Raw genomic sequence first — 72,089 nt, forward strand, 5'->3', positions numbered from 1 at the left:
TCTTTAGGAAAACCACACACGCCAGGTCTCCAAGGTGGTCACCCGCCCCCTCATTCTGTGCAAGTGAGTTTTGTGTGTCTTTCAGCACCCACCTCCAGTGCTAGCGAGAGAGACGTGCCACCCAGGAAAGTGGGAAATGCTGCCTAGGAACAACGCCCACATTTCAGCAGACAGTCATCCCAGAGGCTGGCAACCCCTCTCCAAATGCCTGCAAACAGCACAAACCAGGGTCTAACAGACTCTCTGCCGGAAACCAGGTAGCCAGGGAAGCAAGTGATGCACCTGAGGAGGAAGCCCAGGACAGTGATGCACCAAAGGCCCGACGCTGGCAAGATGCCCAGGGCGAGAGTGGCCATCAGAGCATTTCTGTGTCATCCAGTTATGTAAAGCTGACTCTATTTAATTCACTTTAGTTAAGAGGGCCAGTTCCACCCCAGGGCGGAAGTCACTGCCAGTGGATGCAGAGTGAGATTTGGGGACCAGGAAGCAAAAGTGCCACCTCTCCTGCATCTGTCACTGATGGCACCATGTCACTCTTCTCGTTACGCTTCATAAGTTGCCGTCCGAAAAACACAGGTTCTCTCGGAAGGAAGTAGGGCATCACTTGTCCCTTAAAGTGCTAAAGTTGGGGGACCTGGGTGGGCAAGGAGGAGGTGTGAGGGGAAGGGATAAGTGCGTCTATGACACAAAGGACAGTGTGTCTCATTCCCTGTTGAATGAAAATTTCTTGAGGGCAGAGGGTTTTGTGTCTTGTTCACTGATGTGTCCCCAGCACCCGGAACTGAGCCTGGCACATCATCTGAGCTCAGTAAATATTTGTGAAATGAGTGATTCTCAAATGTTGAGTTGAGCTAGTCCTTCCAATGAGGTGGTTGCTTTGCCTTGAAGCCCTGTGGGGAGCAAAAGTGGTGTAAGGTTGGGTGCCTGTCCCGAGGTCTGGCCGTATGCTAACTCTGTAACCCCTTGGTATTCATTCATTCACTCATTCATTCCATGGAACATTTACCTGCCCCTCTTCGGCAGTATAGTGTGTGTAATAGTCACTGGGGTACAAAGATGAATGTTAATCAATATTCGTTAATACCCCCCACAAGTGGGGTTCTGGGAATACCATGGTGACTCAGGTTGGGACCACATTCTTGGTAGGAGACACAGATGGGGAGCATCTCACTCCATCTGGAAGTAGAGGTGCTGGGAAAAGCTTCTCAGAGGACGGCATGTGTGGGCTTCATCTTGATGGCAGGGTAGGCATTTGTGAGGCTGGGGTGGGGCCAGGGGGAGCATTCAGCCTGCATGTGTCAAGGTCTGGCGTCTCAAAGTCATGCTGGGGCCATGCTCCAGCCACACCTCCTCACTCCCAGCTTCCCCACTACACAAACCCACTGAAAGCGTCTTTCCTTTTCTCTTGTCCTTCATCGTTCACTCCCAGCTTGGCTCATCCCAGGCCCTGGCTCCATAACAAATGTACAGTACAGATGTGTTATTATTATTATTTATTCATTGAAAATTTTACATTATGTTGGAGTATAGTTGATTTACAGTGTCGTGTTAGTTTCAGGTGTATAGCAAAGTGATTCAGTTATACATATACATATATCTATTCTTTTTCAGATTGTTTTCCCATATAGGTTATGATGTGTGTTATTATTCATCCCAGTAAATGTAAGAACTGTTCCCAGAGCTTGGTGACATTATTGGTGCTGGTATGGCTTGGGGACTATGACCCCCATTGAACTGCTATTCATTGGTCTAGCTCCCTTGGGAACTTGTTGTAGGAGGGGGAGGAGGCTGGGCAGGGTTAGGACATCCCTGGGTTCTCCGTACCACAGAAATCCCACCAGGCCCCACCGAGGACCAGTGGATGGTGGGCCCACGTCGTTTAGCATAACACAGAGCCAGTGTCAGCAGGGCTGCCTTAATACGGTGACAGCACCTGCTCTTCATTTGGAGGCATCCAAGCCCAGGCTGGAGACCCTCTGACAGGGCAATATGGTGGCACATTGGACCCGTGGGCCTTTCTACCCCCTTGGTTTGTTCTGATCTAGCCATTCTTCAGGACTTGTGTCTGAAACGTCAGAACCCAGTCACGTGGCTGCTACCAGAAGATGCTATTAAAATGCCACTAGAAGAATGTTGTTTTGGTACTTTTACACATCAGCTGCTAATCTTTGCAGGATTTTCCCCTTCCCAGGGTAAAGCGAGAGAAGAGGAAGTGAAAACAGCAGGGGGAGAATTTTCGTACAGCACCTCTCACCTTGTAGACAACAACCAAAACCCCCCTGGGTTTTGAACAGAGCCTTGTACTTTCTATAGCTTGTCTGCATCCATGGATTGCCTCATTTGGTTCTCAGAGCTCCCCCAGGTGGGAGGCAGGATTCTGAGCTGCCCTGATTTCGCTCTCATTTGCAGACGGGATGCACTCCTGGGGTGGGAGGTGAGCGCTGGGGACTGGCTATTCCAGGACGAGTTCTTCAGAGCCATTCTGGAGAGGTGCTTGGTGTTTCTGAATTTCTTCGTGGAAGCTGATCCATATCCGGTGGGGAAAGGTCTGTGTGAATAGGCATCTGAGCCGACAGTCCTCTGGCTGGAGCCCTTCGGCCAAGGAAGATGGAGGCGCTGGTTTCCCCAGTGCTGAGTAACCACCATCAGCTGACCTCTCCCAGCCATGGGACTCTCCTGGGTGCTGGGGATCCCCTACCCCAAAGCCCAGGGCCTCTGAGAGCTTTCGATTGCGGTCTCTGCTACCGAGAGAGGGGTGTCTTCCCAGAGTCCAGTAGGCATGTCTCAACCTCTCCTGTTGCTTTAATAGTCTTCCATGACAGCTCATTCCTATGCCTCCCAGCTAGGAGGACTGAGTGGAGGCTGAGATTCAGTCTGCGCTGGGAATCAGAACCCTCCAAAGAGCATCCTCCCTCCACTTAAGCAACTGGCTTATTGTGTTACCAAATGCAAACTTGGGTCTGCTGTGAGCAGTAAAGCCAATCTATTGATACCGAGTTGTGGTGAAGGAAAGTGCGATGTTTATTGCAGGGTGCCAAGCAAGGAGTACAGGTGGCTAATGCTCAAAAGACCCAAACTCCTCAATGGCTTTCAGGGAAAGGTTTTTAAAGGTAGGGTGAGGGAGAGCGTTGCGTGGTACGTGATCAGCTCATGGACATTCTTCTGATTGGTTGGTGGTGAGGTAATCAGGAGTCAACATCATCGACCTTCTGGTTCCAACTGTTCTGGGGTTATGTGCTTGTGGTCAGCATGCAGTTAACTTCTTCCACCTGGTGGGGGTTTCAGTATCTGCAAAACAGCTCAAGGATATGGCTCAGAATATTATCAATAGCCCTTGAGGAGGAACTAAATGTCCTTGACTTTGTTCAATGGCTAAACTATTATTATTTTGTCCTGCTTGACTGTTTTCTTTGGTTTCTGCATTTTCTCACTTCTCTGATTAAATTTGTTCTTTGGAACTTGGGGAAGGTCTAGGAGGCTGAAGTTTTTCTACAAACAAGAGGCAGATGGAGAACAGGGTGTGGGGTGGGGGTGGGGAGGTCTGTCCCGGGAAGACCCCGTAGAGTCCTGCTCCATTATAATCCCCCCCTTTTCTTTGATACTCCTCAATCTGGAGGGGAAACAGGTGCAGGACAAGAAAGGGAGTAAAGTTTTGAATGGAGAGGTTAATCATAAGCTTGGCAGAGGAACTCAGTTTTAGGGGGACTCGCTTTCAATTGCTGCTCATTTCCATCTCTGCTCTGCATTTTCCACCAGGGCCTTCCTTTCCTCCCACAGTGCCCTCTCTCCATCTCCCACTGCCCTTTTCAGAGCCAGCTCAGACACCACACTTCTGAAGCCTTCCCTGGAAACAAACAGGAATGTTTGTTTCCCTCCTCTGGCTCGTGGGACCACGACCTCCAGGGACCATGCATTTGGCTCCTGCCAGAGGCAGTCAGTACATTTCTCTCCTCTTTCTCCGAGGGCCCAGGCCCATCCTCACCTCTGAGTGTGTCCCATCACAGGACTCTATTAAACTATCAGTAAGCATTGAATGAACCCATGGAGAAGATCCGTCACTGGCTCCTCCGCCTCTGTCTACCATCTTCTTTTCTTTAGAAGAGGCAGTTTGTTCATCTGGTTCTGTGTAGGAGGTTGGGGAGAGAGCCAGGAAAAAAACATTCATAGCAAATCCTGCCCCCCACCCTCTGTCCCAGGATCTAGGAGGGCTGGAATCTCATCAGGGCTTGGGTCAAGGGTACCCAGGCAGGTTGATTGAGAATGACAGAGCTGTTTGCTGATCTGGGCAGGAGGAAGGGGGCAGAAATCCTCACCAACAGGGTCCGGGCTTGTGTGGGGGGGTGGTGGGGGAGGCAGTTTCCAGGTGAGGCCAAGGAGGTTCTACCCAGGTGTATTCCAGCTTATTCTGGCTTTCTAGGGCACAGACAGCGGGGTGAATGCAAGGAGCCAAGGTGCTGGGCAACTTCCATGGTGGCCCCCTTTGACCCCAGAACCATGTTTCCAAATGGATAAAGCTCAGGGACAGAGTTGATTCAACCACTATTCAAATTTCTTACAAGCTAATATCTATACTTCCTTCTCCTCAATCCAGGGGGAGGTCTTGGGTCCTGGGATAGGCGCTGGGTGGAGATTTAATGTGATGGGGCTCCGTTGGCATCCCTGGAGTCTTTTTTTTTTTTTTTTTTTTTTTAAATTACAACACTTTATTGCAGCATGGGCAAAGGTCAGATTTCTGAAGCTGGTGAAGATCGGGCAGCATTTCCTTGTGAAATGTTACAACTTTACAAGTTTTGTTTCTTATTTAATTCTACATGCAGAAACTGAAACATTGTAAAAGAAAAAATGCAAAATAGCTAGAAAAAAAAGATGTAATCAAGTTGTAGCATACAGATGTGCTCTTCAACTAAATTTACTATGCCTATTGGAAAGCAAACGAAAGACAACTATCCTAATAAATTAACAGATTGCCAGAAACAGACTAAGAATGCTCATTTCTACTTAGTGGGGGGAAAACAAAACAAAATAAAAGAAAAACAAAAGCAAAATAAAAGAAAAACAAAAGCAAAATAAAAGAAAAACAAAAGCAAAATAAAAGCTCTACTGTTTCCATACTTTGTTTAGAGACAGAGGCTGTAAACCCATGAAGGTCAACAAAATCTCCGGATCCCCTTCTCGCTGTCCTTCGTCCATCTTCTGTGACATCTGCCTGGCGCGCTGTCTGTTTTCAATGATACTTACAATGGGCTCAACTATCCCTGTTCTTAGGCTGGTGTCAGACTCCCCTAAGCCATCTGGGTACATGCTTTGTACACTAATCGTCTTCACATTTTCTTTTTACCCTAATAGGCAATGTTACATTACTGACTCTGATGGATAAAACTGATTTTTCTCCCTCGTCCCTTGTTCCTCTTGAAACAAATTCCTAAACAAAAGCCTTCCTGGTGGATTATCTGGTATCTGGATATCTTTCATCATTTTGTTATCCTGCATGTAAGTTTTCACTAGAAGATTTTACTGCATCCCTGGAGTCTTGAAACTGGATGAACAGGCAGCATCCTATTTAAAACTTAAACGATCTAAGGCCTTTTCTGAAGTACCGCGGAGGGGTGGCTGGAGTCTGTGGTGCCGTGTGGAGGGCTGTGAGGGACGGACCGGACGCTGGGTGGATGCTTCTCCTTGGGACTGGAGAGCTGGGCCCTCACAGCTGGGAACCTGTCCTGGTGGTCTCTGTCCCTCCTTAGTCATCTGCACACACCCCCAAGGCTATAGCAAGCCGCCGCTCAGCCCAGCCTGGAAGCTGAATCTGTCTCCATCTCTTCATTTCGATGGCAGCCTGGAATTGTTATCCTTCACAGATCATCTCTTGGAAGCGCACCAGCTCTTATTACATCTCCCAGCTTGCCTGGAGGCTGTCCAGCTAATCTGGCATCTTTGGCTGCTGGATTAGCTTCTGGCCTGGGTATTCTGACGCCACCTCTGGCACCAGTCGGGTGGGAAGATGGGCAAAATAATTAAGCCCCATGAGTTGAAAGGAGAATTAATTCCCCTGTACAAACTTTTATTTCTTCTCTTTCTGGGTAACTTCAGATGTGTTAATCCAGGACTGTTCTTTTTTTCCTTTTGTAACAGGTCTAATTTATAGCAGCACTGTTCTGGGGTTTTTTAACCATATTTTTTTCATTAGAATGTAGTCCATGTGAACTTTATAACACTAAAGATATTTTCCTTGTTTATTATGAAAATGTTTTAACTATACGAAACCCAGTTTTGCAAAGAGAGGGATAAAAGATCACCCCTAATCTTACCACAAACCCACTGGATCCAGTTTCTGTGTTTTCCCTTCCAGTTTTTGTCTGGATGCATATTTAATTATACATGAGTGTGATCCCGATATACATTTACTTTTTAAAAACATTTATTTATTTTTGGCTGCGTTGGGTCTTCGTTGCTGCACACGGCTTTCTCTAGTTGTGGTGAGCATGGGCTACTCTTCGTTGCGGTGCGCAGGCTTCTCATTGTGGTGGCTTCTCTTGTTGCGGAGCACGGGCTCTAGGCGTACAGGCTTCAGTAGTTGTGGCACGTGGGCTCAGTAGTTGTGGCTCGCAGGCTCTAGAGCACAGGATCAGTAGTTGTGGCACACGGGCTTAGGTGGTCCTCAGCATGTGGGATCATTCCGGACCAGGGCTCCAACCCACGTCCCCTGCATTGGCAGGCGGATTCTTAACCACTGCGCCACCAGGGAAGTCCAGCAATATACATTCACTTTTTGAAAGAACCTAATCTGAGGGTGTATGTATTGCCCCATCTTGCTACTTATCCTTTCTTACCAACATTAACTCACAAAATAGCTTAAATAAATTATGATAATTTATTTAATTTAATTAATTAATTAATTAATTAATTTAATCAGCCTCCTCTGGCTGGAAATTTTCTGGGCTCTGTCAGTCCTTGGGGGCCAGGCAGAGAAAGTGGGCTAGCTTCAGAGCAGAGTTCAAATGACTCTAATGATCTCTTTTGTGCCGCCCCCCTTTCCTGGGCCTGACTCTTGCCAGTCTGTTCCTGCCATGCTCAGGTGCCCACAAAAAGGAGCTCCCCATCCACTGCTCTGCAGGAAAAAGGCATTTCCAGGGCACATTTTTGCAAAGTTTTTCATTCATGCAGGTGCTCACCCACTGGGCTCTGACCATTTGTATAGACATCTCCTCTACCAGACAAAAGGCAAGGGAGCATGTTCTGTTGGATCTTTTTTTTCTTTTTTTTTAAGATTTTCTTTTTTTTTGATGTGGACCATTTTAAAAGACTTTATTGAATTTGTTACAATACTGCTTGTGTTTTATGTTTTGGTTTTTTGGCCTTGAGGCATGTGGGATCTTAGCTGCCCCACCCGAGATTGAACCTGCACCCACTGCCTTGGAAGCAGGAGTCTTAACCACTGGACTGCCAGGGAAGCCCATGGATCTTTATTATTAGTTCCTAAGAGGGTTCTTGGAATATAATAGATCTCAGCAGTTGTTTGCTGAGTGAATGAAAGGCAAAGGAATGGTTCACAGCTCACAAGGAAACATGTTGTGTCCAATCCCCGCCCCGACCCCCTAGTTCTTTCCCCAGCCTGGGCTGTGGAATCTGACACATGGCTCTGCTTTAGGGCTGAAGGCTTTGACTCAGGGAAAAGTGCCTCATTATTCAACAGCTTACTTCTCCCTCCTAGCTAGCCCCTGCACCTCGTAGAATCCTGGTCTGCGCTGTCCCCTCCCCATCCCCCAATTTCAACCGTAAAGTGATGACGATTTCATAGTGCAGGGTCCCCATCCCACCTCTACACCCAGATTTAGGTCCCCCTTTATTAAATGGGGTGGCCGTCTTGTCTCAGCTTGCCCGGGACTTTCCCAGTTTAGCCCTGAAAGCCCCCACTCAGACCCAAGTAAACGGGGGCGGGTTTTGTCCTAGTTCCCCGCGTCCGGTCCTTAACAACGTCCTGTAGAGGGCGCTGGAGGCACAGCACAGGAGACAGGTGCGTCGGTGGATGGAGCACCTGTCTGCTCTCCCAGGTGGGAGGTAATACGACACAGACACCATCAGACAAAGGGTGCTGCCTCTGGCCAGAGTGCGTCAGAAAACAGCCTACTCCCTCCCCTCCCGGCAGGGCACGCCTGTGTCAGGGAACCGACCCTTGTTGGAGAAGAGAGAGTTACCTTGTCCACAAGCTCTGCTGCTCAGAGCCCTCTCCGTTTCTTGCTCCTGAGAAAGCAAATCATGGATACATAAACTGTGGTTCAGTTTCAGGCTATCAAGCTACCCAGTGTGTTCCAGCACTAATGGCCCTGATGGCAGGACACCCCGGTGGCACCGGCCTAGAACACCTTCACCACAGCAGGACAAACTGGCTTCCTTTCAAGCGTGTCTATCAACTATTCACCTTCCCCTGGTTTATAGACCTACCTTGGGAGATTAAGTGGGAAATCATAAAGTTTACTTTCAAAGTGAGTGGCCATAGTAAAAAAAAAAAAAAAAAAACCTTGCTACAACAATTCTAGTGCGAGGAGAGACCTGTACAGATCCTACTTTGGGAATCATCCTGGCTACAGCCAACTCACATCAGCTCTTCTGATAAGCACAGGTTTCCCAGTGCCTCGTTCTCATCAGCCGCCTGCTTCTGTGAATAACGCCTATTGCTGATGTGTTGGATACAACTGGGTCGCAGAGTATTTAGGATAGATACCATCATGGTGGGATACTTAACCAGTTCTCTTACGGGCTCCCCCTTTGCTGTTAAGCTACATACTTTGGGTGATGATTATGTTTCATTAGTTATGCTGTAAGAACTGTTTTGTAAGGAGGGCCTGGCTGAAAATGCCAACAAAATGATTTAAACACACAGAGCTGCTGTTTACGACTTGGAATGTCATTCGTGTGGATGTTTCCCTCTACACAAATATCTGGGAAATGACTCTAGGATACTGGTCTATACTGTTGTATAAAGAGAAGTTATTTGCTTCTAATCCTTCCTCCTTCTTAAGACACATTTTAAGAACTGGAGGGGTTAGGTGCTTTTAAAGAGTTGTAGAAGGGAGGAGGCCAGTTGGCAGTTATTTGAGTTTGTATTTCACGGGTGGAATTTTATCTATTACCCATAGTAGTGGAGTCAGACAGATCTGGGTGGGAACCCTGTCTCCGCCATAAATTAATTGTGTGATCTTGGACAAGTTATTTAACTTCTCTGAACCTCAGTTTCTCCATCTTTAAAATTAGGATGATAAAGTAGTATATCCAAGTATCCCTCATTAGACTGCTGTCAGGGATAAACGAGATGATGTGTCTGAAGCACCCAGCTCTGAGCCTGGCGCCTGGCAGGTGTTCAGCAATTTGAGTGGCTCCTTTTTTCTTAACTCCAAGCTGACTGCTTAGTCTGTTAACCCAATATTGCTCAGCTAGAATCATACTGCAGTCAATTAAGTTATGACTGTCTCTGTATTTAGACACACTCATCAAATGGATTTGGGTGTTTCCAAGTTTGCTCAGGTACTCTATCTTTTTTTTTCTTATCAATTAATTAATTAATTTATTTTTGGCTGCATTGGGTCTTCATTGCTGTGCACGGGCTTTCTCTAGTTGCAGCGAGCGGGGGCCACTCTTTGTTGTGGTGCACGGGCTTCTCATTGCGGTGGCTTCTCTTGTTGTGGAGCACGGGCCCTAGGCGCGTGGGCTTCAGTAGTTGTGGCACGCAGGCTCAGTAGTTGTGGCTCATGAGCTCTAGAGCGCAGGCTCAGTAGTTGTGGCGCACGGGCTTAGTTGCTCTGCGGCATGTGGGATCTTCCCGGACCAGGGATGGAACCCATGTTCCCTGCATTGGCAGGCGGGTTCTTAACCACTGCGCCACCATGGAAGCCCCAGGTACTCTATCTTGAATTATCATCGTCATCATCATCATCATCAACACAACACCAGCTAACTTTTATTGAGTGTTTACTATGTACCTGGCATCGGGCAAAATACTTGAACCCAGAACTGCACGAAGGCTTGTGTTCTAAGCCACCCCTCCCCACTGCCTCTCTGCCATGGCTAAGTTCATCCTTTATAGGATGGATTTTAGGAGTCTGGCTAGGTTGGATTTTACAAGTTTTGCTTTTGAAGAGCATATCAAACTCTAGGTTCCTGGGTACTGGTTACAACTGGTTTTGGATTTCTGATGACACTGGCAATGATAAGACAACTAATGGTGCAGCCACTTGAGGTCTAAGTAAACTGGCATAATGGGAAACATGAAAAAGTACCACACGGTGAAGATGTCAAACTCTTGGCAATATCCAGTCCAACTGGGCTGGAATGGGTTTTTGACTCTCTTGAGGCTCTGCTCTCCCAGAAGAAGCTGCGAAGAACAATTCCCGTCCTGCTTCTGAGACAGTTGGATCTTAGGTGAGTCATTCACTTCCCTTGGGCCTCAGTTTCCCCTTTTGGAAAATGAGGGGATTAAACCAAATTGCTCGTTCTCAAAACTTTGATGTGCTAGATTCCTAGGCTCCGCCCTGGTAGACTTTAATTCAGTAGGCGTGTGTGGGACCCAGCAGCCTCCCTGGGGATATTCTAATCCCCATTAATTTCAGAAATGTCCACCTAGACTGTGATTGACATTCAATTTTAAAGCTAATATCCCAGGAAATGTGGAGTGTTTTTTGAGGAGGAGGAAGACCCATCCAAAGCACCCACACTGGAAGAGGCAAGCAAATCTCAGAGAGTCAGGAACTCTGCATAACAGCCATCTGAGGTTGGTACTTGCTGAAATTCTGAAAGTCAACCAGGGAGGTCTTCTAGAAGGTTCCCCAAGGCTCACAGATTGACAGGAAACCACAACAGGGGTAAAATGCAAACATAACACACCCTATCAGACGTGAGGGCAGTTCTGTATACAGTACAATAACTCGTATCATGGAAAAGTTTATAACTCATTTGTTTTAAATCTGTGTCTGTATTTTTTCATTTTGGTGGTATGGAGAGTTCCGGAGGAAAAGGGGGTGAGGATTCAAGTGGGAATAATTTTTACATGTACATCTCCCATTATAAGAATACTGATCTCGAAGTATATTCTTTTGTCTTGAGTCTTTTGCATTATTGATCCACAGTGATGAAATCCTTAGGACAAATCTTCAATTTCCCTATCATTTACTACCTTGGTCTACAGCCTGAGGCTAGTTTTGTTGTCCAAGAAAAAAATATTTGTAGGAGTTGATTGAGCCCAAGATTGTAAATATAGATTTCACTGGTAAAGTGATCGACTCTCATATTGACTTCAGGGATTAGAAAATAAGACTCAAAAGTATGAAAACCACATGGGCATATATAGTAAGTACTCAACAAATGTTGGCTTTTATTATTATTAGGTGATCATGGGATTGACTTTCACTAATTTGCTCTTGAGTTATAAGCTGCTGTTGACCCAGGGATAGTTTCTAAGAAGACCAAGTTCCTGACACTCTAGGGAATATAAGGGAAATACAGCTTCCCTTTAGTGCAGTCTACCCCAAAGAGCTTTATCCAGACTACTATGTGGGATCCTTCAGGTGATTTTAGATGGTGTGCAGACCTTTTAAATAATGTTCTTTAAAATACTATGTATTTAAGAATAAACATAACTGGTAAAATATCTGTGTTTGAATATATTTTTATGACAAAAGACAATGGTTTTGTATTTATGCTGATATAAAGTTTCCTTTTAAAGTAAATTATTAAAGTGGAATAAGTAAGTTGATTCAGAGAAAGCTGTTAAGTAATCATAGTATAGGTGGTACCCAGAAATGGTAAAAACTGTGGCGGTGGTATGCAAATGATTGCGCCTTGAGAAGTGCTGTGTGATGAACCGAATCTGCCTGCTCCCATTTTGCTACATATGAAAATATTAACACTCATTTGATAGGGTTTGCATATATCACACAGTTATAAAACTTTCGTACTGGATAAGACCATGAGATCATCATAGAACCACCTTCCTTGTTATATAGTTAGGTGGATTCTGAGGTCTAGAGATGCTGTGCCTTGATTAAGTGCAGTACGTTCTGGAGGAACTGGGATTTCACCCTGTTAGAGAAAACATTCATACTTTCTGGTGGTCTAGACCTCAAGAGTAGAAAAGGGGTAGTCCTTTACCCCCAGTCTATCAAGAGAGACATTGGAAGAGAGAAATTGTGTTCTATGGCAGGATCTCAAGGGGCACCTGTCTTGAAATACTCAGAGGTCTTTTTGTATAACTGAATCCCTGAGTTGTCCACCTGAAACTAACATGATATTATAAATCAACTATACTTCAATAAAAAATAAATAAAACAAACAAAAAAACCAAAAAGGGAAATAAGAACAAAAAAGAAATCAACCTATCAGCATGAATAGATGCCTAAAACAGAGTGTTATCACATGCATCCACTTCATTGTTTCTTTCTCTTTTTTTTTTGCACATTTATTTTCTCTTTGCTTCAGATTACTCATTGAAACCAGTGCTACCTCTCAAACACAATTGTCCACAGAAGTGTTGCTAATCATTTGAAAAGACTCAGGAAAAAAAATGTCATAAGTCATCTAGACTCAACTAACTACTTAAGAAATCCATAGGATCATATGCTTATTCAGTTATTTAGGGAGAAAAAAAAAGAAATATTCAGAGGTCTTTTATTTGGAAGAGGATTATATTTATTCTATTTGACTTCAAGGTGTAGAAGCAGAACCAGGAGGGTGAGATCACGGAAAGACAGATTTTAGCTGAATGAGAGGAAATACTTTTTGTTAATTCTAGGAGTGAGCTGTCTTAAGAGAGGATGGGCTCCCCAAGACTAGAGGTGTTAATTTTAGGTGACAACCCTAGGGGACATGGGGAAGGAAATGCTCTTATCCAAGGGCTGATGGGTACATGAGGTGGCTGACACAAGGTCCTTGCCACTTCTGAATGTCAAGGACTCTGAGGTGGCCTTTCCTGCCTTTCAAATGGCTCATTATAGGGGGTCATTATCTGCAGTTACTGTCTCAGTTCTATGTAAAAAGCAATTAAATCATTTGGGAACTTCCCCCCCCCCCCTTTTAACACTCTTGAATACATGCAAAACAATTATATATTTTTGGTGCTAAATAGGAAAACATGTGAACATAAGTCAGCTATCTTAACTGTTTAGTGGGATATATTTTAAAAAACAGGCTGTTAAATACTTGATAGTTTAGGATTTGCATGTTAATCAGGGTTTTGTTTAACAATAATCAGTAATTTTTAGAGAAGTGTATCGATCAATCTGGAAAGTCCAAAGTTCCACCATTTGACACTCAGAAAACTGCTATTAAGAGCTTATAACTTGGGCTATAATAAAATGCAGAATTATTAGATTGAACCACGTGAAATTGTCATCTTGTAGATAAAAACCTTACATAGGCAATTTCATATAGTTCAACCTACTACTAAGATGTTTATAAACAGTTTTATGATTACTAAGACTTGTAGACATTTTCGACTAAATCTAGAATTTCCCCTACCATATTGATCAAAGAAACATTATCACCACAAGCTAGATGATAATCCAGTATGATTTCTTCTAAAAAGACTCCGCGTTCCTTTCAGCTCGCTATTGCCCAGTGGATTTTTCATTTGTAAAGATGCTAAGCCCTCTGACGTGCAAATCATTAAGAAGGCAGTTGTTGCTCTTCCAGCAAGGTTTGCCTGGCGGTGAAAAACAGCCAGATAAACTCCTGCCCTTGTTGAAACCAGGCGGGGAGACCGCGTGTGGTAGTGCTTGGGGGTGGAGGGGAATGATTTCTGAAGTGAGGATTTAACGCAGTATAATCCCAGCTTCATTGCCCGTTCACACGAGAAAACACAGCTTCAATTTAACTGCAGGCAACAGGAGTTTCACACTGTCAGCACCAATTGTTTAAAACCCCAAACTAGTCTCTAAATGGGAAGCATCAAAACTAAAAATTTGGAGGGATTTAAACTCCGGATTCTCTTTCAAATATAGTGAATCGAGTGTTATATCTTTTCCATAGGACGTTCATACTCTCATGTTAAAATGAGCTTGCTCCTAGTAACTTTTCCTGAAAGCTCTGCTTTACAAATACAAAATTTTCATGTACTGTAGGAGAGCCACATAAAAGACATGCTTGTTGACAAATGGGGAAAGATATGACATTTGGAAATTCTGTAAGAAAACTGGGGGACTGTTGGGGATTCTCCTCTCTTCCATTTGTTGTTAAAAATTAATAAAAATGGGGCTTCCCTGGTGGCGCAGTGGTTGAGAATCTGCCTGCCAGTGCAGGGGACACGGGTTCAAGCCTCGGTCTGGGAAGATCCCACATGCCGCGGAGCAACTAGGCCCGTGAGCCACAATTACTGAGTCTGCGCGTCTGGAGCCTGTGCTCCGCAACAAGAGAGGCCGCGATAGTCAGAGGCCCGCGCACCGCGATGAAGAGTGGCCCCCACTTGCCGCAACTAGAGAAAGCCCTCGCACAGAAACGAAGACCCAACATAGCCATAAATTAAAAATAAACTCAAAAAAAAATTAATAAAAATGTAAGCTCTCAAACTTTATGCATTCATACTCAAAACAAATGCATTAAAAATCATGGCTATGTGGAGGAGTAAGGGGACTGAAAGTAGTTCAATCTATTTTACGGTTGAAACAGGCTCAGAGAGTTTAAGTGACATTCCCAATGCCTATAGGGATATGGAAAACAAAGACCTTGACTATATGCCACATACTCAAAGAAACTAGGAACAACTCAAACATTGGTGGTTTCTATGTTATCACTCTGACAAGAAGGTATTTTAATTCAATTTTCCCGCCCTGAGTTAAAAGCTGCCAAATCCCATCTTAGTTTCGATCTGTTGCCGTAGCATCATATGGGCAGGCTTGGTCTAGATATACTTGTTTTCCCTGTGCCATCTCCAGCTCAGCAAAAGAACCACTTCCATCCTCTTAAGAGACTTCAGTACCAGGGTAATAACGTGACATCTTGATCTGGTACTGTTTTCCACCCATATTAACAACTTCTCTACCCAGTTTTGACAATGTACTGAAAAGGATATCCAGTTTGTTGGGGAGGAGATGGCTGAAGTCCTGAGCCCTATGATGCCCTACACCCAGAACTGATCAATTAGTTTTTGATTCAGAAAGAAACATCCCATGTGTTTTTAAGAAAAACAGGTACCAAGGGGTGTTTCCGCCCCACTTTGTTTCCTTTCCTCTTCTCACCCTCAGGAGGCTGAACAGAGTGGAGTCATAGTCACTGCGTGCCGTGAGCTCAGTAGCAGGGAATTCACTATAAATTAAGTTTTGTCCACATAGAGAAGTTATCTACATGTAAGCACAGGGCTTACATTTATTCAGCCATATTTTTTTTCTCAATGTAAAAAAAGTTTCTCATATATGTATGTAGAAACTTACCACTTTACTTTTGGAGTCAAAGACCATATATGTGACATGACTATAATGTGAGGAAACTAATTTTCACAAGTGTCTTGTACACATGAACTTACTACTTACAGCAGTTTACATAGTTGGGTGAGACAGGGCCTTATCTGAAGAGGCAAATTCATAACAGCTGTGAGAGGCCACTCCCTACAGTCACTACATTATAATAACAAAGTTACAAGCTTGTGTTGCATAAAAATATTTAGTGCATTAAAAACACTGAGACTCTTTTTTCCATTTTTTTTATTACATTTGGACCTTTAAGAAACATATACCACCAGTTATACCACTATTCAGTAAAAATCTATTCTAGTTTTTGGAATGCCTATGTGTCACAAACTATCTTGCTTCTGGTCTCTAAGACTTTACTAAGAGTTTATCAAAAAGGTAGGCTCTGATCTATGGGATCCTGAGCCTTGAGGTTTTAAATGTTTTGATTATTGTAAAACAATTTCCAGTGGATGAACTTAATTCCCAGCTGTTTTTCTTCTAGAATGGGCTAATCATTTTGAAGTTACATCCTCCACTGCAAGAATATTCAATTCCTTCAGCTTTGTGATCTATTCTGTCTTTGGAAAACTTGGTAAAAAAGTAATTTTTCCCCCCTGTACAATAGGGATGAATTCACCAGAACATATCCAATATTAATTATAACAAAAGGCAGTATAGTTAAGTGTATATGTGCCATGTTCACTTTAATGATTATTTCATAAGCCAGTAACTAACTATGAAGACTATTTCTGGATCAATACAATCCAAGTGTGGCTGTAGGTACACTAAACACCTTAACACAACTCTTGGTATCTGACACTGATTCAAAATAAAAAAGGGTAAGTGAACAAATACATAGTCACACAACTATGTTTTCAAGAAGCTACTCTCTGTGGAAGTAAACAGGAAAGGGGCCCTTCAGGAAGCTGTTGATGGGGACTGGGAAGGTTTAAAGCTATGGCTTTGGTAAGCACCCAAGTGAGCTGTAGGAAGGCATTTGTAAGAGTAGATTCTGCAGCATCAAAGGATAATTCTCTAAAAGAGGTGGGCATTTTCTCAATTAATTTAAATTCTGAGGCTTTCAACAGTTGAGGGCTAGAAACAAGATCCAAACAAAAGAACCATCTTCTTCCCGCTTAAGAAAGGTGACTGTGCCATTCAGCTCATGATGCTAAATGGTCCAAAAGCCTTTGGTGGTGTGATATGGACAAGAAAAAAATTAATACACAAACTACATAACACCATTAAAACTCAAAAAACATTTTTTCATTTAAAAAAGTATTTAGAACACATAAAACAAGGCAACGTTTATTCTTTTTTCCCGTCTTCTGGTACGGGGTCTGTTGGTGCTTCCTCCACGGTTGCACTGTTGCTCTCTGAGCCAGTGTTACTATCACTGGTCCCTTCCTCTGCCAGACTGTCCACCCCCTCCTGCCCGCTCTCCTTGTCCTCAGGAGTAGACGTGCCTTCTTCACCATTCTGCTGGCTTTCCGTCGTTTCTTCAAGGCGTGTCTCCTCTGTAATCACACATTTGTCACTGTTAGTTCCAAGACAAACATTCCCTCTTCTAATTATGCTGCCAGTCCAGAGCCGCGGCATCCGAGGATAAGGCAGCCACTCACCACGTATGGCTACGAAGCACTTGATATGAGCGAGTGTGACCGAGCAACTTATAGCATGTTTAAAACAATTTGGGATTTGGAAACAATCTACTTTTTAACTGTAAAATTTGAAATCTAAATACAGATCAAGTATTTCTGCTGAAAATTTAGCTTCCAAATTTCGATGTGCTCTAAGTCTAAAAATACACATCGGAATTTGAACTTATTAAAATTAATTTCACTTAAAAAATTTCATTTAAAAAATGTCGGTAGTAGAAAATTTACACAGTGACTTATATTTCATTTCTATTGGACAGTGCTGTTGTGAAGTGCTTGGATTTAATGAGTGAGAAAGCAGGTATGGAAATGGTATAAGGCTGATATTTAAAGTACTTTGTTACAAGTCACGCTGGGCTGTTTTCTGTTATTGCTCTAATAGTCTTCAGAACAATTTTCTTCAGTTTTTTTTCTTCAGCTAGAAGGATGAAATCTGAGTAAAGACCTAGGCATGCTCTATTCATAGATGACAAAACAGAGGCAAGGCTGAGTATTCTAGCTGCAAAATGAGCCAAAGAACCATGCTCTAATTCTCAAGCTCTTGTTTTAACCACAGAATGTGTTCACGCTCCAAATCTGTTAAGATAAAAAACATGTTCACACAAAACAGAGAAAGGTTCAGACAATAAAACTTAAAATCTGACTATCTGAAATGTTAATCTGCTGAATTACATTCTGTAGAAATATCTGGTAAAGATACTATATTCTACTTAATGTTTTCCAGATGTCAAATCAGAAGTTGCCGGTTGAGCACCAAGTATGACTATGGTCCCTCTCACTTCTTGTAATGATGGTCCAGGGAGCCTTTGATTGTGTTTCCCATACTTTCAGCTCAGTTCTGTTTATTACACAGTGCACTGGGCAGGGTCAAAACAGTGCCAGAAAGTAGAGTGATCTCAAAATTTCAAGCAATAATCGATTTAATCGGTACTTCATGTAAGCTGTGTTACTGTTTGCCTTGAGGAATGCTTTTAATCAGGAAAATCAGTAGAACAGAAGTATGAATTGTTCCAGGATGGGGTCAACAAATGCTTTCTATAAAGGCTAGATAGTAAATATTTCAGGTTTTGTGGGCCAGGTAGTCTCAGTTGCAACTGCTCAACTATACTGTTGTAGCCCCAAAGCAGCCACAGACAATACGTAAATAAACGGTTCCAACAAAACTTTATTTACAAAAGCCAGGTGGCAGGCAGGATTTGGCCTGCAGGTTTTATTTGCCTAACTCCGTTCTAGGACACCAGAGACGACACTGATCTTAAGAGCAATGACCACATCTTGTTTAAACAATTTTAGCAATAAAGGTTAAAATACTGAGTGCCAATATCATGTCAAGTGCAGTAATGATGATTTTATGTACATTTATCCTTGGGAACTCACTCTCAGAGGCAGGTGCTAGAATACTTGCAAATGAGGAAACTGAAATTAAATAACTTACCCAAAGTCACAGCGCTAACAAGTGGTGAAGCAGCATTAGACCCAGATCTGTCTGACTCCCGGGCCAGTATCCTTAACCATTAAACCATTATACTTTATATTCCCAGGAAATGACATGACTCAATCTGGGCAAATAACCAAGACCTCAAACAGCAAGACTAAAGACAACACACCACTGCTGTTTTGTACCAATATCAACATTTGAAGTGGACTCTACTATAAGAGATTAAGATTTTGAAAGAAATGGGTAGGTCATATGGAGAATAATTCAAGAGGCAAGATCAACAAAGTGACTTCTGAAAAGCACTGAGAAAGGAAAAGCAGAACTAAAGACAGCTGTAAAAACCCTCGACATTTACTTCGGTATCAACTGAAAGGTTACCTGTCTCCATCGGAATGCTCTCGTCTTCTTTCTTTTCTTCGGTCTTATTAGCTGCTGGCTCCTCCTCAGGAACAATACTGCTCTGGCTGCGCTCAGCTTGCTCTGCTGCCTCTTTCTCCCTTTCCTCCTGCCTTTTGCGAGCCTGTTCCTCGGCCTGTGCAATTTCAGCTGCAATTTTTTCCATATCCACTTCTACTTTCAAACCACACAACTAGCAGTCAGAAAACAGAACCCAAAAAACTCTCTTAGTAATGTTCTTTTCTTACAATCTCTGAACCAGAGAAATCGGTTTAAAAGTGGGTTTTCTTGGCTAAGAACTATATACATATATATGGCAGAAAAAAACATGGTTCCACGTCCTCTCTGAAGCTCTTGTGTCTACAGGAAAGTTGCCCTAGCACGCCACATAACATCAAGTATTACAGAACAGCTGGTGAGACAATGCTGAAAGTTCTGGATTATACTCAAAAGCTTCCATTTTATATCTCAGGCGGCCAAACACTAGATTTACTTGTTTTCATACAAAATGCAAACTGAACTACAGTTAATGGAGACATTTGATGAATAAACTGCAATGAAATGAAAATAATTCACAACTGCATGAGAGTTTAAATTAAAACCTCAGAGGGTTCTAGAGTCTAAGGCCTAGTACATATGTGTGTACTATATGATATTTCAAACCTACTGCAACTCTGCCAGAAAATGGAAATTATTTCATAAAGCAAAGACCTTGCCAGTTATAGCAAAGTTAACCCTGTTTCAAAGTGAACAATGTTCCATAAAAACACTATTTTGGAAAAAAGAAAGAGGAAAAAAACAAAAAGTAACAGACACAGTGATAAAAGTATAGTTAACACATTAAATTTATACCCTTTTAAGTTCATTGTTAAATGAATCTGTGCTTTCCAGGAATTTCCTCTTCTTTTCTTGGTGTCGCTCCTCTATTTGAAGAAGTTCAGCTTCTAGTTTTCGCTATAAAACATAAGATCAGGTTTTGTTACTACTGAATTATTTTCTCTAAAGCAAATGTCAAACAGAAAATATGTCTCCATTTTTTTAATGGTCCACACATTCTCATAGTGTGATAAATGTTTTGAATTTTTAATTTAAATTATTTATTACATAATGTATCTAGCTAAGATTTTTAAAATGTAAAATGCAGCATAGAGGGAATGACTGATTAATAAGTATATGTTGGAGAATACTGTTTCAGGCCTCAGCAATTTTTTGGAAAAAAAATATTTAGTACATCAGTAAGAGCTGACAGGATGTCTCAAAATTCTTAATGGATATGCTTTCTGTCAAAAGGCTCTACGTTACAGTTTTAATGACAAACTTATTAAATCTCTGGGAAAGGTCTACTCCCTCCAGCCTCTTCCCTGAATCAGGAACAGGTCAGACTGGTATAGGATCAGGTCACCTGGCACCTGTGGCATAATAAAATGTTCTGTGACTCTACCTGATGAACCATTAAGGACTGGACCTGTCGTTTGAGGACCTGCATTCTAGCTGTTGTGACAACAGACCGAACGTCTGGCACCACACTCTCACTAAGGATTTCACTGATGAGGCGGTGGTTTCTCTGGAAACGGGCGGTAGCTGTATGCTTCATTGAAAAGCCATCATCATAATCTGGAACAAACAAAAGGATCTGGAAATTAGGTCACCAACTACCATCATCAGGAGAGTGCAACAACGTTAACACTTAGTTACCAAGGAGCCATGGCCCTCACAGGTCTAACAAAATCTAAAATAAATCTTTAAGTTATGATGTGCATCTGGGAAGATTTGGCTGAAACACAAATGAAATACAACCATGTGTCTTTGGCCTGGAAATCAACATGAAGGCTGCACTGACAGCAAAACAGATTTTGCCAAATGCCTCACTTTTGGGGTAGTAATTTAAGGCTTTTACAACTGACGATACATACATAGGAACTGGGTGGTGTCTTTGTCACTGCAGCACTTTAAAGTAAGGAAAATGCCCACTGCAGAGAAAACATTCTCTCTAGCAATATTCAGTTTCCCAGATGGGCATATATATTTTAAAAGATTAAAATACCACTAAAGCCTTAAAAACGTTTAATTCTAAATTTCACATTTAATTTTTATCAATTTACACACATATACATTTGTTGCCAGTGTATCAAGGTATATTACATGCTGTTTTCATCCACTCAAGTGCATATACATATAGTATGGATCTGGTTTACAAGCTTATTCTTAATAGCTATTACCTTTGCCCTATCACTACCAGTTTTTGACATACCTGCTAACAACCTGTGCTATTATTTACTTAATATTTTTATATAAATCAACTTAAAAAAAAAAAAGAGCTTCCTCTTAAGCAATACACATTAAAACAAAAGCTCCTCTCTGAACCACCTAACCATCTTAGTGTGCCGTCAGAGGTGGGGGACCACACTTTAGGAAACTGCTACAAAGGCTCAAATTGTGTTGCTATGTCAGTTTAGCACGTCCCTTAATTTTGGTGCTTAAGTAGTTCCTAAAACTCTTATTACCAGAAACACCACCGCTACGAACTGTTGTGCAAATTGCTTTTTGTTTCAAGTAATTTCTTCAGGATATACACTTCTGAAATTAAAATTACTGGAATAAAAGATACCATTAAAAAAAAACTGTGACCTTTTTACTTCTTAAGGGAGCGTTTTTCATATTCACACTTACGATTATATACATTTGTGCTAGGTTATCCATCTAGGTTACCTTTCTTTTTCTTCTTTCATGTATATGTCCCCAGTGTTGACCACTGGACTGGTAGGGGAAATAAAAGTCTTAAAAATCTGGGCCTGTCTTTCTTTGCACTTTAGTTGTCTGATTTTTTTGTTTTTTGGGGGGGGGGGTGTAGGTTTATATTTTCTAATTCACCAGGTATTTACTTTATCTCATGAATATTCTCTTTCTGAAATGTCAGTTAAAAAAGACTTCACCGTCTTGTGTGGATAACTACGTATGTCTTGTAGGCCTTGTAGGTCTTCTTTGTAAAAGTGAGCAGCTGTTGTACCTGTGGATGTGCTGCCTTTCTCTTGGTTTTATGTACATTTCCACCCCCCAAGTCTTCCTCTTTCTACTCAGTTCTGAGGGATAAGGAACAAGGTCTAAAGTCATTCTTATCCTGGTATCTTAACTATTACCATCCTTTCTTACTAGCAGCTCTAATATCCTATTTTAAACTTAAAAAACATAATGGGCAGAAGTCTGAGAAACAGAGAAAAGGACTCTCTTTGAAGACTGTTCCTAAGTGAAGCTCTTTCAGTCCTTCTCAGTGTTCCTGCTGTTACCTTTCACCTGTGAAAACTTCAACTGATTTCTACTTACGTCTTCTATGGTTGCTAGCCTTTGTTTCCGATTATTACTGACCCCCATCCTTCCAATTACTTGTAGACTGGATCTTCTATTTTTTTTAGTTCTGTATATTTTCTTGCACTAATTATCCAATTCGAGCAACTAAAGTTTGCCTACACTAGTGTGTCTTTAGCCCTGATGATTCTGCTTAACATGCTATATTGTTTCTATTCCCTATTCTATTTTCTATATTTATTATTATATTTTGTATTTATGAGAATATTTGTCAATATCCCAGTCCTTTCTTTTAAAAACTCATTTTTGTTTTTCTCTCCTTTTAAGTATATCAGTTTATTCATGTCTTTAGGTGGTATTATTGCTTCCTTTCTTAAAGGTCTCTTCTTTAAGGTCTTACAAGCTTTTTCTTTGTTACTACTACTTCTTTAAAATGGGATCTTAAATTATTTTCTAGATGTTTTTGTTGCTTGTAGCTAGAGCTTCCAACCTTTTCCACATCATAGCAGTACACGAAGAAAATATTATTTGTATAGCATGCTTGCTATGTGGATGAGTATACTCACAGCTGGAGGTGGCTAGCTCTGAAGCTCCTTGCAGCTTCAGACCCTGCATGGCTACAGAGAACCAACCAGCGGTACAAAAGCGTACCTGCAAACTCTTCATGGAATGCCAACTAGGAAGCTCTGCTCTGTGTGTGGGGGCGTGCGCGTGTATAAAGTTTGTAGGTGTGTACCCTCCTAAGTGTCATCATGAGTTGTATTTATAAATTCTAGCTGGATTTCTGAATTAACTAGAAAAGAAAGTTCATAATGCCTCTTCCCGCTCATTAACTTTCTCCCTTAAGAGCCTTTAACTCAGCCAATTTAGGGAACCAATAAGAAAGTAGAATATAACTTGAAGGCATTTAACTTTTTTTTTAAAATTTATTTATTTAATTTATTTATTTTTGGCTGTGTTGGGTCTTCGTTTCTGTGCGAGGGCTTTCTCTAGTTGCGGCGAGTGGGGGCCACTCTTCATCGCGGTGCGCGGGCCTCTCACTGTCGCGGCCTCTCTTGTTGCGGAGCACAGGCTCCAGACGCTCAGGCTCAGTAGTTGTGGCTCACGGGCCCAGTTGCCCCGCGGCACGTGGGATCTTCCCAGACCAGGGCTCGAACCCGTGTCCCCTGCATTGGCAGGCAGATTCTCAACCACTGCGCCACCAGGGAAGCCCCATTTAACTTTTTAAAAGCAGTTGAGGTAAAATTCTGATTGTGACTAAAAAACCTTCCATGCATTCTGAGTACAAAGATTTTGATAAACGATAGGTAGTTTTTGCTATCTTCTACACTAAAAAGGGTATTTCTTTATCTTTGGGAAATTCACATACAAATATTAATCAAAGTAATTATTCAATTATTCAAAATATTGAAATGGCACTTAAATTATGCTTTGTTTTCCATTTAGAATAGGAAATAAAACTTACGAGATCTCTCATATTTTAATTCTCAGAGAAAGCATAAACAAAGCCCCACTATTTTTTTTTTTTTTTTTACCATCTGGATCTTCAGCAGGCTGAATGCTCATGTAAGGTTCTCCTTTCTCCATGCGAGACTGTCTCTGTCGACTTTCTTCCTCTAAAGCAGCTTCTGCACGACTTTTTGCATTTATGTAAGCAAGGTACGCGGGGGAATTATGATAGGCCTTCATAGATTCATTGTACTCTATCTGAAATGCAAATGTTTTCAGTTTTAGAATTGACATTTTGCAGGTTACAATGAATACTTACATTACCTCATTTGAATATCAAAAGACATGATAATTATCTCCTTTTTACAGACAAGGGATCTGAAGTCTTAGAGAAATTAAGTGACTTGACCCAGGCAGACAACGCCTCAGCTGTCTGATTAGATCTTATGTTTCTTTTATAAATAATAAGGCAAGTGTTCATGAATTTTATATTGTACCCATCCCTACAGTCCCATTCTACCTTTTCTGCTTCGTATTCGTTTAAATATTCTTGTTTTTCTTCATCAGTGAGATCTCGCCACATGCCACCAATAATCTTGCCAATCTCCCACAACTTTAGGTCAGGGTTGGAAGCCTTTACTTGGTCCCAGACCTTGAAAAGGACAAACAGTTGAGATTTCAGTACTGATGCCTAAAAATAAAGACCTTTAAAAATACTTTTTAATATAGAAACCTTCAATCATCAACAAAGGCAGAGGCAATAGTGTCAAATCCCCGTGTTCTCTTCAGCCTGCTGCAATAATTATCGAGTCCTCTGTCAGGTTACTTTAAGGCAGATCTCGGATATCTCCAATCACTGCAGACACTTATGATGAGCTAACTCAATAACAGTCTTATGTCTTTCTAAAAATTCACGAGAGTTTAGAAGGAATGTGGTTACTCTGCATAATAAAATATACCATATTGTCAAATACATGTATAATAATTCTGACCAAAAATTTTAAAATTTCTGAATAGTGGTGAAAATCAATAAATGCTCTTGTCTTTAATAAAGATATCAGTTATACTTGTTATTTTAAGAGTAATGAAGGTTCATACCATATGACCCAGCAATCCCTCTACTGGGCATATACCCTGAGAAAACCATAATTCAAAGAGTCATGTACCACAATGTTCACTGCAGCACTATTTACAATAGCCAGGACATGGAAGCAACTTAAGTGCCCATCGACAGATGAATGGATAAAGAAGATGTGGGGGCTTCCCTGGTGGCACAGCGGTTGAGAGTCTGCCTGCCAATGCAGGGGACATGAGTTCGAGCCCTGGTCTGGGAGGATCCCACATGCCGTGGAGCAGCTGGGCCCGTGAGCCACAATTACTGAGCCTGCACGTCTGGAGCCTGTGCTCCGCAACAAGAGAGGCCGCGACAGTGAGAGGCCCGCGCACCGCGATGAAGAGTGGCCCCCGCTCGCCGCAACTAGAGAAAGCCCTCGCACAGAAACGAAGACCCAACACAGCCAAAAATAAATAAATAAATAAATAAATAAAAAAAAAAAAAAAAAAGAAGATGTGGCACATATATACAATGGAATATTACTCAGCCATAAAAAGAAATGAAACTGAGTTATTTGTAGTGAGGTGGATGGACCTAGAGTGTATCATACAGAGTGAAGTAAGTCAGAAAGAGAAAAACAAATACCTTATGCTAACACATATATATGGAATCTTAAAAAAAAAAAAAAAAAAAGGTTCTCATGAACCTAGGGGCAGGACAGGAATAAAGACGCACACATAGAGAATGGACTTGAGGAATGGGGAAGGGGAAGGGGAAGCTGGGACGAAGTGAGAGAGTAGCACTGACATATATACACTACCAAATGTAAAACAGATAGCTAGTGGGAAGCAGCAGCATAGCACAGGGAGATCAGCTTGATGCTTTGTGATCACCTAGAGGGGTGGGATAGGGAGGGTGGGAGGGAGATGCAAGAGGGAGGGGATATGGGGCTATATGTATACATATAGCTGATTCACTTTGTTATACAGCAGAAACTAACACAACATTGTAAAGCAATTATACTCCAATAAAGATGTTAAAAAAAACAAAAAACAAAAACAAAAAAAGAGTAATGGAGGTTCATCACCCAAAAAAAAAAGAGGAAAAATTCAAGGAGGTATGAAGAAAATAAAAATTACCATAAGCTTATTGTTTAGAGATAACCATTGTCTTCTAGGCTTTTTTAAAATTCAAACTAACATGTATTTGCTATTATTTTTATAAAAATAAGATACTAGTACATGTAGTCTTGCATTCCTTTTTCCACTAAACATGTTTCTCATGTCATTAAATATTCTCCAAAAGACTACATAAGTAACATTGGCTACATAACTTTGCTTTAAGTATTTTAACTGTTTATTTAATCATGTTCTTGTTGGATTTTAGTTCTGGAATTCGGAAATCAGAACTGATTTCTTTAAAAACTGCAATTCTGTATCTTTTCCTCTGACTATGCACAAAAAAGCTGGCTAAGCCAATCTGAAACCTGACATAAAGCCAAGAGCAAAGACAGCAGTCTTCACTCCTTTCTGGCTCCTGAGCACCTACCTTTCTGCTGTACCGCATGTAGGGCATCAGCGGCTTATCTGGTGGCTTTGGGGGTTTTGGAATCGTAATACCAGAGGATGCCTAGGAAAGAGTTAAATACATTCATTACTCAATTGCAAGAAGTTCACCAGCAAACTGAAAAGAGAGTCCCTTAAAAAATGCTAATGCGCCTTTCTTCTACTCGTCCATGGATACAAGATTCTTATATTTTCTCCACTGAAAATAGCTATCACTGCGAATTCAGAAATGTTCACATCAGAAGAAAATAAAGAAAATGACTTTAGGCACGTAATTTTTTAATACGTTACTTAGCAGTTTATTGCCACTGCTTTGACAACCTGGCTGTAAGAACAAATAAAATATTACACAATAATTCAGACATCGAAAATATATGGTTATATATCAGATGTCCCACGTTTAGGACATTACCTGGCACCCTTTTATTTTACTTAATTTACCATTACACATACAGTCAACACTTGATTACCTCACCGGAAGCTGAACCCGTTCAGCACTTACCACACCTCATACTGCCTACAGGGGACTATTTACTATTTGCACCATTTCAGGAACGCACCTCCACATCAACAACCGCCACCACCGCAAACCCTATTTCCTAGGTTCAAAAATGGAAAACGAAAAAACCCTTCTTAGCTCCTTTATTATGACTAGAGATTTTACTTTTCTGAAGGTTCTATGCCCATATCTAGTGTTTTTTTTTTTTATTATAAAGGAGATCAGGAAGTGTGAACTGAAGTCATGCCTTTTTTTACTCCTAATCACAGTGGAGGAGTGGACAAGTTTACCAGGAACAGAGAAATGGCAGAAGCAGGGCCTGATTAAGTTACTTTTGAGACCTTATAACAAGAAACTCCATTTAATTTTTAAAAAATGCTGGTTTTGTGGGGAAGACACAGAAAGAAAGGGAAAGGAAAACAGAAGAAAAGGAGGCGAGGAGACTGAAAAATAGTTTTTAAAAAGGTAAAGAAGAAAGTGGGTGAGAGAGAGAAAAAAGGGAAAGAAAGAGGAGAGATCAGCTCTTTCTAAAAGCTAAATCTAGGCAAGATATCAAATAGTTCCCGGTGGGCACCCCACACATCTCCAATGAGGGAGTGCGGCTGCTGAACCTACTCTCATCTCTACACACATGGCTGCAGTTGATCAAGGACCCAGAATCAAATCACGGCTGAATCACATTTGTTTCTCCCAAATTTCTGGGAGACTCCTGATACTGATCCTCCTTTCCAGGCTCCGGGGAAGAAGAGCCGGCTTCACTCTCATGACCAAAAGACAGGAATGAGCAAATTCTTGCAAGAAAACCAAGGTGCCATTTTGTTCCCTTGCCCTGATGTTGCTGTTGTGGTAAAACCGGAGGGAAACCCCTCCATTCTGGGCTGAGACCCCAATCAACCTTATTTTGCATGCAAGGGCTCCGGGAATAGTGTGTTGGTACCTGCTTCCACCACTTTCCAACAACGCTTCTTCTTCCTGTGAGGAGCGTCTCCCTCCCTCCCTCCATACTTGTCAATTAACTCGGCTTCCTCTCTGCTTCTTCACACATGAACTTATCAGAACGTATTTCTCCTCTGAAGCAGTATTTCCCTTCTTTCCACTCCTCCCACGTATTCTTAGCACACCTCATGCTGATGCTCATGTAGATAGACTCTGTTTTTAGCCAGCAGTGGGCAATGGGGTGAACTGAGCCATGGGGGATGGAAACTGTCAACAGTGGTGGTATGAACAGCCACTAGGAGATCTGTCTCAGGGCTGCAGGAGTTCTCTGGGCGGGGGAGGGATTTCTACAAAGCTAACCTTATGTCATGAATTCAGAGCATGAAACACATAAAAGTCTGATTCTTCATAAAGTTATTAGAAAGCACTTCCAACTTATATCCAACACAAACCTTCAGAATTCCAAGAAGTGGGTTACAAATAAAGTTGGAATTGTGCCAATAATTGAAGTTGGCAGACCACTGTTAACAATTTTTTAAAAAAGAGGTAAAGACTTCTAAAACGTCTATGCTTTAATATGTGAAATTAAAACACTTTAAAAACAAATTACAGTAATATTTGCTCTTTGATATTTTTCAAAGAACTGTATTTTATAACGATGAATTTGCTGATTTCTCTTCTTTTCTCCAAAAAGAACATGTTGAGGTCATATTTTCATTACACTGACCAATTTACAAACACAAGGAAAACAAAACCAAACCCAAAACAATAACAACATAGTTAAATTTTAGCTGGTTTTCAGGATATTAAAGGTTTATATCCCTAAACCCCCCTAATTTATTAACCATCTCAAACAGATATCTTTCTACAATTTCTCAAACATTATTCTTTAAAAAAGAAAAAAGCAGCAGTCTGCACTGAACACAATTATAATCACTGCTTTGCTATAATCCTCTAGATTGAGGTATGAAACCTGCTGGCCCCTTTATTAAATGGCCTGGTGGTTATGCTTTTGGAGGGCATGTCTCCTTTTTTAGTGGTTTCTTTCCTTGCTGCTATCAGGAAACCTACCTCTAGCAGCAACTGTCCATCTTTCCAACTGGCAATGAGTTGGGGGAAAACGACTAATTATGCTTGTTAAAACTGTGCTTACAATAGAGTAAGGTCCTGGGAATCTCCTATGAATAAAGCCCATGATTTTGTGACATTCTGGCTACTCAGAGATTTTTGTTGTTTCTTCCCATTTTTCAGCTGTTTCTCTGGTAGGATCTTATCTGAGGTTTTCTTCTGGGATGGAATTTCCATTAAAGCACAGAAATGAGCTACTTTTAACATTTTGTCTTGATCTGTTTTCATACCTGTACTTGAGAATGTTAATCATCATCTGATGAAGAACTGACCAGAAGTGAATTCCATCTCATAGCTACCATAAGCACTCCAAAAGGTTTCAACATGCTATATACAAAGTGTTTATTGTCTGAAAACCATTCGAGTGTACTGGAGTCATCGGGAAAACCAGATGTTCTGTGGACGCTACAAGAAGCTATTCATAGGGTGTCACCGAATCATTCCTTCAAATCAATGACTTAAGGCGATTTGCAGACAGTAATACCAAAGAGGAGCCCCCTCCCCCCCAAAAAAACACATAGGTGAGGTCATCTTAAAGTAACACTTTTATAAAGGTCAAAATCAGATCTACTGAGTCCTAACAGAGCTTAAATTATACATATATAGTAGTATAAAACTTTAGGCATAACTAATTTTCATAGAGAATGATTCAATGACCTGAGAGGTCACTAGAAGTTGAAGGGGCTGGAATTAACACAGGCTAAAAGCCTCCACCTTTTCTAGGCTCTTCAAGATAAGTCTACAGAGCACTTTGATTACACTTTATTCTGGTGTTGAGAGAACAATAATACAAAGAAAACAACCACAAAGAACCAGAAGATCAATGTTTCCATGCTCAATAGCCCTCCTATACTAATCTACCCTGAAGCTACTGCCTACCCCCAAATACTGGGTTCTAACACCTGAAAGAAAGAATGGGGAGAAACAGATAACGTGCTGAGGCACCGAGACAGCAACTGCACTTTCCTATCCCTAGTAAGTCTCCATTTAATGATCTCACTTTGTTAACAAAGAATCCCACAGATACATCCAAGTTAAGAACAAAATGTTTACAGAAACTGAAATACAAATGATTCTAATATTACAGTTACCACCATTTCTTTTCCATTAACATAGATAATCAAGAGCTGACTGTATAGAGCTATTAAAATGTAATCATTCTTTTGTTTACTGCCCATGAATAATTTTCTGTATTAACATGAATGGTCCAAAATCGATTCTACTCCTTGTTTAAATTAAAATGTTCTTTACCATTTGATAACTTTGTGACCCGTTACACTTGTGAAACACATTCAGGCCAGGGAAAAACAAGTACCGATGCACATAAAAATTGTATGCATTGTGAAATGCATACATACACACACTTTGTCAGAATTCTTTTCAGATACCATGAAATATGCATGGCACATAAAACTTGATATGCTTATGAGGTACAAATTATGCAGAAACAATGAAAAATTTAGACAAACAAAACCTATCAAGCTAAGCAATGTGCTTACCAAGATAGACATATAGTTTGATAGGTACAAGCTTTCTGCTCTAGCTTGACTACAGGGTGAGAGGGCTTTTTTGAAGTCACACTAATTGAATTACTTATGAATACAGCAAACAAAAACCAGGTATTAAAAAGTTTACAGCCATTCTGGGTTGTATAAATTCTCACCAATACCACATTCCAATGTATGTAGGTATTTGGCTTTTGGATTTATTATTTATTTTTGGTAAATCATTTTTACAGTTATTTGTTTCTTTGGTACCTAAACTCCCTTAAATGGACTTTAAGATGATTGTAAAATAAAAAGTCTTCTAACGGGAGGAACAATTCTCAGAGCTTTCTGAGATGTTCTTCCCAGGTTATAATCCTCAAATTTGGCTTGAATAAAATTCTCCAATTCTTTCTTAAAAAAAATAAATAAATAAAATAAAATAGAAAGTCTGAAGTACATCATCCAATTTTGGTATCTTAGGCTGATCATTTAAGTGAAACATCCTAAGTTTCAGAAATTATATCCTCTATCCTATGGATTATAAATGCACTTCTAGCTGTAGATATCTATAGTCTGATAATTCAAATTAATTTCATTCAACTTTTGTTCTGCAATTCGTTGAAGTGACATTAAAATCTTTTTAATTAGAGAGAAATGAATCTCAGTTAGGTCAACTGTTAAATCCAAAAGACAAATAATTATGTGCAGCAGTTCAAACTGGTAGGGCAGCTAGGCCTGTAAGCCCAGCCTTTATTAAGAAACTAAGGTCTTGAGCCTAATGCCAATTACCTTAAATGAAAGATACTCTTCATCTCAAGAAGGGCATCTTAACCATAGGAAATTCTAGGTTTGTCTACATATAGTATTAGCATTAAGTGCCCAAGGCTTTACCTCTACCAACCACCAAACAGAATAAATTCTTTTCTTCTATATACATATCCAGATCTCACTATTTTTTCATTTTTCAGTGTAAGATTGTACAATGAATATTTAAAATAGTCTAAAAGCCAGGTTAAATTTTTTTTTTTAAATGGCTGTGCTGATGATTCAAAGGACCTAACTCTGAAGGCATTTCTGGTCAATTCCAGTTGTTTGCTGGATGCTGTAATAGTTGATTCTCCTACCGTGACCCGGCTGTTGGTGCCCGGGTTCCCTCCCAGCCTGTAGTTGTTGTAGGCGAGATGACTGTATGGATTGTATCCCACAAACCCTGGTGTGCTGGGCATTTGCTGATGGAAACAAATGAGACAAAAACACGAATGAGAAATGAGCTCAAACGAGGAAAACACAGAAATGAAAAATGATCTGCATATGGCATGCAAAAGCAACCTGATTTTAAACAAGCAATGATGTGTTGTAACTGTTCTTTTTCTTTCAGTGAAAAACCAGTCTGTATTTGTTTTTTTTCCCCTCTCTTTCTGTCTCTTTGCAGGGGCCAGTGGTGTTTGTGTGAGCGTGCATGTGTGTGCTTGTTTTTCGGGATAAGCAATACACTGAAGTGTCTCAAACATTCAGGGTTACTTTATGGTCAACAGTATGAAATAACAACTTAGCGACATATGTCTGAGATAGGAAAGCTTGAAATGTGATAAGCTAGGAGTCTGAGAACACTTTACATGCAAAACAAAACATGATTTATTTGACAGTTACGTGAATGCCGCCAATGTATTATCTACCAAAAACAAAAACAAGAAATGAATCACTTTCAAAGACAGCTTTAAATCATTTTATACAGTGTGAGAAATGAGAAGAGATTCAGATCAGGAAGTCAGAAGTTGTCAATAGAAAAGAACATATGTGGGATTCAACGGATGTCACATACATGATTTCAAAACAAAGACTTGTAAGAAATGCATGGATTTCATTCTGGGGGTACTGTCTGATCTTTTTAACCCATTCTTTTATAGGCTTTCTCTTCCATCTCTTCTTTGATCCATCTTCCACAGGTCAATCATGAACAATTTCTGCATTTAGTTTTAATGTGAACTACTTTTCTAGTAGACAGACTTGAACTTTCTTTTCTCACCTAGTTTCCTGACAGCCCTAGCTCTTTCAAACCACAACTGCTCGTTGGAGCAACAGAATTCTTGGCTTTTGTAAATTATGTGTTGATGTGATCACAAATGAGCTCTTATATAGCAGTGCCCTTCGTGATTAATAAAATGACATCCAATGTTCATGAGAATCAAGGTATAATGCATAAAAAGGATGTAGCAAAGAGAGACCAAAAGTAAGGTATTTTACCTAATGAACCTCAATCAAAACAAGTGACAGTAATTTCATTTTAACATGCAATTGACAATACCAATGCTGAATTGTATAATGTAAAATAAACTTAACACATCCCAACTAAACTGTAGCTATTATAAACACAATTTTCTAAAACATGCCACTACACATATCCTTAGTGTCCAAAAGAACGACAGTCAAGCAGATAATACATTTGATATTCTTTAGAAGAAAACTACTGATCAATTTCTAGCCTATGTAGTTATAGAAGACGCAAATCAAGCATACATAAGTAGGCAAAACACAGATGAAGTATCAAAGGCACAAAAGAAGTTTATATTACTTGGAGTGGTACATTTGGGTGGTAGTGGTGGGTGGAGGTGGTGATGGTGGTGGCAGAAGAAATGGAAAAAAAAGAAAGGAGGATAACTCATTTAATATCCATTCTGTTGGATGTCCTAACCCCTAGTCTTCTGTAGTTTATGTGTAAATGTGAAATTATAATGGTGCAGAAGTATGACTAAAGAAAGGTAAAAATATCCCTTTCTACATTTAAGAAGTCATAGGGTTAGTTTCTGAGCTATTTTTATTATCTCAAAAAATCAAGTCTGTTTTCAAGGTATTATATGCTATCAGAGGCAGTATTTGCGTCAAAATGACACCTTCAAAGTTGCATAAGCAATGATAATCACTATTCAACATTATGAGGCAGTAACGTAAGAAAATAAGGGAACTAAAAAAAAAAAAATCGAACTAAAATATTACAATTATACCGTTTCCAAAAATGAAGTACATGGTTAGCTCTTTGAGGTCAGGAATCTCTCAATTGTTCAACTCCACCTGTATAGCCATTAGCAGAGTGCCAAGGAGATGGTCGTAAGAAATGTTCTTTGATTTAAGAAAGGAAACAAACCAAACACAGGACTTTAAGATCTACCAGAAGTAACTTTAGAAACTGTATGTTATATAAATTGAGCTGAGAAGATGTGATACAGTATCTCTTTTTAAAAGCATCTTACTATGGAAAAATAAATTGTTGATAAACATAACTAAAACATACTAGTAAATAAAACTAGTTTATCTAGTGGAGAAAACAAAATTACACAAGGACCTAATTAGTAAACTAGCCAGAAATTTAGGGGTAGGGAGTATGGAAGGAGGGCTAACAGCTTTAAAGAACTTCTTTTGTAGGATATGGTCAATGTTAACAGTGTTTTGTTTTTTGTTTTTAAATTAAAAAACAACAAGAAATCCATTTCAGCAAGGCCTGAATGGTTACTGTTAAAACTGTTTTGCGGATTGGCCAATTATTTTACATGCTGACCAAGCTGGGCCAGAGCTTGCTGGGTGAAAAAAACTAGTTCACTACTATCATTTAGGCACTTTGAAACATATCAATTCTCAATCCAATAAAACATTACTTATGGAGTAAAGTGCAATGGCAGGATCTGACCCACAGATAATGAAATCCTTACTTGAACAGCTTGAAAATAAAGATTTACAATAAGTTATTATAGAACTGGAAGCTTTATTGTTTGATTTAACATGAAAATTATGTACAGACAAGGAGAGAAAAATGTAACCAGTTGAAGGTTAGGCTTAAAAATAATAAATGCCACAACGAGCATTCATTTCATATTAACTTCCAAGACTCTTAATAGAGATTAACAAGAAAGAAATGTTAAACTTGTCACTTATTCCCAATTAAAAAAAGAACTGAGCATAGGAGGTTGGCATTTCAGTAGTATGTTTCTTTAAATGTTGGGGTTGGTTCAAGGTAAGATGCAGAGTTATTTTATTTAGTAGGAAGTGCTGTTTTTTAGCTGAATTTTTCATCCTGTTGCTGTGATGACTGAGTGACTGTCACTGGAAGACATCTGGGTTTTTGTATCAAGGCCAGACTTGGCTATTACATTAACAAGAAAATTAAAACTTACTGTTGCAGGAGCTGGGGTGGGAGGTGGGGCATAAGATGGTCTTTCTGTTTGAAAGAAAATAAATAACTTCTTGTAAACAACTGAGATATAATACTATGCAACAAAACTACCAATGGTCCTGTTTTGAAGAAAAAAAAAATGAGAGTATTTTGGAATTCCCATTTGCTAGGGCATTCGTCTCTTATTAATATAGATTGATAAATATAAAAAATGAAACTTACTTGACATTTTGGAAGATTAAGTTCTCAGTTCCTTAAGAATGAATCTGAGACACTAAAATAAAAAAAAGAAAAAAAAAGAAAAAGAATCAAAACTCAGCAAGCATAAGAGAATGTTTTCCTAAAGAACAGGGTAGTTTAATTGGTATTTCTTAGTAAAATTACATTGTCTTCTAGTAATCCAGCCTTTTTAATATTTTACTAGTTCTTTAGGTCATTTGGTGGACCAGAATTAAATGACTAAAACAAATTACTGGGGATATGAAAAAGTAAAGTTGAACATGTACTTGCAAGTTTTTTTGGTTTTGTTTTTTTGATACTGAGCCACCTCTTGTATGGAAGACGTTTTGCTGATGCCATGTAAACATTTAGTCAGACTGATAAAAATACAGTGACAGTAGAATGTGATGTATTGTCAGGGCCTACCTCAACAAGGCCTACCAGATACTGACAGCTCCCTGATCAGCCGCAGCTCTGCCTCCCTTTTAGGATAACAACTTCTACTAAAATGGAGCAGCATTTCATTCCTGGAGGCAGCGCACAAGGTAACTGGTGTGATAATGAACTTTACATTCTCTTATAGTGGTAAACAGCTTTATAACTGCCGGGAATAAATTTTGAGAGTCTACCTGAAAAACTCTTATTACCCTTCTCAGCCCATTTCAAAATATATCTCCTCAATGGAGCTTTCTTGACAAATCACCTGTGCGGAATTAATTGCTTCCTCATCTGTACTCCTATCCAATTTACACAGATCTATGCTATTGTATTATACCTGTTAATGTGGGTATATTGTGTGCTGCTTAGAAACAGGGACCATTTAATTTATTATTGTAGTCCCTGTACTTAGCTCAATTCTTTTTTTTTTTTTTTTTCTAGCTCAATTCTTACTAACTTTTGTCCTAGTATTACTAGCTCACCACATGACCATACACAGGTGAGCTTGGTCCTTACCTCAATATACATCACACACTGTGTGTACAAAGAGACAAACATTCATCTTTAGAAATGAGGCAAATAACTTTTATGACTACTGGACTACTTTCATCCAACATTATGTGAAACAAACATGATTTTTTTGCTTCTGTTTTGCATTTTAAGGGAATTCCTGGAGCATTATGAATAAGAGGCCTGGTGCAGAACGAAATCGTTTATTTTCTCAATGGCCCAACCTGGGTCTCTCCCTCTCTCCTTAAGGAACAGGCAAGAAACCAGAGTCTGGTGCAGATTTCCTTCCTGCTCAAGTTCAGGTAGGCTGTCAACATCCACTAGGCCTTGCTGGGGGAAGCCCTGACATAACTGCCACAAGCTCCCTGATATGTCACACTTTATTGCTAATACTTTAAAATTACTGATCTCCTTTGCTATACTATAAATTCCAAGAGCGACCTTGTACATTTGTCCACCACCGGATGCATGCCCGGTGCCTGGCATAAAATCCTCAAGTATCTGTTGACTACCTTATACGGGACAGGCTTACTACTTACACCATCTGGTTTAACAGTCACAACCACCAACGAGATGTGTACTGCTACTCCCATTTTACAAAGAAAAAAGGGAGTCTCGGTGAGTGTAAGTAACTTGTCTAAAGACACATAGCCAGGAAGTGCAAGAGTTGGGTTTCAAACCCAGGTCAAACTGTTTCCGAGCTTCCGCTCTTCACTCTAAGCCACACCACGAGTGCTCAGGTCGCTGCCTGAACCGAGGGGAAACCACCTTCCCGGGGGTGAGGACCACGGGCTTGGCTTGCCCCAAGGGCTTCCTCTGAGGTCGTTTCCTTTAGGTTTGTGCGAAGGATGCACTTTCCCAGCGACTCTACTAAAGAGGAGTATGCAGAGGTGCTCTGACCAATTCCGCGGGGTTAGTGGAAGGGGCACATCTGGCCGCCCAGGAGGAGCCCCAGCTGGCACTCCCTCCCCACCCTCCGCTCCGCTAGGCCTCAGAGAGGCCGCAACTGGCCCCCGGCTCTGGCGCCGCGGCCAAGCCTGAACCCCAGCAACCCCCGGGGACTCGGGGTCGGGCCAAGCCGGGACCCCACGCCTCGCCACCCTCCCGACCCAGTCGAGCCCAGTCGGAAACACTCACCCGCGGGCAGAAAAAACGCCCGCAGCTCCGGCCTCGCTTCCCTTTGTCCCGCGCACGCCCCGCCCCTCGCGTCCGGAGCTTCCGCGCTCGCACTTTCAACACTCTTCTTAATTCCTTTCAAGGCCCCAACCGACTCTCTTTAGAAAAGTAAGTCTTCTAGTGGGGACGCGGTGGTGCTTAGTACAATCAAGGATTTTTTCAGGCCCCATATGTTTCTCAAAACTCCCCGAATTTGGGTAATTTGCCAGCCGGGCGCCGATTCGTCACGGCGGAGAGGGCGGAGGTGGCCCGACCGCTGGGTAGGCCCAAACCCCGCGGCCGTTGAGGAGCGGGAGCAACGACGGGTGACGCGGCGGGAGGTGCGAGGCTGCGCCGAGGGGAGGTGGGACCGCGGCCTCAGCTTCCCCGCGCGGGGCCGGAAGGCAGCGGGAAGCGCGCCGGCAGGTAGCCCCGGAACCACTGTGGCCCCGAGGCCCACGTGCCACTCCGGCCGGACTCAGGCCGCGCACTTCCCCGCCTCCGAGGGTTTTTTTTTTTCTTTCCTTCCGGTCTTTTTCTTTGCTCTTTCTCTGGGAGCTGGAGTGTATACTTCGGTAAGCCGAGGATGGAGGCGTGGAGCGCGCGGTTCGCAGTTTCTGCCCTCCCGCGCGCCTCCCAGGGCTTCCTGCCTTAACGGCCGGGCAGGAGCCTTGGCGAAAGCAGCACGGACCTTTCCAGTTTTCCCAAGCGCGAGGCTAGTGTAATTGCCACAGGTTTCTGAGCCAAGGGCCGGAGATGTTAATCCCCTTGCCCCAGGTTGTGTGCTCTTGCAGCGCCGGGCAACGGTCTCTGTCTCAGCGCGCCTTGGCTCATTCGGTTCTCTCCACCGGGAACGACTGTCCTTCACTTTTCAGCTTAAACTCATCTGTCCTTCCGGATCCAGCTCAAATTGTTTGTGATACCCTCCTGGAACTTTCCCCTTCTCCCCCTTAATCCTTCCTCTGAACTCCCAAGATTCTTTGATAACTTTATTATGGTCTTTACCTGATATCGGACTGTGTTTGTCATTTTCAATGCAATATGAGAGCTGTAAAAGCAAAGGTTCAGTCATCTGCATTGGTCCTCTTCGTATCGCCCGTGCCCAGTAAGGGCTTGACCCGTTGTTAGATGCTCAATAAATGTGTATTGAGGCAGGTTCTGGTCTAGTCCGGGGCTCTTTCCACTAAATCATGACTACGTTGGTTTACTAGATAGTAGCTTCTCCTTGGATATATAAACACCTGACCGATGTGGGACACTGTGGAGCGAGAAGGATCTGAAATTACTTGAAAACAGTGTTGACATTTAGGGTGACTGGTTGAATTCTCCGGCTGCCCTTAGCCATCATCCTGGGTGTGCCAGCAGGGGCTAGGGCATCTCTAGAAGTCAGCAAAGCTGTCCAGCTGAACCCACTGTCCAGTTCTTACACCTCCAATATTTTTATACTCATGATTAGAGATTAGTGAAGTTGAAGAGCATGTTAAAGGGAAAGACTAAAAAGGAGGTCATCAAAGGATAACGGGGCGCCTGAGTGGTGCTTGAGATAATGTACACGAAATTGCTTTTTTAAAATACATAAGCATCAGGGAATTCCCTGGCAGTCCAGTGGTTAGGATTCCGTGCTTCCACTGCAGGGGGCCCGGGTTCATCCCTGGCCGGGGAACTAAGATCCTGCAAGCCACGTAGAGGATCAAAAAAAAAAAGGAAAAAAAAAAGCTATATATATATATATATATATATATATATATGCATCAGAGACATGGATTAATGTAAGACACACGAATGCCTCAGCAGGGAAGCCCAGTACCTTCTTTCTCTGGCTTTCATGGTGGGGGACTGGGCAAGTGCGGTGCCGGGGCAGGTGCTGGGCTGTGTCATCTCTAGGCAGTCTTCTGCAGAAAAGCTGAAGGTGCTGGGTGTTAGGAACAAAGCACACTGTAGTGCGAACAGAGTGGCACAAAAATGGTGGAAAAGGAAAGGAGGGGATCTCGGAGGAGCAGTGACATCGATACACTTTCTCACCTCCTGGTCTTTACTCAGATGTCACCTTCTCAGTAGGTTTTTCCTGACCTATTTGAAACTGCATCTCATTCCCCAACCTCCATTCTATTCAGGGTTTGTGCTTTGTTTTTTTCTACAGTACTTATCACCACCTAACATACTCTATTTGTTATGTGCTTATTTTGTTGTCTTTTTCTTCCCATCAGGATGAAAGCTCCTTGGGGGGGGGGGCTTTCGACATCTGGAATAGTGCCCATTCAGGTGCTCATGTTTGTGGAGTGAATAAATGAATGGCTATCTCATTTTCTTCCCTTTGGCTCCTCCTGTGCTCCGAAGATTTGCAAAATTAAGAAAGGAGGAATATAGGCAAGATATAAGAGAGAAAGCCCTAGTGATTAAGACCAAAGAGTGGATTCAACTTACACTGAGTTGCTGTTGATTCTTCCCCAAGCAAACATCAGGACATATGATCTTGCATGGGCAGGGATATTTATGGGAACTGCAGAACAGACTTTTGGAATGGTGATTATTCCTGGAAAACATGGTATGCATCATTAACATGACTGTTCAGCTATATGTAACTGTGAAGTCGTTGGGAGCCCTCACAGGCGCCTTATGGTAAAACCACAGTGATAGTCTTAGGACCAAGTAGTTTAGTTTTCTTTCTGGCAGCAAGATTCAGGAACTTGGCCTGCTTTCCTCTCTGACACTGCTCATACTTCCTTGAGATTCTTCTTCCCTCCCTCCAAGCAGGGAAGTCAAAACTAGTAAGTGATTAAGCTGGGATTGAAGCCCAGGTCTCTTTGATTTCTTTCTATAGTACTGTGGGAAGAAGCTGGGAGGGAGACAATTAGGGGTAGAATGAGAACCATGACTGGGAAGGAAGGAAGAAAGAGGAGAAAATGGGAGAGAACAAGGAAAAACCCATAGTCCTTGGACACCTAGTAGTCTGTGTGAATTGGTTCTAGGAGGTTTATTCCTTTATAACGCTTTAAAATTGTACACAATTTTTAGATGCTTTTTTTTTTTTAACCCCCAGATAGAGGGTTTGGAGTTTAACAGATTTCCAAAGAGTTCTGTGACTCAAAAAAGATTTTGAACCAAACACTGAACCATACAATTTGTCTGTAGTTTGTTCTAATGAAGCTTTTTTCAATGGATTCTTTTCCCCCTTAAAATAGGGAAAGGGAGAACAGAACTCTGTCTGAGCCAGATAGCTTATAAAGTCTGGATATTAAAAAAAAAAAAATTCTGGCTATAGGAAAAATGGTGAAATAAGCTAGTTTTCTCAGCCGTTTCTGTGAAGGCAGAAGTTATGGCTATTCAGTTGCTATCACTAGAAATTGTTGTGAAATATTGAAGCCCAGGAGATTTCCAGGTCTGAGTGATTCACAATGTTTTGTAGACTTCGACAAAGTATGGTTTGTTTTTACAGCCTTCTGCATTACCTTCAAAATACCTGGGGATTTGGGACATGAGCTTTGGCACATGGTGTGGAAAAGGATGAAAGTGTTTGACAACAGAATGGTCCTGGAGAACCTGGGGTGTGGTCTGTCATCCACAGGCCTTATTTGAGGGTCCAGGGCAGGTGACAGCAAACTGCAGGTGCAGGCCAGAACTGGGCTGCCTCCTGTTTTTGTAGTTTTATTAGGACACAGCCATGCCCACTTATTTACATATTATTTATGTAACAGCTGCTTGCAGCTATAAGGGCAGAGTGGTATAGTTGCTACAGGGATTGTATGGCACGAAAAACCTAAAATAATTGCTATGTGGGCTTTTACAAAGTTCGCCAATCCTGGTCTAGGGTCTAAGTGGGTGAGGGAAACTGGAAAAGGCTTGAACTGGTTTGCACATACACCTTATTTCAAAATGTTTCTTTCTAGTGTGCCCAGGAATGTTGGCAATCTATGTGTACATGACGGCCATAATTTATAAATGTAGAACCAAATTCTACCCTGTGCACAGACTCTCCTCTCATTTCATGTGTTGCTAATTTGAGTAATGTGTGTATGCATATTATTTAACTGAAGTTTATTTTTTGGCCCAGATTCCATTGGAAACTTTCAAATTATTTTAAACTTTTTTGGTTTTTTTTTTTACTTTGGAGAATATTTTGTACTTTAAACTATCATGGTAGAACAGTTCAAATTGGGTAACTCACTGGGAAAGAATAACTCTTCTGGCAGTAATTGAAGAATTTAAAAAATTCTCTTTACCTGTTGTGTTTGAACTATTACTTATCGTCAGCTATAATTGTCCTCACAAATTCTTCTCTCCCAGTGACCATTTTCATCCAAATAGTACTGTATATTTGAGTAGTGCTTTGCCGAATATTTTCACCTGTATATTATTTCAAACATTTCTGTGAGGTAAGCAGGGTAAGAGTTCTGATCAAGCACCATCTTTCTCTTAATTTTCAGGTGTGAAAATTGAGGCCTAGGGAATTTAAGTGATTCCTTCCTGGTTACATGGGCCATTACTGACAGTCCCAGGGCTGATATCCTGCAATTGTTGGTAACTGGAATTATTATTTACTTTTGTATTTTGTTATGGAAGGGTGCATTTGAACCATTTCAGAGAGATTGAAGAATATTAATTTCTATTCATCCATCAAGTGAGGATAATATTATTCATCTGTGGGATTGTTGTAAGAATTAGAGATTGTGTACGAAGATGCTGAGTACAGGGCCAGGAGCAGAGTCAGCACTCTGCAAGTGGTGGCTGCTGTTATTATACTTTTCCCAGGATCATGGGATTATTTTTATTTTTTAATTAGAATATTACCATTTATTAGAATATACTCTTCTTAATTTTTCTGTTGTTAAAAAAAGTATAAAAATTGTGCTTTTGTGCACCTTGGTTACAGTTTTCTTCATCCCCCAATTGAGCTAACAATATTGGAACAATTAAACTCAAAACAATGTATCAAACTCAAATACAATGCAGGTTTGTAGTTCATGTTTCAATTTTTTTTTTTATTGTAGTGGTATCATTTACTTTGGTAAATTCATATCCCAATTTAAAATGCCCCAAAGCAAATAAAACTCTGTTATAAATTCAAGTACTGTATTTTAAAATGTACATGTAATACACACAATAGCTGCATAGTGGAATTACTATAACAAGCAGTTACATTCATGATGCCCAGTACTAAGTTTTCGACACTGCGTATAGATTACACTAGATATATTTCTTTATTTATGATACTGTTACTTAGTACAGTAACTTTAGTACAATAGCTTATATGATTGCATTTCCAAAGCTTTAATAAAGTTAGTAGCATTTAACTAATATTGAATGAAAACATTTTTATGTGTAAGATGTATTTTAGGTCAGATGCTTATGCAAGAATAAGCACTTAACATGCTGTTGTATCCTTGACAAAACAAAATCATCCCTTTCACTAAACAGAATAAGCCAGGCTAAAAGAAATCTGAAGTAATCGAAAGAAAATTTAAATGTGATTCCCTGTATTATGTTAAAGATTATTTAACATAATTTTCTTCTGGTTAAAATATACTTTTTTTTTTTTTTTTGCTTGAAAGAAAGAAGAGAGCGAAGGAGAGAGTTGTAAAGGCTGTATTAATATGCTAACAGCTGTAGCCCTTAGATGATCCTTTAGCTGGGAAAAAAGTATGGTGAGTTGTACTCAATGTTTTTTTCTGCTTAGAAAAAAATTGGTAACCTATAAATTTCTAATGTTTTAAAACAGGTATTTATTATTTAAGGTCTTTAAATATACCTGTATTAAACAAATTAGGTTGTTTAAAAAACTTTGCAACAATACTTGACTTATTCACAAATATATTTTCTATCCATACTTATTAGAGTTTGAACAATTTAAAAACATAAATCCTGCAAATACTCTTAGCTTAGATAACAATCCTGTTATCTTAATTCACATAAATGTTTGCAAGAAATATTTATAATACTTTATATAGTATCTTTAATGCTTGCATCAGAGACTCAAATTAATCACATTTAACTTTACAGATGGAAAAGTTGGGATGGTGAGAGGTTGGATTAACTGTTCTAGTAATTGGAGTAACTAGCTTTCATGTTCTTTTTGTGCATCTGGACTTCTGATTTTTTTGTGGGGGAGGACACAAACTTTAAAGTTCTTAGAATAAAGTTAACTCTCTGGAAATCAGATAATGATTGCAAAAAACTTTCAGATGAAGATTAATTTAATCATCAAATTAGCCCTGGGGTGTGTTCTATAGTTTGCTCAAAACATCTTGCAGAAAATAACTGTTATTTTTCTACCTGTGCAAATTATTATCTCAAAAGGAAAACATTCGGTTAAGTGAATAGTCCTCTTTAAAGGTTCATTTATAATTGCTTTCTTTTTTTAAGTAGAAAAATCTTTTTAGATATAACCGGTCATGGAATAATGATGAATAACTCAGTTTGGTTCTTAACATAATACAATCATATTTAAACAGACTATTCCCTTTTCCTTAGAATGTTCAGCCACTGAGTGAAATTTCAAACGCTTAACTAAACCATCTTAATGCTTACCGTCTCTGATAAAAATTTCAAGGGAAAAAGAAGACTATTTGGAGAATAAATAAAATAGAAACTGTACTAAATTTCTGATTTTAAGCTCCCTCTGTCCAAAAAATACACCTATAATTAGATTCAGAGACATTTTGTCCCCCCCCCCCCCGTTTTTTTTTCTGAAGAGTCATACATTGGTCATAACATACATACTTAGTAACTTAACATTTTGGGACAGAAGGTGGTCAGCAGTCCTACCTTGGTCCAACCTAATGTCATTTTCACATCAAGTCAAATACTGTCTTTGGATTAATTAGCTGCTGATGGAGGTTTGATAGAGGGAATGCTGCATGATCGTCTCATGATAAGCCTGACTTCTATATCTGGTAGATTATCCTGCTTAGTCTGTAAACACCCTTCATCAGTGGCTGCTAAATGAAGATCAAATCGAAGAGAAACAGATTTTTTCCTTAATCGAGGGTTATCTTTAAAGAAGGAACCTTCCCATTCTTTAATAACTTCATCCACTTTCTCTGTCCTGAAATGATAAAATAAATCTTTCTATATGAAGAAGTATGGCTATAGTAAAAAACATGTAATACGTATTATATATGAAAAATAAATCAAGAAATGTAATTTATATTTACATTTTAAATTATAATTTATAATTTACATTGTGGCATTTATTATTTATATTCTTTAAACATCATATGAGTAAAATTTCTGACTGATTCTATGGAATTCTCTTGTTTTGGTTATATTTTTGGAAAAATGGTCAATTAAGGATAGAGTACTTCATCTGAGTTTTTGTTTATGTATATTTATTCATGTCAGGTTAAAAAGCACAATATATAAAATTATGTTTGGAAACATTCAAAGATTACTGAGATTACTCAATTGAAGTTAATTTTTTTGGCATATGTTCACTGTTAGTCAAAACTTTTTACTTACTGAATAGTGCCATGAGCTTCAGTGCTTTCTTTCACGACATTTCCATTTAATATTGCTTGTTTGGTCACTGTTTCCACTTTTTCGTCCTCATACTTCTGTGGGACTTTTGTTGAAAAAGATATTTCATTTATAATGGCTGTGAAAATATTATTTATGAAATATTAAATTGCAATGTTGAAGTACTATTCACAGTCAATTTGTATGTCAAACTTTATTCAAATATTGCTTGTTTTTGCTACTTTAGAGTATTTATTTATAATGCCTATAAACGGCACTTCACTTTTTAAGTTAGTTAACTTATATCAGAAACTCACCTGAAGGTAAAACAAAACCAACTCTACTTGTGGTAGGTTTTTGTTCTTTTTTCCCACCTTGGATGCAACCATAATATCTGAAATTGGAAAGAATTATAGGAGCAACATTGTATTAGCATGTAATTGAAACAAATGCTCACAAATAAGAGAATGGATAAATTGTAGTATAGTCATACAAAGGAAATACTACTTAGCAGTGAAAATTAGTGAACTAAGGGTATACTCTATCTGTAGGGAACAAACTCCCAAGTATAACATTGAGTGGGGAAAGAAAGATACATTGTAGCTAATTTTATCAAGGTTAAAAAACATGCAAAACAATTTTACATTTTGCTTAGGGATATATAATGAGACTAATGAGACATAAGCATCAGATCTGGGAGCCAGGTTAGACTGAGGGAGGAGAATGAGATTGGTGGGGGTGTGGCTTAGGTGCTGGGGGTGGGGATTGGGGGGGACTTCAATAACACTGTAAATGTTTCACTTCTTAAACATGGGAGTTCATTATATTTTTCTTGATACTTTGTATATGTATCTTAAATAAATTTGATACCTGTGTATCTTAAATAGAGCATAATAAAATTTTTAAAATTGTATTAAAGGAATGTTAAAGACCACTTTGTCAACATCTTGAATGATTAGGCATTAAATAAAATTTACAACCATTTTATTTCATAATGAATAAATTATATGTATATAGCTATATATATATTTACATAGCACTGTTTTAAGCACTTTACAAACATTAATTCATTTACTCCTCAGCAATTTTGAGGTAGGCAATATTATTCCCATTTTATAGATGAGAAGACTGAGGAACAGAGAGATTCAGTAACTTTCCCAGCATCACTTAGCTAGTAAGTGGCATATTTTTAATTCAATTTATGTTTTTCAAAGATTTAGTAAATGTCGAGACTTATTATAGGTGAAAGTAATTTCATCCAGTTTTATAGAGGACTCAGAATTCTGAAGTAAGCAGGAATAAAGGTTTTCTTTTTATGGGAACATGGAAAATTGTACATTGTGTTGTGCTCAAAGCCATATGACCTTGTAAGTGATTGCAGATTATGAAATTTTGTGAATTAATAAGAATTCCTCTTTTGATACCTTTCATTACCAGTATATCTGGAAATCTTTCAAATCATGTACTCAGAACAACATTGCTTTCCATGGTTGTACTATAATAATAATATTATTATTATTATTATTATGGTTATAATAATGGTTATTATTATTATTATTTTGGTGTTTGATATGTGTTGGGAGCGGCCCTTGTGGGAGGGGGAATGTGGTAATGTGTGAATTTTTCAAACTTTCTTTGTGGGTGGTCCATAGAAGGCACTGACTAATTCTAAAAGGGGTGAATGGCAAGGAAAGTGAGAAAGTTAAGGAAGGTCATTTTTGTAGCGATGGAGAATTGTTTACATTTCGTTCTAGGCTTGCTGTGCTCTTTGTTGTAGCTAATGTCCCTGACTTTGGCTAGTCTGTTCATAATTTTGGGAGGCTGGAAACAGTTCTCCTGCATATTTTTTGCAGTGCCTACTAATCCTGTTTTGTGGTAGGAACTCCGTGAGCATGCCTTGGTGATGATGGGTTTTAGATTTAATTTCTCTATCTCAGTGACATAAGTGGCTCTGTATTTCTGGTCATTCACTATATGGAATTAGGTACCTGATTTCTTCCTTTTCCAGGAGGCGGCGATAAGTTGCGATTTCTTGTTCTAGCCTCATCTTCGTGTTGAGGAGCATCTCATGCTCTTGAAGCTGCTTTTCAATGCCGCGCCTTACTTCCTGTAGCTCTTTTTCTAGTCCTTCAATCACTGCCTCTAGGTCTTGCAGCTGCATCTGGTAATGTTGTTCACTGGCATGTAGGGAGTTTTCAAGGCCCCTTTCCTGTTTTATACAGATCTTCATCAGTGAATCAGGGAAACTGTGTTTCTGAAATCTGATTTGCAATGTCTTTGTTCTATGGAGTTCTCTTCTTTCTTAAAAAGGTTGCAATAATTGTACAGCCCTTATGCAAGAGGTGTTTCCTTGCAGCTTTAGGTATGACCCAAATTTTAAAAAGTTGTATTTTCTATTTACAACTAGAGAGCTTACTATTTCAAACGAATCCTGTGATAATTCTTATGGCCAAAAAAAAAAAAAAAATCTGCAGTGTGATTAGTTTATTATCACCCTAATTTATTCGATTTCTTAAATATTGAAAAATATAGAATATTAAATATCAAAGCCAGAGCAGACTGTTTATAAAAGGCATTTTCAGAAAGTGTTTAAATATTTTTCTATTAGAATTCTCAGTGGTATGGATAAAAGATTCCCCACTGTTATGACTTTGGATAATGACAAAGGCTCTATTCCCCTACTCTAACAATTAGAGAACCCCAGGGTGATACGCGAGGGTTATTTCATTTTTAAAGGTGTGAATAAACCTTGAGTGAATTGATAGTAGTTATTGCCATGATGGAGGCAGGGCGGTAGTTGAACTAGGTCCATGGATGGAAGTCAGTGGTCTGATTTTTAGTTTCTCACTGGCCAGTAATGGACATTATTCCTTTCCCTCTCTTAATCAGATAACATCTGGGGATTCAATGGGCCAGTTGCTTTTGAGATTATTCTCACCACAGCATGGAGAGATTCAATTTCCACTTGCAGGTGATGCCACTGGCGTCGGGCTTCCTTGAGTTCTGCTTGAGCCGCCTTTAAAGCCTCTTCATCTTTGTCCATTTTTTTGCTTAGATCTTCCTCCAACTAGAAGAAAGCCAACAACAACAATAACAATAACAACAACAAAAAAAGCACTCTTGAAAATGAGACATTTAAAAGCAGTTATAGAAAAATAGTATAGGAATCAAATAGTTTTTTTCTTTAAATTTTTAATTTACCAATGTGTGTTCTGCTTGGTGCTCAGTTACTAATTAATTAAATTCATGAGTGAGTCAATTGCACTCTCAGCCTCAGTTTTCTAGGATGTAAAATGAACCTCAAAATTCTTTTCCTACCATGACAGTCTATGAAATGTAGAAAAATACATTTAATGAGAAGTAAGTTTGCAGGACCTAAGTTTGAGACCTCTGATTCTTTTTTTTTTTTTTAAATTTTTTGATGTGGACAATTTTTTTAAAGTCTTTATTGAATTTGTTACAATATTGCTTCTGGTTTATGTTTTGGTTTTTTGGCCGCAAGGCATGTGGGATCTTAGCTCCCCAACCAGGGATTGAACCCGCACCCCATGAATTGGAAGGCGAAATCTTAACCACTGGACTGCCAGGGAAGTCCTGAGACCTCTGATTCTTAAGTTTCTATTGTTTATGGCATCATTAAGGAAGAAAGATAGAAAATTAGCTACTACCCACCCCCCCCATATTTTCTTGTAGGCTGCTTCATAAAAGCAGATAAACAGCTATATATCCTAAATCGATCATCTCTGGGACTGGGTATATGGACAGGATATGTTACAATAATTTACAGGATAATTTACAATACTGCTAGAAAGTATATTATGAATCATGTAGAGAGTTAAGTTATCATAGGCATTAGAGATTCTATAATAGACTTCTGTATTAAGAGAACCCATTGTTGATTTACCTTTTTTAGAAGGCATGTTAATTTTAATTCTGGATATCCAAGGTGGTAGCAGAAATGACTTCTTTAAAGACTGTTTTCTAAATGTTCTTATATTAAATAACAAGTGGATTATTTTATATTCAGCTTTAAGTGTTCTTATGCTGATGTTGGGATTAAATGAAAGTATCTTTTGACAGAATTCTCAACATTTGGCTCCAAGTGCAGTAGGAGCAATGTATGGAATTGATTGCAGTATTTTGAAGCAAAAATTAGAACTTCTTAATGTGCATATAAAAATGCATTTTAAAATATAAAAAATTTAATTTGGTGGTACAATAGATTTTTTTTTAAAGGAAATATTGGATTAAATGAAAGTCAATAAAGTTTAGCTCAAGGTATTAGACAACAAAATTCATTCATTTCTTTTGGTTTATGTATCACTTATTCTTAGTGTTAAGTTGGCAAAGCCAAGCAGCAACACATATCAGAGCAACTACAAAAAAGGATGACAAGAATTTTGGAAATAGAAAAGCATAAAAATGCTGGTCTTTTGGATGTTGAGTGAGGAGCTGGCAGCTAGGCTTGTGTGGTAGCTAGATTCTGAAGATGGCTCCCAATGAATCACACCTCCCCACATTCATGTCCTTGTTTGGTCCTCTTCCACGCTGAATCTGGGATAACCTGTGTCTTGTTTTAGCCAGTAAAATATAGCTGAAGTGCCAGTTCTAGGCCTAAGCCTTAGGAAGCCCTGATGACTTCCACTCCTATGATTTTGGGAGCTCTGGGCCAACATGTAAGAGATCTGGATACCCTGTTGGAGAGGTCGTGTAGAGAGGCCAGATGGAGAGAAACAGGCCCAGTTGTCTCAGCTGAGCCAGCCTTCCAGAAATGCCCTGCCAAGGTGCCAGACACAGGAGTGAGCCACCTTGGATGTCCCAACCTAGTTTTGCCCCAAGATGACTGAAGTCCTAGCCAATGTCATGTGCAGCAGAAGAATAACCCCCACTGAACCCAGTCAACCCACAGCATCATGAAAGACATACAATTGTTTTAATCCACCAAGTTCTGGAGTGGTTTGTTATACAGCAGTAAATAACTAAAATAGCTTATGTTTATTTTGTAATAATTAAGTAATCAGGCTTCCTTGAATTTATTCCAGTTGACTTTCTAAATTCTTTGAAAAAAAATCCCCTGAAGTAGTTTTATGTTAAGAAGATGGAAGAAAACTTACTGTAGTCTTGCTTTTTCACTTGATTCATTTCAGCATAATGACTTGTAAACTAAATAACTTGTATTTCTATTATTACAAAATAAAATGTTTATTTGGCTTATAATTTTTAGAGATTGTCATTTGTTAATTGTTTTCTTCTCTTTGTAAAAGGTGAATGAACTATTCCAACACTTAAATCAAATATTCCAGTGAATTTGCTTCATCTATGATGCTGATAATTCTTTATGAAGACCGAAAATGTTACCCAGAAGTTAAATGTATGTTGTTACTAAAAATGAATTGCATGCAGTAATGTCCTATGATTTCCCAGCAATATTTTTTCCCTTTTGGGTATGTTCTTAAGTAAACTCTTTGCTGTGTTTGGGTGCTTGGAATAGAACTTGTACTCAGATATGATAGGTAAACTAAAAAAAAAAAAAAAAAAATCCCTGAATTTCTGAATCTTTGTTTCTAAAAGAGTTGTTTATTCATTTGTTTAGAGATGAGACCTTAATTTACTGCTAAAGGTGATTGTCACTTTAAAACAAAGTAAGTCTATGAAATTAGGATTTAGCTCTTTTTAAATTGACTCTCTTTTTAAAAAATACTTAAATATAGCATGCTTAGTATTAGAAATAAACATTTCTCATCTTTTAGTACAAAAGCAAAAACCTGTAATTGAAGTAGAAAGTCATTTTCGATTTGGGGAATTTTGATTGTCCCAATTTATATCATTGTTTCTGAATGCCATGTTCACATACTCAGATGATTTCTATTTATAACAATCTGGTACAAAATTGAACTCATTAAAAAATGATAGAAACCTTTTAGAAATATTTTACTTAGTTTTATCTTGCAAAGTGTGGAAGCTAATAAATCTTACTATAAAGCTTGTCATTTTAAAGACGTTATTTATATTATCTCTATAAATAACTCCATAATAGCTTCGAAGGGTATCTGAAATGTTCCTTCCTGTAGGATGTCTAAAAGAGATTAGAGTGCACCATTTTACTGTATGTTGATTACATGTTTTGTTAATGATAGTAACCTCATGATTTATATAAAAATCAAATGTATCAATCAACATTCATTTAATGGTTATTTAACAGTGATAATCACAGCCTTTCCCCCTGTAGTCCCAGGCACTTTGCAGTAAAACCTAAATTCCTTCCCCAGTATATGCTGCATTGAAAAGGAAATACTGTACCTCAGAGAGGCCGGGACAGGAATTGGATAGACATGGATTGTCTCCTTATCCTGGAAGATGCCTGTCTGTATGAAATCATTACCTGGATCCTTGTTGAGAGCACGGTCTCTATCTGATTTCTGGTGAGGAGCTTTTCATAGTTTGCCCTGATCTCATTGAGTAGCTGGGACAGCTCCATTCTTTTCCCATCCTCCACCTTGGCTATCAGACCCTTATCGATAGGATGAGTCTCTGCCGCAGAACCTGCTCGGTCTGCATCGCGCGCAGAGAAAGCTCCATGGAGCCTTAAAGATACAGAGCTCCTTTTTTCCCGGAAGCCACGGATATCCCCGGGTTTCTAATCAATTATGCAAATATTTGATAAACACTTTTCTCCTATTGTTGTTGATCTAGCAGAAGTGTCAGCCTCTCTGTAAAGTAACAGAAAAATGAAAACAGTCTCAGTATTCTTGAATTGGTTCTCTAAAACTGAGCACATTTTGGGGGGAAAGTTAATTTAGCTTGTGGAAAGGAAACGGGGCATAACATAAAGAAAATTGTATTTTGTTTTCCCAAGATATTGCATGGAAATAAATCTGGGCTCAAAACATGGTAACTAAGCTTTCCTTTTATGGCTTTCCTCACCATTTGGATAATTTACACAGAAATGCTGTGGGAGGGCATTAGAATATGTTGTAAACCTTGAATATTCTGACAGTTATTGGAAAAAGCTACCATCAGATTCAGCTGACAGTTGTCATCAGCCGCAGGACTGACTGACAGTATTTCTCTTAAATACATGCTGCGTGGCTCATGGTGGGCTGCTGTTCTGACGGCAGGCTTTGATATATTGTGGTGAATTCCTGAAGGTACATTACAGATGACGCTACGGCTGGAAAGAAGTGCTAACAGAGTATGAGAGCTGACAGTTAACATTTCCACCGTTTTAATAAGGTTGAAGAAATACAATCAAATGGTCCCTGAGCAGGATGTGTTCATTGAAGTAAGATGTATTGTGGGGTTACTCCTTCATGAGTAAACAGAGTTAATGACAGCTCCTACTTGTAAATATAACATACGTGCAGCTCTCCTAACTTTAAAAAGCACCTTTACAGCTGTCATTACATTCAGTAGTCACAATCCCTGTCACTTTGTAACCTGGAAAGATGACAAGCCTGAGGCAGGAGGGCTTAGGGCATCTTTCCCAAGGACGTACGGTGACGTAATGGCATCCTTGGGACTGGAACTTTGACTCCTTGGCTGTATTCCAAATATTGTCCCATCTGCCCCTGCATTGTCTCTCCCCACCTAAATTCCTTGTTTAGCCTGGCAAGCTGGTTGTTAGATATGACTCAAAATAGTTTTGAGTTTAGATCTATCACTGTTATTATTTGTAGAGTGGCTTGACTGAAAGTGTGTCTGGAGTGTAGTTCAGGAAATAATCAATCTTTGGCTCTAGTGCTCACAGGGCCTTTGAATGTGCATCATGCTCTTTTAATGTCTGAATTAACTCACTACTGGCCAGTCCAATCTGTGCTGGGCATTCCCACAGTCGCCTCCAAAGAAAGCTGGCCGACCAGAGCCCCTGCTGAGAGGCGAGTTTCCAGGTCATTCTTGTACTCTGTTTCATTTGACCCAAGCCTCCTCCACCCTCCCCACTGGTCACAATGGATTGGCCTGGGCTGGACACGTGACCTAAGGATAACCAATCTGTAGGTCAGAGACCTATGAGGTAGTCTGACCCAAAAGCGCTGACTGAAGAGCATCACTTACGATTATTTAGGACCAACTGATTCTCTTTTTTTGGTAATTGCAACTGAGAAATAGGAAGAGAATCAGGCATTGATAGTGGGAGGAGAATCAGGAAAGAATCAAACTCTTGTTGCTTTATCTAGCTCCTGCTGATCTCGGCCTAAAATACAGAGAGCTGAACTAGATTCCCTGGAGGGCAGGCCTGGCAATCTGCATCTGAAACAAGCCTCTCGGGTATTTCTACCCTATAGCAGTGCTTTCGATGGAAATAGAATGCAAGCCACAAATGCAAACCACATATGTAATTTAAACTTTCTAGTTGTCATATCAAAAGATAGAAACAAGTGAAATGAATTTTAATATTATATTTTATATATCTGAGATATATCATGTCATCAATATAAATTTGTGTTGTTTTTGGCCACGCCGCACAGCTTGCAGGATCTTAGTTCCCCCACCAGGGATCGAACCCGGGCCCCAGCAGTGAAAGCGCTGAGTCCTAACCACTGGACCGCCAGGGAATTCCCTCAATATGAATTATTAATGAGATATTTTGCATCCTTTATTTTTGATAATGTCTTTGAAATCCAGTGTGTATTTTTATGCCCATCTCAATTTGGATGAGCCACGTTTAAAATGCTCAGTAACCATGGGGCTAGTGGCTACCGTGTTAAACACTGCAGCTCTAATGTTTGGGCCCTGCTGGCCCACACAAATGAGAGTTCCATGTCTGGAACATTCCACATGAGTACTAGATTAAAGGAAATAGTGCCAGATTTTTTTTTTTTTTTAATGAGGGGAGAGGGAGGAGGAGTATTTAGAAAGATATTCTACAAGCATGTGAGTAATGAAGTTAATTAATTCAAGATCTCAAATGTCACTTTTCAAGGAAAAATACTGCTAATTTACTTAAAAAAATACTGTCCTTTATTAAAGAAATCAGTAATATCCATTAAAGGCTGTGGCATAAATAAAACTGCAGGATCCGTGCAATTCTCAGTGCATTAGCTATAGTTACACACTGTTCTTTATGCTTCAGAAATCATAACAGAGTGCAAATAAGCAGGGACCCCCACGCTTCTTCTAGGGATCATCTTGAACCCACTCTAGTTATTAGAAAAGTAAATCATTTGAAAATGTATTTTATTAATAGAAACAAATGAATTATAACATACCTCACAATGGCTAAAATGCTGTGGTTGAGAACACAAGCTCTAGGGACATTCATGAGAGGGAGCCCCCAGACCCTTTGGAGTTAGAATTCAAGACTGAAGGCCGTTCATTCATTCATTCATTCAGTTATCAGATGGCTACTGTTTGCACAGAGGTGTGTTGGGTGCAGACAAAGTGCTGGAAGAGTTCTGAAGAGGAGAGGTGACCTTTTGGGGCATATTGTGGGGGGAAGAGATGGAGAGGCATTATAGAGGAAAGAGAAAGAAAAAAGTCGGAGGGGAGTTTCAGGGTCAGATCACAGAAAGGCAGGCTACAAAGTGTGGATTTTACTTGATAGGTAATGGAGAATCATTGCTGGTTTATGAAACGAGGAGTCACGTGGTCATATTAATTGGGGAGTAGTGCAGAAGATTTCAGAGTAAGGACACCAATAAGAGAACCAGGGTTTACGAAAAGAAACAAACGTAAAGCTATTTTTGAAGTTCTGCCTGGACGATCATTGGAAACTGGGTTTGAGTAATGCCATGGGCATAGAGGAGGGGGAGCATGCGTGAAATCAGTGAGTTTTAGCAAGTGGCAACTGATTATGAAGGGAAGGGGAGGGGAGGGCAGAGATGATACAGGTTCACACTCTCTGCGACTAGAATGTGAGTGGTTCCATGGTCAGAAACAGGAAGAGAGGAGGGTAATTAGATTAAATTCAATCCAGACCCTTTAAAGGGAGAAGATCTGGGGTCAAGCCTCTGCCTACCAGTTACTAGCAAGGTGGGCTGATGCTCTTTGAACTTCAATTTCCTCATTTGTAAAATGAGACTAATGATACACTCCTCATACTATTACTACTACGAGCATAGGTAGGTACCATTATCATCATCCTCATTTTATAGGTGAAGATACTGAAGTCCAATAAAGTGCAGAGCCAAGATCCACAGCCAGGCAGTCTGACTCCAGAGCCTACTCTATCGAGCATAACTGCTAGGTAGCTTCTTAGTAAGTAATCAGAAGTAAAACACTTAGCACATAATAGAGGCCCTTCAATCCTTGTTACTTAGAGTGAGCGCTGGTTAGAAAGCAGACTCTCAGGCCCCGCCCCAGACCTACTAGGTCGGAATCTGCATTTTAAGAAGATCTCTAGGTGATTTGTTTGCACACTAAAGTGTGAGAAGGACCACTTTAAGTCACTGCTTCTCAAACTTGCCGCACAATGAACTCATTTGGGGAACTTTAAAAGCTACTTTTGGCCGCGTCTCCCTCCCAGAGATTCTGATTTAATCAACACAGGATGTCGCCTGGGCATCCGTTTCCTCCTTGCCCCACCCCTCTTGGCCCCGCCCCATCCAGGTCCCGCCCCTCAGCCCCCATCAGAGTTTTAAAAATTCCCCAGGTGGGTCTAATGTGCCGCAAAGTTTGAGAAACACTGTTACAAATGTTAGGCTTTCTTCTGCTCATTTCCCTCTATGCTTCACCCAGAAGAAATGGGTTGTTAGTACACGTGTCTGAAATAAGTCTCCCAAAGTTAAACATTGGCAAGTCCCAGTTTTCGCCATAGTTGGTGCAAATCTGAGTCCATAGACTCAGATAGACAGGACAGATACATCGCTGTATTTTTCTATAACTAATTAGCCTTTATCTTGAGCTCCCATGCTGTACAGGATATGTAATTAAATTTCATCAATTGGGCTTCCCGCCTTTTCTCCAAAACGTTGCATCTAAGTTTTGGGGAAATTCTGCAGTTGTGACTATGGGGTCCCATATTATCTTTGATGTCATCTGTCCAAGTCTGGGTTCACTGAGTCAGTCTCTATTCTTCCCACTTGTCCCATTTGCATTGTTGGGGAAAAAATTAACAACAAAATCTCCTGACCCAGAAATTCTCTCCACAAAGGTAGTAGAGAAAGAAAACACTTTTGCTATTGGATAAGCATTACATAAGAATGTGATGCGCATCCTGGGAATCACTAGGAGAGTGCAAAGCCAGAAGGAAATCTTCCCCTTCTAGAGTCCATTACGTCCCAGTTCTCAAGAGAAACCATAACTAGTCCTCCTGTAAGAGGACTTGACAGCACCATTTGTCACACACAGTTCATCTGGTAACTTTACCTGGTAATTGGGGTCACCATCTGTGTTCACTAATAGGCTTCATATGAAGGAAAATTACACTTCTTGTAATAGTAGGTAGTTTTGGAGAGAGGCTCCTACCTTCCCACAGAAACTGGGAGACAGGGTGCTATTTTCCTTGGATGTTTACATTCCAAAGTATGGTTCCCAGGTCCCTGAGAAAGATATTCCTAGGTTGTAAAGCTGGCCAAAGGCTTGTTTCACTTTTAAGATTCACTTACATTTCAAAGACACAGAGAAAGAATTTATATTTACAAGGTTTCTAAAGTAAATGCTCTAAGAAAAGGAAGCATGTGTGTGTGTGTGTGTGTGTGTGTGTGTGTGTGTGTGTGTGTGTGTCTTACCTTACTTCAACAGGGAAGATTTAGCCTCTTAGTTTGAATTTGTATTTGCCCTTACAGCCTCCAGCTTCTCGCTTCCATACTTCCCTGCTTGAGGGCTTAGGAACCATCCTGCTGCTTCAGTGTGCCACTGGCATGGAAATATCAGGTAGGTTGTTTGTGGCTCCATCTGCCTAGACACACTGATCAACCATAACCTATTTCGATCTTGTCCCTTTCCTGGGACCACAATCTAAGAAGCAGGGTGCCTTGCTTTTAAGCCCTCAGGTCACCAAACTTACTTCATGTTTTGCTGCTTTGCAGCGGCTCTGACTCAGAAGCAGGACCCGGGGCTCCTCTCTTGGGAGCCCACCCCTGCCCCTGTCTCTTCACTCCTCCTTCCTCCCCTCTCCTTTCAGTCCAGGGGAAGCTCTTCTATTCTTGAAGGTTCTATTCTAGAACATAAGCCCCAAGACCTGTCTATCATGTTCATGGCTCTCTCATCACTTTCTAGCTTTGTGCCTGGCCCTGAGATGGGAGACAATAAATATGTGTAGAATGAATGATGCTTCTTCTAAAAGTTTTGTTTGGACTCTGAGTGCTCTTCCTTCTAAGACCAAGGATTTTGCTTCACTCTCCCCTGAGGCGATGAACACAGAGTCACCTATTTGCTTGAAGGATGTGGGAGTGGGAGTGATGAACTACCAGGAGACAGACAAGTAGTTCAAAACCATTACACTCCCCATGTTTTTAGTGTTTATAAAGCCAAGCAAGTCAGGCACATACCCATCCTTCATCTTGATGGATTTTTACTGAGTGATATGTTGGGGTTTTGGCATTAACCTTTGGGGGTAACAGCATCTCTTCTAACCTGTTTGTACTTAAGATTGGATTTTTGCTTTAAAAAGGAAAAAAATTTTGAAAGGAAAATAATAGGTTAATTTATTTTTATGTAATGCACTTGCGCACATATGTATGTACTATTTATTTATTTATTTAATTTTATTTTTGGCTGTGTTGGGTCTTCGTTGCTGCACGCGGCTTTCTCTAGTTGTGGTGAACAGGGGCTACTCTTCGTTGAGGTGCACGGGCTTCTCATTGCAGTGGCTTCTCTTGTTGTGGAGCACGAGGTCTAGGCGTGCAGGCTTCAGTAGTTGTGGCACGCGGGCTCAGTAGTTGTGGCACACAGGCTTAGTGGCTCCGTGGCATGTGGGATCTTCCCAGACCAGGGCTCGAACCCGTGTCCCCTGCATTGGCAGGCGGATTCTCAACCACTGCGGCAACAGGGAAGTCCCTGTATGTACTTGTAATGTAAGGCACTTGGGCACCCATTCAAGTACCTAATTTTGTTGTATACGAGGGTCCCGAATCTTAATCCATTTAGTGTTTTGCCTGTCTTACACATAAATGTTGTGATCAGGTTTTATTCTAAGAAGTGTACCAGAGGGACTTCTCCGGTGGCGCAGTGGTTAAGAATCCTCCTGCCAATGCAGGCGACACAGGTTAGAGCCGTGGTCCGGGAAGATCCTACATGCAGCGGAGCAACCTGCGAGACACAACTACTGAAGCCTGCACGCCTAGAGCCCGGGCTCTGCAACAAGAGAAGCCACCGCAGAGAAGCCGGCGCTCCATAACGAAGAGTAGCCCCCCCTCCCTGCAACTAGAGAAAGCCCTCGCGCAACAACGAGGACCCAACGCAGCCAAAAAAAAAAAAAAAAAAAGTGTACCAGATAGAACTGATGGTGACACAAGTTTCTATCAAGTGGATTTCTCCTCCAGGCATTTGTAAATACAAATCTCTTTTCTTTAGACAGACATATCAGTTTAACTGATCTTTTAATTTGGGGGATAATCTCATAGAGCTTGGGTATTATTTTGCTTATTAAGTGTAATTTCTTTAGCAGCTTAAATATTGTGAATTTCTTTTTTAATCAGTCACGCCATTTAATAGGATTATAGATGCATAATTCATCAGCAAATAAAGATGTATTTTTTTGTACTTTAAAAAAATTGTTATAAGTGACAGGGCTTTACTTTGCTAGTTTGTCCCCTTTTTGTTATATTGCTGATTTTTCTCACAGGAACATATCTCCACACGATCTGGTTTAATCTTGTGTTTCATGCATCAATTAAGAATATAATTAGACAGATCTGTGTTGGAATGTGTTTGTCAGCATTTTCCAGCATGTTTCAAGGTGTGTGAGCGAAGCTGACATGCATTTCCATATGTCCTGCACATGCATTTCGTGTCGAGTGATTAATCAAGGCATTGTACACACACCACTGTGTTCTTGGCAGATACTGAATTCATTCTTTGCTGTTGAAACTCAAGAGTAAAACCCAGGGCTATTTCTCTAACCAAAGATTTGGCTTTTGGGTCCCATTTTCTCTGGTATTTTCCACAGCACTCCCCTTCCTACCTTGTTCATTGCAGCCCAACACACGGATGTTTCATGCTCCAAAAATGAGCATTACCAGAGAGTGAGGCCAGTTTAGGATACCAATTATAAACAGTTTCAGTGTATTACAAATACAATTCATGTTATATTATTAGCATTGCAGACCATAAGCGCTAAACAAAACTATTCAGGAATAGTTCAATTTTCTTTTCTCCACCCCTTTTTTATCTGGAGGTCTCAACCTTTGAAGATATAGTTCTTAGGCTAAAACTGTGCACCCATCCACTGGTCCCACTTGAGCCACAATATTGGCCTTTCTTTTCTGGTCCATGAAAGAGAGATCTTTGTTGGGTCCCAAGTACATCTTCTTCATCAATTTGACAGGTGTTCCCTTAGCTTCCCTTCCTGCCATTGAAATACTGATTTTTCTAAACCTCCTTCCTCTAACTGATGACATTGGCCCTGCTGTCTTCTAGTAAGTGTCCTGGAGAGTCTAGTCTTAGTTAATTTCCCCTAATCTTAGTTTATTCTAGACAATTTAATCTCTTTTACTTGCATTTATTTTCTTGGATTTTATCTTTTTGTCTTCTTTTGGTCTCTCTTTAAACATTAAAAAAAATTTATTTTATTGAAATATAGTTGATTTACAATGTTGTGTTAATTTCTGCTGTACAGCAAAGTGATTCAGTTATACATATACATACATTCTCTTTCATATTCTTTTCCATTATGATTTATCACAGGATATTGAATAGAGTTCCCTGTGCTATACAGTAGGACCTTGTTGTTTATCCATTCTGTATATAAGAGTTTGCCTCTGCTAATCCCAAACTTCCAATCCATCCCTCCCCCACCTCACCGCCTTGGCAACCACATGTCTGTTCTCTATGTCTGTGAGTCTGTTCCTGTTTCGTAGCTAGGTTCATTTGTGTCATATTTTAGATTTCACATATAAGTGCTAGCATATGGTATTTGTCTTTTTCTTTCTGACTCGCTTCACTTAGTATGATAATCTCTAGGTCCACCCATGTTGCTAAACATTTTAATTTTGTTAATTTTTTTTTTTTTTTTTTACCTAGTCCATTCTCATAGCTTCCTGCCCTGCACAGCAGTTTTTAGCATCCTGGTTGATAGTTCCCAGAGTTTCCTAAAGGCATCGCTTAATTCTGCTCAACTCTTCCCCTGAATGCAGCTGTGAGTTTTCTTCTCTTCAGCCTGGTCTGTATTTCTCTTGATAGTATTCTGTAACTATTACTTGACAGTTAATAATTCACATGTGTTCATTCATTCAAGGACATTTAAAATTTTAAATGAAACTTTTGAGGTAATTGTAGATTCAGCTGTAAGGAAGAGTACAGAGAAATCCCACATGCCCTGTATTGAGCACCTCCAATAGTAACATCTTATGAACAATGGGACAAAATGACAACCAGGATATGGACACTGATGCAGTCAAGATACAGGACATTTCCATTGCCACAAGGCTCTCTCCTGTCGTCCAGGGCCTTTTCTGAGTGTTAGCTCTGGGCAGTGTGCTGGGCACCAGGAGGGGTGCAGAAAGGAAACAGATACTGATCCTGTTGAAACTGCTTCAAATCAAGATAGAAAGTGGGAAGTGCCACAGAAAGGCGCCTCTGAGGAGGGAGTAATTACTTTTTGCTGAGGAGATCAGAGAAGGCTTGTAAGGGCAAATACAAATGAAAAATAAGAGGCTTAATTCTCTTTACCGAAAATAAGGGAAGAGACACCCCCCCCCAACCCCCGCCTCTCTTTTCTTAGAGCAGTTACTTTAGAAACCTTGTAAATTCTTTCTCTGTCTCTTTGAAATGTAAGTGAATCTTTTTCAAACCTAAATAAGCCTTTGGCCAGGTTTATGACCCAGGAATCTCTTTCTCAAGGACCTGGAACCGTACTTTGGAATGTGAACATCCAAGGAAAATAGCACCCCTGTCTCCCAGTTCTTGTGGGAAGGTAGGAGCTCTCTCCAAAACTACCTCTTGTTACAAGAAGTGTACTTTTCTTTTATACGAAGCCATTAGTGAACACAGATGGTAGCCCCAATCACCAGGTAAAGTTGCCCCAATTACCAGATGAACTATGTGACAAATGATGATGTCAAGCCCTCTTACTTGAGGACTGGTTATCATTTGTCTTGAGAACAGGGATGTAATGGGTTTTACCTGCTTGGCTATAAAAGGGTAAGATTTCCTTCTGTCTGTGGTCTCAGTGGACTGAATTTGATGTCCGTCACATTCTGGTTTAATGCTTATTCAATAGCAAAATGTTTTCTTTCTCTAATACTTTTGTGGAGAGGTTTTCTGGATGAGGAGAAGATTTTGTTTTTAATTATATTTCCCCAACAAGTTTAACGGAGTAAGCAGTATCTGATCTTGGCTATGAAGGATAGCCTACATGTTATAGGCAATCTATTTTAAAATATCTAACATTTCCTATTTGAAGTTTAGTCCACACTTAGAACCCTATTTTAAGCAGGTGGCAATGGTGGCTTTGCCTTGCAATTAAAAAAAATTAATTGAGGTGAAATTCACATAACATAAAATTAACCATTAAAAAATGTACAGTTCATTTAGTACATTCACAAGGTTAGGTAACCAACACATCTATCTAGTTCCAAACCATTTTCATCACCTCAAAAGAAACCCATATTCATTAAGCAGTCGCTTGTCATTCATCTGATCCCCCAGCCTATGTAACCATTAATTTGCTTTGTGTCTTTATGGGTAGCAGCACCAATCATAATACCTCAAATGTGGAAATAACTCAAGTTTCCATCAACAGTTGAATGAACAAACAAATTGTGGTATATCCATACACTGGAATATTATTCAGCCATAATAAGGGATGAAGTACTGATACATGCTACAACATGCATGAACCTTGAAAACATCACAGTACGTGAAAGAAGCCAGACACAAAAGGACACATTTTGCATGCTTCTGTCTGTATGAAATATCCAGAATCATTAAAAAAAAAAACTTTTTTTTTTTGGAGGGAACATTCTAGCACATATGGGTAGACATTATATGCTAGACTTTGAACCCTTATCACAGATGGTGTGGTCTTCATGTAAAGTGTTTTCTGGTAAAGAGTAGCAGTAAAGAGGGATTGGTGGGAAGTAGAAAAATCAGAGGGTGGCTGATGGTGAGGGACACAAGAGTTTACAGAAATTCCCCTGCTTGGCTTTGAACATCCATCTTAGCTAAGCAAGCTGTGTCTCTGTGTGAAACTTCTCTGACGTTAGTGCTGGTTGCTTCCTAGTTCTGGATACATGCTGGATACACAACTGTTATAGTAGCGTTTGTCTAGTCCTCAGAATTGAGCATGTATGTGTTTCAAATGCCTTGAATGCAGGACTCAGCTTTAGTTTTCCTCTTTTGTTTTCTCCAGTAGCTTCCCCAGGACAGATTGTGTGGACACTGGGAAAAGAACAGTGTGGATCACATTCAAATGCATGACATAGTACTTATTTGTAACCCAAGTTCATATATCTTTGGATATTATTTTTGCTTATTGGTCTTCACATAATGGCTTGAATGACTGAGTTCTATTTTCAAGTTTAAAAGCTCTCCCACTGCACAAACTGGCTAGATGAACGTGTCTATTCTAGAAGCAAACTCTCCACATCCTGTGTCTCCTTCTGCCTTCTTACTTCCCCATGGTGATTATCACCTCCTTAGTTTTCTGCTGCCATTGCAGCGTCCTCTAACTTCTTCTGGGCTGGACTCTGCTCCCTGACAGCTGCTACCAGATGCATCTGTTTTTGTCTCCCCATCCTTTTCTTCTTCCCTTGCTTTCAACTTTGCAGTCAGTCTCTGAGTATCCAAGCACCCTCAGCTGCTCAGCACTGTTGTATAGCTTTGAAGGACGCAATGGGTATAGCTGGTAGTACGGCAGCTGGTATTTACACGTGGATCCCTTTCTAAGTAAGCTTTATATATAAAAACAGGAAATCTCAGAAGTGGTACATTTAGGCTCTTTATAAAAAGACATTTTACAAAAGAAATTTTAGCTGTACTGTTTTTAAAAAAATGATATTTCCCCACAGGTTTGGAGGAGGTAGACTCTGACTTTGGCTATTAAATAAATGGCGTTTAAAATATATATAGGTTAACAAAAATTTCATTTGTTCACAACCTTTAAGTGAGATTCAAAATGCTTGGTAATTGTTTTCTCCTTAACTAGATTGTGAACTTCTCAAGGGCAAAGAGTGCATGTCTTGTTTCTTTGGAAACTGCCCCAACTCCCACTAATTTAGTGGGTTTTCCTACTAACCCCTTAGACTTAATGCTTGCTTTTGAACAAACGAACGAATACCAGAGTAGATGATCTTTTATTGATGTTATATCTTGTCTTGAAAATGAGTGGTTATTGTCAAACTTCTCTTAAAATATGTTTTGAGTTCTGGAATGTTCATGGCAAAGCTCTGGTTTGTTTTGACTTTCTTATTGTATAACCAGGAGAGGAGTTGCTCTCTTAGGGATTACTCTTGTATATTTAGGATTGAATGATAATCTTTTCCTCTTGCGCATGGGGCTGTGTTCAGATTAAAGACACTAATACAGCATACTGGCAATTTTCGTGTAATGCAACTTAATTACACCTATAGATCATATCATTTTACATTAATGTAATACTTCTACCTCCGTGAACAATTTTGAGCATTTGGAGGAAATGCTGGAGTCTGTAGGTTTTAACCTCGAAAAATCATTATCTTTGAAACCTCTCCAAGCAGCCACAAGACTAGCTACTCATGTCTTGAAAGAGCTGTTCATTGAAGTCAGCACTGTTTGAGAATTAGGAAAACGTTTTCTATTCTCTTTGACAAATTCTCAATATTAATCTCAAAGATTGAGAAAAACAGAACCCACTCTTTTTTCAACTGTATGATCCTATATGATACCGTTGATGGTTTAGCTATGCTACCTTTTTGCTTTTAACTATAACTTTGTGTAGTTAACAATAACTTCTGAGCTATCTTTGAAAGAATCTGGTATTAAGGTTAAAATGTGCAAGATTCATTTTCTGATTTTGTGCTTAACACAGTTGTTGATTTCTTGAAGGCTGTAGTCTGCAATACTATTTGCGGTATAAAATGTTCTGAAATTTGTGAACATTTAAAAATTTCCGTTTCATTTTTTTTGGCCTCTCAATTTGACTTTTATTTCTCTTCTGCTTCTTACACCACTGGTGAGTTAAAAAAAAAAAAAAAAAAAAAAAAAGTTTTAATATATTTTAAGATGTCTTTTGGCTTAAAATACAAATGACTACATTGGGAAATTAATACACTTTCTGAAATTTAGTCCAGCCTATATGAAAAACAAAGCTGTCGGTAGGGCAAGAATAGTTGCCATTTAGTGATTCCGTGTTCTGCTGCACCTTTTACAAATATTTCCACACTGTTGCCTTCAGAAAAAATCATTATACTAATTCATTAAGCTTCAACTCCTTCATAATCACTTTTGTCAAATGGCTCATCTCCCCAGCGGCTCACACCATCTATGATTTCTGACTCCAGAAGTGAAATTGGGTGATATATGGTACCACAGGTACTACAAGCTCAGTTACCCTCAGAAATCATTATCTTTGAAACTTCTCCAAGTGGTTAGAAAACCAGTGACTCTTACCTTGAAAGAGCTTTTCACTGAAGTCAGCACTGATTGAGAATTAGGGAAACATTTTCAGTTCTCTTTGAGAATCCTAAATGTTAACCTTTTTTCAACTGTATGATGCTATATGATACCTTTGATAGTTCAGCTATATTACCTTATTACTGTACTTGCCTATTCTAAACAATCAATAACTATCTTTGAAGTTGAGTTGAGTACCTACAAGACAGACTTTGCATGATTCCGTTCTGAAAATGTGTATTTTTGTGTGTGACTCACTTCTGGAAATGACCTCTCTGTTGTGCTTCTTGAGATAATTCATACCTCAAAATATATTTAGTTCTGAATTTCTAGAGTTGTATTAGTTGTAAAGTCATTTTTAAAGTGTACTCCAGAAGTCCGACTGTTTACCAGTTGGTTAGGATTTTGGCTGTGTATAATAAATTTTACATACCAATTAAGACTGCTGTGTTTTTCATGCTCTGCATACTTATCTTAGTGAAACTTGTAGGCAATTGTCCATTGTATCTCTGGTTGTCTATTGGATATTTCCAGTTGGGTATTCCATTGTTACATCAAACTCAATATACGTACAACTTGTTCTATTATCTTTTCTCCTAATTCTGCTTTCCCTCCCAACTTTCCAATTTTTATTCTGCTTTAAAATTGAAAAATTTTTGTTTACCCTGTCTTAGCTCTTTAAAGTCTAGTAATTGACCAAATCCTGTCTCCAGATTCTTTATTTCTCCCAGGATTATCTCAATCCAGAGAAATTTCAATTTATCCTTGAGTTGCTACAGTAAGCTACTCACTTCGTCTCTAGTCTCTATCCCCACCACTCCAATCCATCTTTTGTGCAGAGGTTGTATTAATTTCCTTAATCAACCCTTGATAGGTTACTCCTAAGCCTAAAGCTTCCAAGAGTTCTCTGTGGAACTTAACATTAGTTTCTACTCCTCAGAGAAGCTAAGACCCTCCATGGTTTGACCCTATTCCATGTATCTAGTCTTATCCCTGTCATTCTCCAAAGGTGAATTCTTTATTCTGCCAGATTCAACCTCATAGTTCCATGTAAATCATGGTCAATCCTATCGCTTTTCCTTCATTCATATTGGCTTCATGTCTGCCTATTCAAATCCTTCCTTCAAAATTCAAGCCTTTTTACTTTATTGAAACTAAAAGCATTATTGAATAGATGCAAAGTGATAATTATAAACTGTGTACAAAGTATTGAGAAAAACAATGCAGCAGATGCCCATGAACCACACTCAGGTTAGCAATGAAACGTTGTCATTACCAGTACAATTGAGTCACTTGTGTGCCCTCTTCCTGCTCCTGAATTTTGTGTTTATATTTTATTTGCTGTTCTTTTTAGTTTCACCTTTTTTGTTTGCATCACTAAACCATACGTCATTTCATAATGGTACACTACACGTTTCTCAACTTTACATAAATGGAATAATTCTTACTTATGAAACATAAATTAGGTAGTGATTATTTGAACACAAAACATTGTTGTAAATAATGGCCTTCTATAGTGTATTCAGCTAAAATATTTTTTTCATTTTTAGGATTTCATTTATTTCTAAAAAGAAAAATACTCTTTTCATAACTTGTGACTCCAGTATAAAAATAAGCATGACTTCACATAGTGTTTCTCTCCTTGGCTTATGTCTTCCATTGTGCCATTGAAGGTAACCAAGTCTTAACTTTGTCTGAAGCTGTCGGCTACTAGTTTTATATTGTCAGTCTGCAGCATGAAGCTGGTGTCGTTAATGGTTGCATCTGATATCTGGGAAAGCAGGACACAAAAAAGTTGTGTTTGTTACACTCACATTTGTAACTTCTGTGCACTGGTATTTAGCAATGACAATTTCAGGATCTTCAAAGAAATTTTAGATGTATATGATTCTCTAATGACAAATACATTAAATAATTGCCTAAATATTTCTTTATAGCATTTATCTCTTCTTTTGAGAATAAAATAACTGTAGGCAATTTACTTAGTTTAATTTCACTTAAGTATTTTGGAGACATTTCTACAATTCCTTCCGTAAAATGAACTATATAAAAGTGAGCTAATTAGAAAAAAACCTAATATTGCTAAGAGGTATATTTTGTTGCTTGTTAAATTCCTTAATCTGGTTAAATTGAGAAAAGTACAGGTATATGTGTAAGATGTTCCTAATCTTTTAATATTTTGTCATTTTTAGTGTAGTTCTTTCATCCAGCAGTAGCAAAGTTTCTTACCTTGTTTTGAAGTTCCTCAATTATCTTGTAATATTTCTTGTAGTTCTGCTTTTCTTCTTGACCATTAGCTCCAGGTCCAAAATTTCTTATACGATGCTTTGATTTTATATTCAAGTATGCTGTTTGCCTGCTCCAGAGCCCCACCTGGTCCAGGTAAACTGTGAAACGGTCATTTAGATTTCTTATCCTATTCTTCCCTCACCTGCTCCCAAGTTGGCACTCCCGAAGTTGGTGGAAAAAGCTCCCCAGAAGCCACCTAAACCACATTTCCCCCCTACAAGTCTTCCTTTCCCTTGACCAGAGACTAATTGCCATAGACTTGATTTTTGGGCAAAGTGTGACATGAAAGGCTTCAACCCTGCAAAACCCAATGCCTCCAGGAGAGTATTGAGAGGAATCAATTAGTAACTCCTTTTAGAGCTGATAAAGTGGATGTTTCATCTCTGATAGAATCACTTTAAGGACTTTTAATGACATCTGTAATACTAAATAATTGTTTTGGTAATTATTTGTTAAATTCCACAGTTTATTTACTTAAAGGCACAGAAAACGCTTTCAGGTATCTATTATCTAACATTGGGGAAATGGAGCCGAGAATATTTACATGGTATCAGCCTAGTTAAACTTGTAGTTTCCCATATGGAATTTCTGCCCTCATATTTTTTTTATGACTTTGATTATTACACTTTATTTTCCTTTGGAATTGTATGATAAGTATGCCATCTTTTCAGATGAAGCTATTTGAAATCAACATTAGGGATTTCTGGTGAAGTAAGAGAAAGTGACTGATTCTTAGCCTATGTACCCTGTACAGTAAGTAACAATAAAACGTAGGAAGAGAAAAGGGTCTAATTCATTTTAATAGTCTCTTGTTATGTTTTTCTTGAATTTCGTCAATTGTAGAAAAATAAAATGTTAAGTTTTAAAATTTTCTTAAAGCTTGCCTTGGACTTTCAAAGTAATCAATGCTATCTAATTTTATATTCTTTTTTAATTTTTTGGCCATGCTGCATGGCTTGTGGGATCTTAGTTCCCTGACCATGGATTGAACCTGGGCCCTCGGCAGTGAAAGCACCAAGTCCTAACCAGTGGATCGCCAGGGAATTCCCTAATTTTATATTCTTAATTTATGAAAGTGTAGGACCCTCAAAAAGTTAAAGTGAAATGGAGGAACTGATACAATATAGTGTTAAACAGCAAACTTGTAAGTTTCTCCAGGTTCTTATAAACCTCTGCAGTGGCTGCTTCTTGTTCCTTTTGCGGTTAAATTGACACATGCAGATCCTGAATTGTAGCAGAAATACTCATCTTGGAGATAATAACCATGACATGCTGCACTTCCCCTCCCCCAATTCCTTACTAACATGGAGAAGTCCCTTCCCCCCATGATTTCCATATTACAAAGTGTATTTTTCTTCATCTATCTATCCATCTATCTATCTATCTATGTCTGTCTATCTATCCATCGATCTATCATCTATCTTTTTTTCAGTTTTTTTAAATTGAAGTCAAGTTGATTTACAACGTTGTGTTAATTTCTGCTGTACAGCAAACTGATTCAATTATATATATATATATATGTATATATACACACACACACATATATATATATTCTTTTTTATATTCTTTTCCATTATGGTTTATCACAGGATATTGAATATTGTTCCCTGTGCTATACAGTAGGACTTTGCTGTGTATCCATTCTGTATATAATAGTTTGCATCTGCTAATCCCAAATTCCCAATTCATCCCTCCCCCACCCCCTCCCCCTTGGCAACCACAAGTCTGTTCTCTATGTCTGTGAGTCTGTTTCTGCTTCGTAGTCTATCTATCTTTAATGAAAGCTGTCCCGCTAGAAGGACAATATTTTTGGTCAATAAACTTGGTGTCACTTGATGTTCTCTCTCTCATGGCCTTGGCTTCATTGCACTTAAGGGGAAGTCTGAGCCTGTTCCTGTCTTCAGACACCCTAGTCATCAAATAAACATTCCTTAAAACTTCTGTTAAAGTTGAAACAATTCCACAAAGAATAAAATTTTCAAATGACATATTTAGGAAACATAAATGTCAAGCTGATATCTGCTATTGGCAAGTGTGGGGCTGCGAGTGTGATAATATCTGCATTTTTAGGTTTTGTGGTTGTTGCTTTTCTTCTAAATGACCCCAAATATATGTAATATGTTGAATAGAGAGTTGAACATATATTATAAAATCTTTCAGGCTGAAAGGATGACCCCCCAATAAATAAGATTTTGTAAATAAGTAAAATTTTAAAAGTGAAGTTCTCTGAGTTAAAAACACAAAAGAGAACAACACATCAGGTGAATGATAAAGTGCCTCTGCACAAGTCCCCCTCAGCAGAGTTGTGGCTGCCAGTTAGACTGCAGTAAAAGAATTACAAAGTCCAGGGACCATCCTCCCTCTGCTCTTGAACCTGGTGTTTAGTTCTGGGTACCATATTTTAGGAGACTATTTAACTACAAATATGTCCGTTATATCAGCATGTGGTCCAGATAATGAAGAGTATGGAAACAATGTCACATGAGGCATGGCTAAAGAAATTGGGATTTTTGTTTAGAAAAGAGAAGACACATGGCCATTTAAAAACAGCTCCCAAGGCCTGAACCAGGATCAAATTGCTGAAAGTTACATAGGGTGACAGATCTGGCTCTACATAAAGAAAACTTTTTGAACATTACATCTGTTCTTAAATTGGATGTCCTGACTTATCAAGTCAGGAATTTTCCAAGCTCTGGTCACCTTCAACCGGAGACTTGAGGCCTAGAATCATCCTTCAGGAAGAATTTCTGTTCTGGGTGGGAGGTTGGAATAAAAGTCACCACCTAACTCTTTAAAATTGTGTGATTTTTTTTTTTAATTGAAGTATAGTTGATTTACAATGTTGTGTTAGATTCTGGTGTATAGCAAAGTGATTCAGTTATACTATTATATATATTCATTTTCATTATAATTTATTATAAGATATTGAATATAGTTCCCTGTGCTATACAGAAGGACCTTGTTGTTTATTTATTTTATGTATAGTAGTTTGTATCTGCTAATCCCCAACTCCTAATTTATCTCTCTACCTGCCTCCCCCACTGCCCTTCCCCTTTGGTAACTATAAGTTTGTTTTCTATGTCTGTGATTCTGTTTCTGTTTTGTAACTAAGTTCATTTGTATCATTAAAATTGTGTGATTTTTTTTAAGCTGCTATGATTGTGATAGAAATCACAGGCACTAATATTGGATCTTCAGGGAAACTTTTGGGTGTGGAGCACGCAGTGGGGAAAGCAAAATGACCTCATTTTGAAATGGTGCAATGGAGCCCTTGTTTGCATAAAAACATGGAGATTTAACAATCTGACTTCTTCATCTTAGGCAAACTAAGAAAACATTATTTGAAGTAATTTATTTCACAGATAGCTGCCAGCAACGAGTAAAGCTAAAAGCGATGTGTATGTCTCTAAAGATGAGGGTGTAAAACTTAATTGACAGAGGTTGTGAGAGCATGAAAAGCTCTTTCCACAAGGTCAGTAAATTCCAGGCACTAATCATCTCAGTTATGCATTGTACCAATAGAGGTTTTTCAAGGATAAGAGGGGGATGCTTGGACTATGCTTACATTTCTCAAAACACGTGTCAGTTCTTTACAAAGTTCCTTGTAAACTTTCCTCACCATCTTATTATAAAAATTTAAGAATGGCTCTTGCTAGGGGCAAGATGGGAATAAAGACACAGACCTACTAGAGAATGGACTTAAGGATATGGGGAGGGGGAAGGGTAAGCTGTGACAAAGTGAGAGAGTGGTATGGACATATATACACTACCAAACGTAAAATGGATAGCTAGTGGGAAGCAGCCGCATAGCACAGGGAGATCAGCTCAGTGCTTTGTGACCACCTAGAGGGGTGGGATAGGGAGGGTAGGAGGGAGACGCAAGAGGGAAGAGATATGGGAACATATATATATGTATAACTGATCCACTTTGTTATAAAGCAGAAACTAACACACCATTGTAAAGCAATTATACTCCAATAAAGATGTTAAAAAAAAAAAAAAGAAAGGCTCTTGCTTAGGTTGCATATCATCTGTACTTTTTGTGCATAAAAATTTAGTTTTCAATGAAATATGTGCCTCACCTGTCTCATCCCCCACCTTCGCTGCCAGGGTGAGATTATGAAGCTCCCTTCGAGATGCTGCACTTGACTTTGCCAGGACGCAGCTCCTGTCCTACTTTGTTTATTTATTTATTTTTGGCTGTGTTGGGTCTTCATTTCTGTGCGAGGGCTTTCTCCAGTTGCAGAGAGCGGGGGCCACTCTTCATCGCGGTGCGCGGGCCTCTCACTGTCGTGGCCTCTCCCGTTGTGGAGCACAGGCTCCAGATGTGCAGGCTCAGTAGTTGTGGCTCACGGGCTTAGTTGCTCCGCGGCATGTGGGATCTTCCCAGACCAGGGCTCGAACCCGTGTCCCCTGCATTGGCAGGCAGATTCTCAACCACTGCGCCACCAGGGAAGCCCTCCTGTCCTACTTTGAAAGCTGGTCTTCCCCTGGTTTTGCCTGCTATGAGAAATCCAGCTTCAGTTTTAATGGCTAAAACGGCATTTAGTATCCTGTTTTCTATTCTGAACTCAGGCTGAGCGCCACCTTTGTTAGTACTTCCCGTCTCCAGCTTTGAAGATTTCCTCCTCTCATCACAATGGAGAAGTGTTCTGGGAATTTTAAAGCCTGCTTGTTTACTTTAGGTGGGGGAGAAACAGTTCTGGAAAAAATGGAAATATACACAGTCCTTTTTTGGATACCTTTTACAGGATGAGGCTACTTTGTGAGTTTAATATAGGAAAAGGTAGACCTTCATTTATGTTGGTGGAGTGGAAAGAACACAGCTTTGGGGATTAGGAAGACAGGCCTTCAGTTTCTAACTCTTCCCCTTACTTGCCCTGTGACTTTCAATAATGATTTGACCTCTCCAAGCTAGATTTTCTTCATCAGTTAAACAGGAACAGTAATATCTACATCATAGGGTTTGAGGATTAAGTAGAATAAAGCATATAGATACAAGGTATTTCTATACATAATAAGTGCTTATGAAATGCAGATTCCTTTTTTCCTCTGAATTAATCTTATTCTTCTCTTTTTTGGTTGGCTCAAAAAGTTATTATGCTTGACATCACTTATAACAATGCCAATTTACACTAATTACAGACTTACTAGTTCATTGTAATGCTTTTACATCGTGAGTGGAACCACAAACAGTTGCACTTTTTTCTAAGTTACTTTTAAATACAAAAGCAATGCCTACACCATAGACTAAGTCAAGCAGTTAGCAGATGTATTAAGAGAAATTGCACATTCTTCTTCCCTTCCCACAAGTTCCTCACCAGGCCCGATCAGGTAATCACCGCTAACCTTTTGGTGTGGGCACATTTTTCTATGCTCATACAAACACATACAAATACATAAGGTTTACTTTCTCCTGTCTCCCTTTAGTATTTTTTTTTTTTTTACACAAATGTATTGTATGTACTGACTGAGCATTTTGCTTTTTTACTTAAGGAAATATCATAGATATATTACCAGGTTACTACACAAAGATTTAATGCATTCTTTTAAAAATTTTTTTATTTTTTGTTGAAGTATAGTTGATTTACAATGTTGTGTTAATTTCTGCTGTACAGCAAAGTGACTCTGTTATACGTATATATACATTCTTTTTTTATATTCTTTTCCATTATGGTTTATCACAGGATATTGAATATAGTTCCCTGTGTTATACAGTAGGACCTTATTGTTTATTTATTTTATATATAATAGTTTGCATATGCTAATCCCAAACTCCCACTTGATCCCTGCCCCTTGGCAACCACAAGTCTGTTCTCTATGTCTGTGAG

The 72,089-nt window shown here is 39.5% G+C and overlaps 2 protein-coding genes and 1 long non-coding RNA gene across 4 annotated transcripts; 1 reads left to right on the forward strand and 2 right to left on the reverse strand.

Annotated features, from left to right (window-relative positions):
* Positions 1 to 16,672: 16,672 nt before the first annotated feature.
* Positions 16,673 to 37,280, reverse strand: SMARCE1 (SWI/SNF related, matrix associated, actin dependent regulator of chromatin, subfamily e, member 1). The gene is made up of 11 exons (XM_036835980.1): positions 36,811 to 37,280; positions 34,729 to 34,780; positions 34,508 to 34,551; positions 31,466 to 31,570; positions 26,275 to 26,355; positions 24,193 to 24,324; positions 23,759 to 23,930; positions 20,362 to 20,534; positions 19,773 to 19,874; positions 18,903 to 19,113; positions 16,673 to 16,945 (listed from the first exon to the last, which is right to left on the reverse strand). The coding sequence occupies exons 2-11, from the start codon at positions 34,733 to 34,735 to the stop codon at positions 16,737 to 16,739; spliced, it is 1,236 nt and encodes a 411-aa protein (XP_036691875.1). The 5' UTR covers positions 34,736 to 34,780; positions 36,811 to 37,280; the 3' UTR covers positions 16,673 to 16,736.
* LOC118886372 lies at positions 37,115 to 56,091 on the forward strand. Of its 2 annotated transcripts, XR_005017717.1 has the most exons (6): positions 37,115 to 37,169; positions 41,253 to 41,346; positions 42,378 to 42,470; positions 49,545 to 49,651; positions 50,550 to 50,702; positions 56,004 to 56,091. It is a non-coding gene; the product is annotated as an uncharacterized LOC118886372 (long non-coding RNA). The 2 variants fall into 2 exon arrangements; XR_005017718.1 differs by lacking the exon at positions 50,550 to 50,702 and having other exon boundaries at positions 56,004 to 56,085.
* On the reverse strand, positions 42,483 to 50,806 carry KRT222 (keratin 222). The gene is made up of 6 exons (XM_036835993.1): positions 50,663 to 50,806; positions 47,219 to 47,347; positions 46,269 to 46,489; positions 44,598 to 44,674; positions 44,284 to 44,419; positions 42,483 to 43,870 (listed from the first exon to the last, which is right to left on the reverse strand). Exons 1-6 carry the CDS (start codon positions 50,756 to 50,758, stop codon positions 43,642 to 43,644), a joined length of 888 nt encoding a protein of 295 aa, XP_036691888.1. The 5' UTR covers positions 50,759 to 50,806; the 3' UTR covers positions 42,483 to 43,641.
* Positions 56,092 to 72,089: the final 15,998 nt, after the last annotated feature.

Source organism: Balaenoptera musculus, chromosome 20 (assembly GCF_009873245.2).
Source record: "Balaenoptera musculus isolate JJ_BM4_2016_0621 chromosome 20, mBalMus1.pri.v3, whole genome shotgun sequence".
Taxonomy (NCBI): Eukaryota; Metazoa; Chordata; class Mammalia; order Artiodactyla; family Balaenopteridae; genus Balaenoptera; species Balaenoptera musculus.

Excerpts from the sequence above, each read along its gene's own strand:
- SMARCE1 (XM_036835980.1), bottom strand. Across the intron at positions 26,356-31,465 it reads GCACCAACAGCCGGGTCACG|GCATCCTCTGGTATTACGAT; the intron begins GTAGGAGAATCA and ends ACTCTTTCCTAG. Across the intron at positions 19,875-20,361 it reads AGTCCTTAATGGTTCATCAG|CGAAAACTAGAAGCTGAACT; the intron begins GTAGAGTCACAG and ends TATGTTTTATAG.
- KRT222 (XM_036835993.1), bottom strand. The coding sequence starts at position 50,758 with ATGGAGCTGTCCCAGCTACTCAATGAGATCAGGGCAAACTATGAAAAG. Across the intron at positions 44,675-46,268 it reads CTGGAAAAGGAAGAAATCAG|ATATTATGGTTGCATCCAAG; the intron begins GTACCTAATTCC and ends TTCCAATTTCAG. Across the intron at positions 43,871-44,283 it reads GAAGCTCATGGCACTATTCA|GACAGAGAAAGTGGATGAAG; the intron begins GTAAGTAAAAAG and ends TTATCATTTCAG.